This window comes from Triticum aestivum, chromosome 6D (genome assembly GCF_018294505.1).
Source record: "Triticum aestivum cultivar Chinese Spring chromosome 6D, IWGSC CS RefSeq v2.1, whole genome shotgun sequence".
Classification (NCBI taxonomy): domain Eukaryota; kingdom Viridiplantae; phylum Streptophyta; class Magnoliopsida; order Poales; family Poaceae; genus Triticum; species Triticum aestivum.
Genome location: NC_057811.1, coordinates 186,913,456 through 186,985,544, shown reverse-complemented (window position 1 = coordinate 186,985,544; position 72,089 = coordinate 186,913,456).

Genomic DNA, 72,089 nt, shown 5'->3' with positions numbered 1-72,089 from the left:
AAAGACATTGTAATATTCTTACTATAATAAAAATTATGATTCTATTTCATTTTTGGTTTTTAAATTATTTTTCCTTATAGGTTGTTTTCTGTAAATTTAGATTTTTTTTTTGTTTTCCAAATACATTACTAGTGCGCATTTAAGCCCTTATTAGTGGCGCACCTTCCTTTATTACTAGTGGCGCACCTATAAGGTTATTAGTGGCGCACCTGGAGGGAATACCAGTGGAGCACCGAATGATATACTAATGGCGCACGGCGTGATGCGCCATTAGTATCTGGTATACTAATGGCGCACCAGTGGTGCGCCATTAGTATTTAATACTAGTGGCGTGGTACTAGTGGCGCACCAGTAGTGCGCCATTAGTAGGCAAAACTGGTGCGCCACTAGTAGGCCTTTTCCTAGTAGTGACCTCACCAAACTTGAAGCTCTTCTAAAATATAATCCAGCTATATATGGCGCAAATGCAATAGTCACAATTTGTACTCACTTTAGTGACAGCTCTATTACATTGACAATTTATTTTCCAGTCTAATTACAATATTTTCTTGTTTATCTCGAGAAAAGCCTTATCGAAGCAATCTTCTGTCAGGTGCAGTTAGGAGGGTAGATCCTTACAGTTCACAGTTTAGATGCATCCGGCCAACACACATAATGATTAGAGGCATGCACATGAAGCAATTGGAAAGGAAAAAGAATCATTCAATTTAGCACTTTATTTGAAATAGAATAATCAGTTCTGAAATGACATATATAAAATAATACCTGAAGCAAAAAACTCCTTGTCTTCCTAGCTTCTATATTGTAAGGTAAATGGCATCCCCTTGAACCATGAATCAGGACTTCTGACCAATGAAATCATATATGAAATATTCCATAGGTTGGCTACACTTGTCACAATTTTTCGGCATTCTGGGAGTGGGGGTACCCAGACTTGCTGCCTGCGGCCCACGGCGTGGCTCCATCGACGGCCTAGTACGGCCCAGCTTCAGCATCAACAACTCAAGACCCTCGCGAGGGGCCAAGCATCGCGAGGCGGACGACACCAAGACCTCTAGCAGGAGCGGCCTCCTCAGGCTGGCTCCTGAGAAGCGGAGATTCCTATGCAATCCTCACCTCGTGAGGTTCGGATGACGTGAGCCATGACGGCCAAGGCCAGGCGGGCGCCAGCGGGCGCAGTGTAGCAGTTTCCTCTTTCGTGCTAAAGAGGCAAGTGCTGGCGCGGAGTCCCGAGCAATCAGCCAAAGGTTTCCATTCTCATGCAACAAGACCAAGACCGCCTGAACGGCAGGACGGAGGTCATCGCCGAGCCCACCATGGCGTCACGACCAGAGACTTTTGCAGGCGAAGACTACTTTTTTTAGGATAACATGTACTAGTTGTCTCCCTTCGAATTTGGCCGTTGTGGGATCCCTTCCCGCCTTCATTTGGGAAGAGGACCAAGGCCACTATAAGTAGAGCGGCACCACCACGATAGAGAAGGACTCCCGGATCGGATCCATTCCATCCTCACACCCACCAGCTCACTCGAGCACAAGAACACACCTTATCCCGAGGTTGTTCCCGCTCTGTACTAGTTCATCCTCAGCCCCTCGAGACCAATCCACCACAAAGCAGGAGTAGGGTTTTTTATCGCAAGGTGGCCCGAACCTGGCTAAACTGTTATGTCCTTTTTCCTTACAGTCCATCGAGCTAGGCTGTGAGATCAGCGAGTAGGCAGACTGGGGAGGACGAGTTCTTCGCACGCACCCCAGATTTCGAACCTCTCAAGGGTCTGCGGAACCCAAAATCCGACACAATTTGAAAATAAGACATATCGTGAAAATAGAGGGTTTCTTCTATATGGCAACAAATATGTAGGAAAACACACCGAGTTCTTCCCATGGATCAAAATTGTGTTAGCACTTAGCATTCTAGTGTAAAGAGGGCCATCTCAGATCTACACGGCTCTTTGGTCATGTTCATGAAATCGGGAAATCGAGAGACTGATTTTTACATTTGACTTGACCTCAAAATGTGGTCATGGATCCATTAGTTAACATGTGAATCTTGACACGTTGATCACCATACCTAGAAGTAAAGGAGAGTACTTAAGGAGAATTAACATTCTAGTATGAAAGCTTAATAGTTTATCATCATAAGATCAAATATCGAAAACATCTTTAAATTATGACGAAAAGCAAATGTAGAACTACACATAATCAAGAATAAAAGTTGTCACTTAACTAAGAGTGCTAATAGTCAAAAAACTTTGAAAATGTTTGTAATTGGAATGAGGATTGCAAGATCGGAGATCATAGATTATGAAACTGCAATAATCGCATCCATTTTTACGAAGCTCAACTATGTGGAATGATGGAGCAGCCTCAAACCCTCCATTGCTAGAAGAATATTAGAACCTTCAGTTCTAAAGCAAACAAGCACTTTTGACACCATGAGCATATAGATATGTAATGTATAGCAAGAAAGTATGATCTTAATACTCCAAGATTTGTTATGATGATCATTCATTAAATATCCTGCAGACAAGTATTCTTTTTCTTGATCAGATGATGCTATACATTATCATTCTTAGAGCCCTCTAGCTTCGTAATATTCTTATATTTCCTGAATATGCAGTGCCCATGTTTTGTTTTGTGCCATGACGTATCCTAGTACAATATCATGGCTACAGAATACTGATCCAAAAGAAGCAGAGAAGGATATTGTTGGTGCAATAATAGGCCCTTTATGTTTTGGAGTTTGTTGACATAAACAGTTTGGTACTTATGTGTTTGCTAGTGCACACAGAGTAACAGGTCCCTGGAGTAATCGAGGTGTTTGATGAAAACGACGAAGATAATCTCCCTGTGCAGCAGCGAAGGTTATCACCGAAGATAAAGCTAACAAGAGTGACCCCTAAAAATTGCCGAAGTCTAAGCAATTGCACTACTGCAAGATGCTGCTAACGCGACACTATGATCAGAGACCCTTCAACGAAACTGTGTGCGATGCATTAATCGCAAACAGGGATGTAAAAAACCATCAAAAAAGATGCAAAACATTTGCGATGGCGGAGACATCAAACATGGTTCAGATTTTAGTTACATGTGCGATGCGGGGCAACCGGTTGGTCCATACGAGCTGTTTGTGATTAGACAAAACAACAGAAACGGGCAGCCATATCAATGTGTGTGCGATATATGGCATACAGTTCGCTCCGATGAACGGTTTGCTATTAGGGAATGCAACATAAACGGTCAGGCAGAACAAGGTGCGTGTGATATACGGCATACGGTTCACTCAGACGAACTGTTTTTGATTAGGGAACACAACAGAAACAGTTCAACTTAACGAGGTGTGTGTGATATGCGGCAAAAATTTCACATAGATGAACTATTTGCGATGAGCCAAAAAAACACAAACTATTCGTCTAAACAAGATGTGTGTGATACGCGGCAAACAGCCCACTCGGATGAAATGTTTGCGATGAGAAAATATAACACACACGGTTACTAGAGTTAATTCATGTGCGATTATGTGTGTATTAGAGTTAATTATTGCATATAGCCAATGAACATAGCTGGGAATAGCCGTCCAACAATATTATTTTCGACATGCATTAATATATTCTTAGTTAAATCTAAGGTCAAAGTTTGGTACTACAAAATACGATGGGGGCCAATAAAGAATAAACCACGACAGAGGTAGTACCTATAGGACACAGACGCCCAGTATGAAAGAAAATGTGGGTCAAACCCTAGTTGAAAAGGGAAACAATGTCTAACTCGAGCTTACAAAAGGTATAAAAGCACGAGGATTAATTGTTCATCAGGTTTACGCATAACCCGGATTGAACAGGACAATGACATCTAACTCAACCAAAGTTTTTGGCAGTTACAATCAAATGGATTAGTTTGATCCATAAAATCAAGATCCCAGTACAATAATTCTACTGCTCCATGATGACCACAAGCTGTTGTAAATAGAAGCCGAACACGATCAGAAGCCCTTAGGTCCACCTAAAACTTCTTTTTATGTTGTTCAGCACTTGCAGCCATGAGTAATTTCTTGTTGAAAAACTTAATCCTCACGGATAATAGTGCCCTCGCATTTAACATGAAGAATGTGACAAAGCTAGTGTTTGCACTGTTGGATGAATATCGTTCCAGCATTACTATCTTCAAATGAATGTCATGAGATCTGAGAAAATCCCCGTGCTTCATCAACCATCAATTCGTTATACCTTTTTCTCTATGTGTTGTTGCCTGAATAGAGATGATGTTTGAAAACAGTTAATGTCTAAAAAAGATTATGTTGAAAGAGTGATAGATGAACGATTAATTATAGTACATTATATATGCGCTTTCAATGTGCATGAAATCATTACCTTTATATACAAATTCTCCACACATGGAAAGCATTGCAACAAGGCAGTAATGATGTTGAGATCAAAACACCACATACTGATATATATAAGGTCCTGACAAAATCCACCAACACTGATAGGATGGACAAGCGCTTCATTGAGCATAGAACATAACATTAGCACTGAAAGTGTACTCCAAGATGATACTTAACTAATGCCACTACTGGAATCAGAAGATTTGCCGCCAGCCACGACAAAGAGCTAGCTGACGGCAAAGGATGGCTTTGCCATCAGGCACCTCTTTGCCGTCTGCTAGCAAATGGCAAAGAAGCTTTGCCGTTTGCTAGCAGCCGGCAAAGAGGAAGTTTGGCCCACTGGCTGGTAAACCCTAACGGCCCCCTCTTTGCCGTCTGCTAGTAGACGGCAAAGAGTAGGAAGGCGGACGACAAAGGAGCAGCGGGCGGCAAAGCTTCAATTTAACTAACGGGCCGCGCGCGCGCCGTCACCCTCTCTCTCTCTTTCTCTCCCTTTTCCTCCCCAACGACCACCGCCGCCCCAACCACCAGTGGCCGCCCCATCACCCCACTGCCCCGCCGCCCACCCCCCGTCGCCCCACCGCCCCGCCGGCCCGTCGTCCCACCCGCTGCCGCCCAACCACCCGCCGCCACCCTGTCGTCCCACCGCCCCGTCGCCCCACCGACCCGCCCCCCGGAACAAGGCCGTGGAGCCTGCCCCGCCCCGCCCCATCGCCGGAGCCAGGCCACAGCGGCCCTGCGGCAGCCCCTGCACCCGCCCCACCGCCAGAGCCAGGCCGCACCGCTGCCACCCTTCCCTCGTTAGCCCCGACCCTGGAGCCAGGCCATGCCGCCGCCACCCTTCCCGCGGCGGCTCCTCCACCGTCCCTGCGACCATCCTCCAAGGTGAGCTTTTTTTTCTACTGTTCTTTGATGTTTAGGTTTAGGTTAGTGCTAGGTTTAGGTTTAGATAATTAGAAGAAGAAGAAAGTTAAAAAAAGAAGAATAAGTAGAAGAAGAGGAAAAAGGAAAAAAGGAAGAAGAAGAAAGTTGGAAAAAAGAACAATAAGTAGAAGAAGAGGAAAAGGAGAAGAAGAAGAAGAAGAAGAAGAAGAAGAAGAAAGAAGAAGATGAAAAAAGAAGAAGTAGAAGAAAAAGATGAATCCCGGCCCCGACATAGCTGATGGTCGAGGGTCTAGGGGAAAATGGGTCCATGGTCGAGGGGTCGAGGATCGAGGGTCGCCGAGGGGTCGAGGGCTCGAGGATTTGCCATCCCGACCCAGACACAACACCCCGACACCGACACTACACCCCGACTCCCCGACCCCGACACGACACCCCCGACCCCGACACAGCACCCCGACCCCGACACGACACCCCGACACGGCACCCCCGACCCTGACACATCACCCCGACCCCGACACGACAACCCTGACCCCGACGCCTCTTCGGCCTTGCGTTGACCGAAAAGGTGTTCTTCGGCCTTCCAGAGGCCGACGGGGTCATATATTTGTGAATTATGAGTTAGGTCATATATTTTTTGATTTTTTTCATAAAAACATCATATTTGTGTTGATCCGGTGGTTTTAAATGTGCAGTTGTTTTGTCGCTGCAAGGATTTGGTGTTCCACGATGTTCCCGTGCGTTCGACGAGGTCTGCCCCTGCGTTCATGGGTGAGCACAAATGACATCTCCTCCTCCCCCTTCATTTGCTCTGTTCCGGTCTTCGTGCCGATGAAACTTGCTAGCTATAGGTGTCTTCAATCATCAGTATGTGTGACCACTATGGGTCGCCCGTTCGAAAGGTTACATCTATAAATATGCATGCATTTGCATATTTAACCGTGATTCTTTCGAATTGTCCAACGTTATCCATGGACAACCCGAGTAGGTGTAGATTGGGTTTGTTTTCCCATATGCTCTGCTCCGGATCCGATGCAGAATTTCGTCAGTGCCTCCCAGTTGTTCTCCGGGTACACATCCTCTCTGCTTATTGCCGAGACATGTATCACGAGAACAGTGGGGAGGTGCTGCCGAAATTTTGCGTCGGATCCGGAGCAAAGCATGGGAAAATGAACCCAGTCTACACATACTCGGGTGGGATTAGGACCTATCTTTACCTCTTAGTGTCTAGGTTGCATGGACGTAAAAACTGACAATCTCCATTAATTGTTGGATATGGTTTGCTGAATTATGTATATATTTCTTGTGTGTCCAGTAGCTATGCGATATGAGTGATCGTGCGTGGATGTACATCGGTCACACTAGTCAGGAAGACATGATCGATGAATGGTTAACAAAAACCAAGCGGTTTGTGAGAGCCGCATTTGCACATGGCCAGAGAAAAAGCTGGTGCCCCTGCGTCCGATGCGACAACTATCATAGGAGGAACGAGCTAGAAATGAGTAAACACCTGCACAAGTTTGGTTTTACGCCTAGTTATACGGTCTGGACATTTCATGGTGAGTCTGCCCAACATGCCAGAGCCGAGGTGGTTCGTCGTCGCACCGATGAGCATGGTACCGAGATGGAGACATGGTGCAAAACTTTGATGATGCTCAGGACTCGGATGATGAGATGGATGAATCTACAAAGGCCTTCAATGAAATGTGGGAGTCGTCAAAACATCCTCTCCACGAGCACACTGAGTTTTGTCAGTTGGATGCCATGTCACAAATAATGGCTCTGAAGGCTAGATTCAACTTGGGCTGAGAATGCTACGACACAATGATGACAATATTTGGACGTTTTCTACCCAAAGGCCATGTCGTACCTGCAAACCTGTACCAGCCAGACAAAATCCTCCGTGCTCTTAAGATGCCCTATGAGAAGATACATGCCTGTGAGAAAGGATGTGCCTTATTTAGGCTTCAGTATGCAGACTTGAACTATTGTCCCATTTGTAAGTCATCCAGGTATGTTGTGGTAGACAACGGTATGGGTGGGAAGACGCAGACCAAAATCCCCGTTAATGTTCTTCGGTATATGCCAATTGCACCAAGACTTCAACGTCTTTTCATGTCGAAGAGATGGCCAGACAGATGACATGGCACAAAACGGGCAAAAGAACCCAACTAGATGCAGATGGGAAGCTGATGATGGTGCACACATCGGATGGTGAAGTGTGGAAGTTCTTCGATGCATTACATGCGGAAAAGCTGCAGATCCAAGGCATCCGCGAGTCGCCATCAGCACGGATGGGTTCAGTGTGTTTGGTCCGACGGCAGCCCAATACAGTTGTTTGCCCGTATTTGTCATTCCACTCAATCTCCCCCCCGGACAGATTATGCAAAGAAAAAACATGTTCCTCACGTTGATAATTCCAGGGCCCAACTATCCAGGGAAGAATATGAATGTGCACATGTAGCCTCTTAAGGACGAGTTGCAAGAAGCTTGGGATAATGGGTTCAAGACATACAATGCCTTTATCAAACAGAACTTCATAATGTGTGTCTGGTACATGTACTCGACGCATGACTTGCCGGCGTATGTGCTATTCGTTGGCTGGTGTGTGCATGGAAGGTTCCCGTGCCCCACATGCAAGGGAGCTCTTGAGTTTTGGTGGCTTCAGGCCGGTCGCAAGTTTTCTTGCTTCGACTTGCATAGACAGTTCCTGGATCCTCGCCATAAGTTCAGGAAAGACAAGAAGAACTTCATAAAAGGTAGAGTTGTCAAAAACTCTGCAGCACCTGCGTTGCAGGCCAAGAGATCCTGGATCAGTTAAACACTCTTGAGCCAGATCCAGAGCGTCCAAGGTATTTCAAGGAGTATAATTCGAAACACGCTTGGACTCACAAGACATGCTTGTGGGATCTGCCTTACTTCAATGACCTCCTTTGCCCACACAACATCAACGTGATGCACACTGAAAATAATATCGCCGAGGCACTTTTTGTACATTGTTCGTGATAGAGGGGAAGTCAAAGGATAATACTAAGGCTAGAGTCAATCAGGAGGCGCTATGTGATAGACCGTTACAAAACATGCAACCACCAAAAGGAAAGCAGAACTGGACAAAGCCAAAGACATGGTTCAACCTTGGAAGGCCAGCTATGAAGGAAATTATCTTGTGGGTGAAAATGCAGTTGATGATCCCCGATGGGTATGCAGCGAATATAAAGAGGGGGTGAGTCTTGAAAAATTGAAAATATTTGGTCTCAAGAGTCATGATTGGCACATATGGATTGAGCGGGTAAAGCCGGTAATGTTGCGTGGCTTCATCCCTGACGATGAATGGCTAGTACTGGTAGAGCTGAGCTATTTCTTCCGTGTTCTTTGTGCGAAAGAACTATCGCCTGGCCTGCTAGAAGAAATGGAAGAGTTGGCGCCGGAGTTGATCTGGAAGTTAGAGAAGATCTTTCTACCGGGCTTCTTTAATCCAATGCAGAACTTGATTTTGCATCTCCCAACCGAGGCAAGATTGGGGGGGTGCAAATCATTGGTGCTACGCAACTGAGAGGATGCAGAAGACGCTTCGAGAAAAATGTAAAAAAGCGTAGAATTGAAGCATTGATGGCCGAGGCATTCATTACTAAGGAGGCGGCAAACTTCATGACGACACACTACGAAGCCAAAAATTGTCATTTGCATAATCCGAAGCCTCGGTACAATGCTGGCGACCCTAAAAAGGGTGGATCCAACCTCAGCCTATTCAAAGGGAATCTCGCACCAGCCGATGCTTCTAATTCCTTATCGTTGGATGTCGAAGAATGGCGGACCATTTTGTTGGATATCTTCAACAACCTAACGTAAGTGCGACCGTACATCGAGTAAGTTCACGGTACATTGTTTCGCAACTTCTAATTCCTTTGAACTGATCTTATTCCCAGATATTTGATACAGTCGATACGTCGCCAAATTCTTGTATGGAGCGGTGATCCAAAAGGATTTCGTTGATCAGTATAAGCTTCTGGCAAAGCATGGAGGCGGCTATGCCGGGTTCATCTCTTGGTTCAAACAAACGGTAATTTCCATTAGACCATTTCATTTCTTCATATAATTTGCGACTAATGCAACAATCCTTTCGTATGACACTTGTAGGATAATTCAGAGGTTATGGACGCCGAATTGAGACAAGTTGCTAATGGTTTTGACCTTAAGGTCCGTTCATTTGACAAATACGACATCAACGGGTATCGCCTTCGTACCTATGGCAAAGAGCTATCTATGGCCGACCGAAAGTGGATGAATTGTTGTGTCTCTGCTATCGGCGAAGGAGATACTGAGTATTATGGAAGAGTTGAAGCAATTTATGAAGTTTAATTCTATGGTGCAAACCCACCAAACGCCGTAGTCTTCAAATGTTATTGGTTCCAAGCGAAGGAGACTAGAAGGACTCATGAACATATAGGGCTAGTGGAAATCAAACAAGGGATAATTAGATTTATGCCCCTAGTTGTGTCCCACTCGGCTGTTTTACCCCTAATTCCCGAAAGCCACCGGTCCTGTCCAAGTCACTTTGCTCTTCTTATGCTTTTGCCCTTTGACCGTTTGACCGTTGGTTTGAAAACTTCATAACTAATTCATACTAAATTAGAAAAATGAAAATAAGATACCAAAATATTCGGAAAAACATCACCTATATGTCAGTGTCATTTGCATTCATGACAAAAGTGTTGGAAAGGGCCCATCCAAGTTTTAGCTCTTATGATACCACCATGAATAGTAAAAACTAAAAAAAATCAATAAAAAATTTGGTGGCATAGAATGACAAATGCTTTAAGTGCTTGCCAAATTTCATCAGGGAATGACATTCGTGGGTGTTATGGCAAAAAAAATCAACACTCCAAAATAGATTATTTATTTGCCACTACTTCCACGAATGTCGTGATAGGGGCAAAGGTGTCCCGTCTTTCGATGAGATGGTGGCTATCATTTTGGAGGAAGTCGACTTTGACGATCCGACTACGAACGTGCGAGGACGTCACGCCTTAGCAATCGCTAAACCAACTCCGAGAGGTTATTGACCACGTCGAAGCACGATCAACCTGACCACGAAGGTCTGTTTCCTGCAGGCAAACGAAGAACAAGCAAGAAACTAAGATTGTAATCTGGGTATTGCGAATATAAGAGGAAAGCTTTATTGATCAAGGTGGGGTTCTGTGACGCCTTTGTCTGGTCGTTGAACACAAACGAAGTGCGCGAAGTTCCAGCTATGGCAAACTTTAATCTAAACAAAACCCAAAGTCTAAACGGTGCCCTAAGGGCTGTATATATGGAGGAAAAGGGGGAATTTCGTGGCCCTTGGGGGAGGGGTCCGAAACCAACCCCATCTCTTGTTTCCCCACACATATGGACTCTAAAAACAGCCTATACTTATGTATTTCGAAATTACATGGGCCTGGCCCAATAATAAGGTGACGCAGCACCTAGAATAGCCTCTGGACGAAATTTATGAAGTGGCATCTTGTATATTTCGTCCAAGGCTTCATGCACTCATTATGGTAGCTTCAAAGTCCTGAAATCATCACTTGTAACTCCGTTCTTGTTCCCCTTGCGCATGCCATCGTGTCCATGCTTGGTCTTGCTCCAGTGTTCATCCCTCTTATCCATGCCAGGCCCTTCATTTGTAAGCAAAACAAATGTATCCAATTTAGGCGGCATCATATTCTCATGAATATTAGAATAATTACCAAGAAACGAAAGTACCTGATAATTTAATTGGCGTGCGCGAGCTCTAGTAATTGGTCCAGCATATGTAGTAGTAGGGGATGTGGGTGTAATAATGGTATTGATGTCCTCATCATGTCGTTCCTTGATGAAACTTGGCAAGCACTTAAAACATTTGTCATTCTATGCCACCATATTTGTTGTGAATTTTTAGATTTTTTTAGATTTTACTATTCATGGTGGTATCAGTAGAGCTAAAACTCGGATGGGCACTTTCCAACACTTTTTTCATGAATGCAAATGACACTGACATATAGGTGATGTTTTTTGAACATTTTGGTATCTTATTTGCATTTTTTTGTGATTTAGTATGAATTAGTTATGAAGTTTTCAAACTGACAGTAAAACGGTCAAAGGGCAAAAGCATAACAGGACCAAAGTGACTTGGATAGAACCGGTGACTTTTGGAAATTAGGGGTAAAACAACCGAGTGGGACACAACTAGGGGCATAAATCTAATTATCCCATCAAACAGAGCACCCATTTCGATGTTCCCGATGTCTATATTATGGCTCCACAGGCAATCCTAGTTTTCTTTCTACCATGGGCCTTTCAAAGTGATCCAAATCTCAATGGTTGGGATGTTGTTTATGAAGTGCCGCCACATGTTAGACCACCTCCCCCAAATGAAGAGGATTATGAACCTCACATTAACCCAGACACATATGAAGGAGAATTCTTCCAAGAAACATGTCTTTCCAAAAAAACGTTTGAAGAACCTCTCTACTTCACCCTAGAACATTGAAGTAGACAGTGACAATGAATCTGACTTCACCCCTGAGCCGGAACAAGAAGAGCCGGAACAACAAGAGGTTACTGCTGCGGATGACCTGTCAATGATTGACCGATTACGTAGAGGAGGCCTTCCACATGTTGATGAATTTATTCATGATGATGATGCGCATGACATTACTAATAGTGATGATGATGATGCATTTATTGATCCCGGAGCATATATAGACGATGAAGGGTAATATTAGTAATGTCAAGTATTCAATTATTATCATGTACATATATATATATATATATATTATTAATTAGTTCATGTTATTAGGTATTCAATTTTTTATTATGGTGATGATGATGATACACTTAAATTATATACATATTATTCATGTTAGGTATTCAATTTTTTTATGTTGTACTAATTTTGTTTACTCTTTGTCATTGCAGGTATTGACAGATGGTGGGCGCGGGTCAAGAGCGCTCCGAGCCTCCTTCCTCGGTGCGTGCTGGGAGGGGTGCTTCCATTCCACCCCAGCACCTCCGGAGACAGCTGCTAGACAGTATGCAGACACCACCGGCGGGCACTTCTTCTTCGGCCGGGAGAGGTCGGGGGAGGACGAAGAGGGGTGCTAGAGGTGGACGTGGCGGCAGGAGAGGTAGGAAGGCTGCTACACCTTCCTTGCCGCCACCCCCAGGTGATTCACCCGACCACAGGACTGCTCCGTCTGAGGTGGACCCGTCTCGGACTCCGGTCCATGAGCCTCGGGCCGACGAACCTCGGGTTGCCGAGCCTTCATCCCATGAGACTGCGGTCCAAGAGTCTTCGTCCCACAAGACTCCGGTCCCAGAGTCTTCATCCCACGTGACTCCGGAGGCTAGTGGCCATGCTGATGGTGGTGAGGATATCTTTTCTGATGATAGCTAGAGCGAGGGCAAGCTGGTTGAGGAGGGCAAGGTCTACCAGCGTGGTGGTACAAAGCTCCCGCCTGTGCCAACGACCCGCGAGCAGAGGTGATTGATTGCGCCTAATGGGGAGAAGTAAGTGCATTTACTCTTTTTTAACCTTTTGCCTTCATGTTTCTTGAAATTAATCTCAAATGTGTTGGCCTTGTCATACTGCAGGGGTTGGAAACACGCCCCTGGTGTCCGCAGGACCAACCAGGTCCTTGGTGTGCTTTGCCTGCAGAACTTCTGGGGGTGGTTCACGTTGCTCGGGGAGGGTCAGGTTCCACAGCTAGCACTGAGGTGGGAGATGTACTTGGCTGCCTCGGCCCCGTCGGAGGAGAGGGTCGACGGTGTCTTTTGCGAGACGGTGGCCGACATTGTGATCCAGATGTTTTGGGTAATTTGTCCTTTACAGAATTAAAAATCAATAGTACCTAGTGATTGTACTAGTCAGTGTTGTCTTGTTTGATTGTAGACCTTCTACAAGTGTCTTGAGGAACAGGAGGAGGCCGCGGCTATGGTTGTCAAAGCCGAGTGCAAGGGCCTACTTCAGAACTTACGGCACAAGGCTCGGGTGCAGGCTATTCGAGACTACAACGCCTCAACTGGTATTAAGAGGTCCAAGACGAAGTGCCACGTAAAGTTTCTGAGTAAGGAGAAGTACATGAAAGTAATTACCTATTCTTAAGGCCTTGTACTTAGTTTTCTTGATTTGATTCGTAGGTGTAGCGCTAAATTTTCTCTTGACTAACTTAGGTGCCCCCGAGATGGTGTGCGGATAGGATGGACTATTGGGAGGCGTTGGTGGACGAGTGGTGCTGTCCCCAATGGCTAGCTGTCCACAACAAGGCCAAGGATAAGCGTGCCCAAATGGTTGGGGTGCCACACCATCAAGGGAGCTCCAACTTGTTTGAGTACTGGGATAACTGGGTATATGGTTTGCTTCATGATTCATGCAATTTCATTCTTCATGCTAGCTTGAGCCCTCAACTAATATTTTGTTCCTCTCTTTTAGGCGCGACACAACAAGAAGGAGGTGCCAGGGGTGTTCGACCTCTATGCCGTGGCCCATACTGCCCCATACAAGAAGGCCAAGGCATTCTCAGAGTCTAACCTCGGTCATCCAGAGAGCTTCACCAACATCTCCTCCCACCACAAGCTCGTGAAGTACAAATCCGAGGGGAAGGCAAGGAAAGGGTATGACTTTAACCCGAGCCAGTGTCCTTTTGATCTAGAGCTGGTGATGATATCTGGTGGAGGGAGGTCCCATGGCTCGATAGCCATTGGGGATGGACTGATACGTTGTCCTAGCATTCTCCCGGAGATCAAGAAACACCAGACGAGCTCTGATCCTGATATAAGGCCTCGTCCATGGCCAATGGAGCTCGCCATCGAGGATAGGGCCCAGGAGCTTCTGGCGGAGGCAAACTGGCAGGCGGCGGAGAGGGAGAGGGACATGGAGGAGAGGACGGCTAGGCTGTTGGAGGAGGAGAGGAACCGGAATGACGCGTCTCACCAGGCCCTATACAAGCTCCTCGTGGTAAGTTTCTCATGTATAGCCAAATCATTCACGTAATGTTTGTTTCATTAGTAACTAATATGTCTGACTCCTGAAAACCAAATGTGCAGTCTGTGTTCCAGACCAACTGTCAGACCCCTCCGCCGATGCCACAGATTTCTATAGCGCCCACGGTTAGTTTCATTTGAATGGTCATTAGTTACTAGTATTCACATTTGAGTTGCATCATGCTAACGAGACATTGCAAATGATCTTTGGTGCAGCATGCCTCCCGACAAGTATCGACCGATCCTTCTCCGTCTGCCACTGGCGCAACCCCAGCCGGTCCTTCCCTCCATGATGATGGTAAGTTTTCCCAAGTGTTTTGCTTAACAAATGCATACTTAGCTTAAGAATTGACCTATTTAGCTCCAAAAGACCTATACTTAGCTTATTTTCCTCAAAAATGACATAATAACATTACTTAGCTCCAAAATGACCTATTTTACCTAAGATAGCTATAAAATGACATGTACTTAGCATTTTTCCTCCAAAATGACTTAACATGTTTAGTTAGCTAAAAATGGCATAACTACCTAGGATAGCTCAATAATGACCTATACTTTGCTTAGCTAGTTCATTTATGATATAATTAGCTTACTTAGGTAAAAAAATGGCATAATAACCTTGGTTTAGCTCCAAACTATCATATACGTTTGCTTATTTCCTCGAAAATGACATAATAACCTTACCTAGCTCCAAAATAACCGATTTTAACTATGATAGCTCTAAAATGACCTACACTTATCATTTTTCCTGCAAAATGAATAAATATGCTTAGTTAGCTCAAAAATGGCAGAACTACCTAGGTTAGCTCAAAAATGACCTATACTTAGCTTATTTAGTTCATTTCTGATATACTTAGGTCAAAAATGGCATAATGATCTTGGTTACCTCCTAAATGACATATACTTAGCTTATTTTCCTCAAAAATGACATAATAACCTTACTTAGCTCCAAAATGACCTATTTACCTAGGTTAGCTCTAAAATGACCTACACTTAGCATTTTTTCCTCCAAATTGACCTAATATGCTTAGTTCACTAAAAAACGGCATAATTACCTTGGTTACCTTAGTTAAGAAGAAGAAGAAGAAAAATATAAAGAAGAGGAGAAAAAGAAAGAGAAGAAAAATTCTTCTTCTTCTTCTTTTTGTTCTTCTTCTTCTTCTTCTTCTAATCTTCTTCTTTCCCAATTTGCAGACTTGCTTTAGATCACGGAAGCTTGCGTTGATGGAGTTTACTCTTCTCCTTGTCCTTCCTTTTTTTGATTTTGTAGGATGAACAATATGAAACTTGCTACCTATATATGTCGTTATGGATGAAACCATTGTATGCTTGTTATTGCATATGTTAGCTATATATATGTTGGATACGGACTTTTGATTTGGTATGTATATGTGTTGCATGATCATATCCATATGGCAGGGATATGTATGCTTGTTGAAAGTATTTTCAAATGTGTGTGTGTGTGTGTATCTGTGAAATTGATTGAATTTAAGAAAAAACACAATAAATAGGGGCAATACAGGCACTTTGCCGTCTGCCAGCAGACGGCAAAGCTGCCACGTGGCAGCTACCTGTGCAACCTGGGGGCACTGGGCTGGCCTATTTGGTTGCTTTGCCATCAGCTGGCAGACGACATAGCAAGCCACGTGGCAGCTACCTGGGGGGCACCTGGGCTGGCCTATTTGGGCACTTTGTCGTCTGCCAGCAGACGGAAAGCACACCGTTAACCCCTTAACGGACCTAAGCCTACCCTCTGTCGTCCATGCCCTTTGCCGTCTGCTTGCCCTGGATGGCTGATGACAAACTCCTTTGCCGTCCGCTTTATTAAAGCAGACGGCAAAGTAGCCCTTTGCCATAGTTCATTCAGCCGAACGTGGAGCCGTCTGCTGGCAGACGGCAAAGGCCTTTGCCGTCCGCCATGCATACCTTTGCCGTCAACCATGGCAGACAACAAAGTGCCTGATTCCTGTAGTGTGCGCACAAATGAAAAATGCAAATTACAAAATTGCATGTGAATAATATACAGTACCTCAATAGGTGTGGAGGCAAACACCATCTCGAACCATTTAAATGGATCACTAATTGCACCCAAGGTCTCTAGTTTAGGCGCAGAGACCACAGTTATTTGCGAAGATTTATTACAACAATCAAGGACCAACCTTTGAAGTGAAGGGGCATCTTCGATGATGAGCTCCCGTCCTTCAAAACAAATTCCAATGCTTACAAGGTGCGGCGAATTTATTTTGAGACAAGGGATATCGATTCCGGCTCCAAAACAAGCACCAAACGCTCCAGTGTAGGGCAGTTGGAGTGGATGATGTTGTGTAGTGAGGCCACCGACAGATGAACCAACACAAGCGCAAGTTTTTTCAGCAGTGGCAGTTGAAGCATTTGTACCAGATTGTCTGCTAGTGGCACCGGGTCAAGGTGGCGGTGTGGAGAGAGGAGTAAAGCCATGAGATGGGCATCGGTGGTGAGGGCACAGATGCAGGTATTAGTGGTAACCCATCGCTGTAGTAATGGTAGAACTCAAGCTGCTGGAGTTTATAGAATTGACGGGATGTCAGCCAGGCGGCCACCGTGCAGGGTATGTCCAGCAGGTAGCATGCCGGGATGCAGATGCATTGAACGGAGCCCTGGTGGGAGGAGATGATGGCTCCGGGGAGTTCAGAATCATCATCGACAGATAGCTGACGACAGTCGAGATTAAGAGGCACGACGCGCCACGGAGTGCGCCACCGAGATGCGAGGACTTGTGTGCGGCAGCCATCCTTGGTGGGGAGAAGGGAGATGATCTCCCTGAGGGAGTCCTGGATTAGGGGGTCCCCGGACAGCCGGACTATATACTTTAGCCGGATTGTTGGACTATGAAGATACAAGATTGAAGACTTCATCCCGTGTCCGGATGGAACTCTCCTTGGCATGGAAGGCAAGCTTGGCAATACAGATATGCAGATCTCCTCCCTTGTAACCGACTCTGTGTAACCCTAGCCCCCTCCGGTGTCTATATAAACCGGAGGGTTTAGTCCGTAGGACAACAACAATCATACCATAGGCTAGCTTCTAGGGTTTAGCCTCTACAATCTCGTGGTAGATCAACTCTTGTAATACTCATATCATCAAGATCAATCAAGCAGAAGTAGGGTATTACCTCCATCGAGAGGGCCCGAACCTGGGTAAACATCATTTCCCCCGCCTCCTGTTACCATCCGCCTTAGACGCACAGTTCGGGACCCCCTACCCGAGATCCGCCAGTTTTGACACCGACATTGGTGCTTTCATTGAGAGTTCCACTGTGCCGTCACCGTAAGGCTTGATGGCTCCTTCGATCATCGGCAACGATCCGATCCAGGGTGAGGTTTTCCTCCCTGGACAGATCTTCGTATTCGGCGGCTTCGCACTGTGGGCCAACTCGCTTGGCCATCTGGAGCAGATCGAGAGCTACGCCCCTGGCCATCAGGTCAGGTTTGGAAACTTGAACTATATTGCCGACATCCACGGAGACTTGATCTTCAATGGATTCGAGCCCATGTCAGGTGCGCCGCACAATCACAACGAGCATGACTTAACTCTGCCGTCGAACACTGTTCGGGAGATCACACCTGCAACTACTCCGGCCCTCAATCCGGAACAAATTGCGCCATCTGAGGGCGGGTGGATAGACCCCACCACGGAGGCTACACTCTCAGTGGCGATGGAGCCGAATACTAACTTCACCTCCTACGAGAGCCGTGTTGCCGAACCGTTGGATTCGTCCCCGGCCACGGGCTCCGAGCCGCTTGCGTTCGTGCCTATCGAATCCGATTGGGCATCGATCATGGAGTTTACCTCCGCAGATATCTTTCAGCACTCGCCTTTTGGCGATGTGCTAAACTCATTGAGATCTCTCTCCCTGTCAGGAGATCCTTGGCTAAACTATGTCCGGCTAGATTGGGATGTGGACGACAAAGAAATTCTCTCCCCACCCACCACCCACTTGGTAGCCACTGTCGACGACTTAACCGACATGCTCGACTTCGGCTCCGAAGACATCGACGGTATGGACGATGATGCAGGAGACGAACAAGAACCACCGCCCACAGGGCGTTGGACTACCACCTCATCATATGACATATACATGGTGGACACCCCAAAGAAAGCGATGGCGATAAGACAGCGGAGGATAATCCCTCCAAGAAGCAATCCAAGCACCGACGTCAGCGGCGCCGCTCTAAGTCCCGCCATAGAAAAAGCAGTGATACCGGCACAAGAGACAATAACGCTCCGGATAGTGCCGAAGACGATGACAGTCCCCTCCAGCCAGACCTAGAGCGGGAGGATGAACAAGCTAGCTCTCCAAAACAGGCAGCAGATGGAGAATCGGAGGATGACAATTATATGCCTCTCTCTGAAGACGAGGTGAGCCTCGACGACGAAGAATTTATCGTGCCTGAGGATCCCGTCGAACAGGAGCGCTTCAAGCGCCGGCTTATAGCCACAGCAAACAGCCTAAAGAAAAAGCAACAACAGCTTCGAGCTGATCAGGATCTGCTAGCGGACAGATGGACTGAAGTCCTTGCGGCCGAGGAATACGAACTCGAACGCCCAACCAAGAGTTATCCAAAGCGCAAATTGCTACCCCAACTCGAGGAGGAAGCATTGAAACCTACATCTCCAGCATATGATGCGGCTGATCGGCCACCCCATGGCCAAGACAGAGAGGCATATCAGCTCGAAGTCCAGCCTGCACCCCGGCGCCACTCAAACAAAAATACCAAGGCCCGGGGCAACACGCGGGACTTGCGAGACGTATTGGAAAACAAAGCAAAACATGCAAGATCGATCTACGGATCACGGGGGCACGCCCCAACGCGGGATGACCGTCACGCCGGATATACTAAAAGCAAATCCGTCCGGGCCGAATACAGCAGGCAAGACTCGTACGAACTGCGTCGTGATATAGCCCGGCACAGAGGCGCCTCACGCCCCCTATGCTTCACTGATGAAGTAATGGATCACGAATTCCCAGAGGGTTTTAAACCAGTAAACATTGAATCATATGACGGTACAACAGATCCCGCGGTATGGATCGAGGATTTCCTCCTCCACATCCACATGGCTCGCGGTGATGATCTACATGCCATCAAGTACCTCCCACTAAAACTCAAAGGACCAGCTCGGCATTGGCTGAATAGCTTGCCAACAGACTCCATTGGCAGTTGGGAGGATTTGGAAGATGCATTCCTTGACAACTTCCAGGGCACTTATGTGTGGCCACCAGATGCTGATGACTTGAGCCATATAATTCAGCAGCCAGGGGAATCGGCCAGGAAATTCTGGACCAGGTTCCTAACTAAGAAAAACCAAATTGTCGACTGTCCGGATGCAGAAGCCTTAGCGGCATTTAAGCATAACATTCGTGATGAGTGGCTCGCCCGGCACCTCGGCCAGGAGAAGCCAAAGTCTATGGCAGCCCTCACGACACTCATGACCCGCTTTTGCACGGGCGAGGATAGCTGGCTGGCTTGCAGCAACAACACATCAAGGAATCCTGGCACATCAGATACCAAAGATACTAACGGCAGACCACGTCGTAACAGACACAAGCGCCGCAACAACGGCGATAACGCCGAAGGCAATGCAGTCAATGCCGGATTCAGTGGCTCTAAATCCGGTCAGCGGAAAAAGCCATTCAAAAGAAGTACTACGGGCCCATCCAGTTTGGACCGCATACTCGATCGCTCGTGTCAAATTCACGGCACCCGCGATAAGCCAGCCGATCACACCAACAGAGAATGCTGGGTGTTCAAGCAGGCCGGCAAGTTGAATGCCGAAAACAAGGACAAGGGGCTGCATAGCGACGACGAGGAGAAGCCCCGGCCGCCGAACACGGGAGGACAGAAGAGGTTCCCTCCACAAGTGAAAATGGTGAACATGATATACGCAACCCACGTTCCCAAGAGGGAACGGAAGCGTGCACTAAGGGACGTCTATGCGATGGAGCCAGTCGCCCCAAAGTTCAACCCATGGTCCTCTTGTCCGATCACCTTCGATCGCAGGGACCACCCCGCTAGTATCCGTCATGGCAGATCTGCCGCATTGGTCCTCGACCCCATCATTGACGGATTTCGCCTCACTCGAGTCCTTATGGACAGCGGCAACAGCCTGAACCTGCTGTATCAGGATACAGTGCGCAAAATGGGTATAGACCCCTCGAGGATCAAACCCACTAAAACCACCTTTAAAGGCGTCATCCCAGGTGTAGAGGCCCATTGCACGGGCTCAATCACACTGGAAGTGGTCTTCGGATCTCCGGACAACTTCCGAAGCGAGGAGTTCATCTTCGATATCGTCCCGTTCCGCAGTGGCTATCATGCACCGCTCGGGCGAACCGCATTTGCAAGATTCAATGCGGTACCGCATTATGCATACCTCAAGCTCGAAATGCTAGGACCTCGTGGGGTAATAACAGTCAACGGAAACACAAAGCGCTCGCTCTGCACGGAGGAGCACACTGCGGCCCTCGCAGCAGAAGCGCAAAGCAGTCTTATTAGGCAAACCGCCAATTCGGCGAAAAAGACCCCGGACACCTTCAAGCGAGTCCGGAGTACCCCGCAGGCGGATCGACAGGCAGGTTTTGAGCTCGACTAGCAATTCGGCCTCCATCCTAGTCCCAGTCAAGTGGCGAAATTCATGCCACGCGTACATAACTACGCATTCAAGATACCATGGGCATAGGCGGAGGCACCACTACAGCACGTCCCACAATGCGGCTCAACCGCCCCAGGAGCTGTATACCTTCATCATTTTCTCTTTCAGGAACTTACTCTCTGGAAGCCCTTTTCGGCAGTCTGATCGCTGGACGCACTACGGGAAGGAAATACCAAGGAAGCAAGAAGCTCTGACGTACAAGGGAATCCCCAGGTGGTCTCTGATAACGATCGAAATACCCGTTTTAAATACCCATACGCAGCTTGCCCTTGGATAGGACATGTCAAATAGTCCTATCTTTTGCTTATTGCACTACTTGTATCCGTACGCTTCGGCGTACCATTTAATAACAATGCATAGCGTTAGCCTATTATTGCATCACCCTTTCCTTTTTTCCTCTTGTCTGCTTATTTACGACAGATCGCACCCGTACATTCTGGTACGACTAGTACGCCAGGGGCTTCAGTATACCCCATAACATGGCGTGAGAAGTCCGAACACTTTTGACAGTGCGGCACCCCGAACTTATAGCATTATATGCATCAACTCTGAATCATAGCTTGGGTCAATAGTTGGGTTTGCCCGGCTCCCATGTTTTGGTACCTTACGTTCCGCAAAATCGGCTAAGGTAGCGCTGGGAAAACTATTGCGATTGTGTCCCGGTTCTTCCGGACGAGCACCTCAGTAGAGAAAGCCGAAAACTGACTGTCATGATGAGGCGAGAGCTGGTCGCTGTTCGAGAGGTCTCAAGTCCTTAAACACTTTTTCCGCTTCGGGCGAGGAGTCGGCCTTGCCCGACTTAGGCGTATATAGCGCCCCAAATTCAGCCCTCCGAATACTAGGGGCTTCGCCAAAATTTAAAATTGTAGACTTCTATGGCTAAGTGAGAGTGATAAAGCTTTATAGTCCGATTGCCTGGTTCGCTGTGCTGAACACCTCCTTCGAAGGACCCAAAATTGGGATAAAGAGTGCTCAGGTTTATCCCGAACACCCCAGTACTAGTTACATGGGGGCAGAAGCCGACGACTGGCCAACTCTCAGATTTCATAAACGGCCGCACAGAAGGTAATATTTTAAATTAACAAGCGTGGTATAGCGCAAATGAACTCGTTTCATGTTACAGGATCACATGAGTACATTCATTCGAATATTACATCCCTGGCACATTCCTCCGCCACAAGGCGAGAACCCTTCAGGACACTGTCATAATACATTTCGGGGTGGCGATGCTCCTTGCCCTCCGGCGGCCCCTCCCTCACCAGCTTTACGGCGTCCAGCTTCGCCCAGTGCACCTTCGCCCGGGCAAAAGCCCTGCGCGCACCCTCGATGCAGACGGACCGCTTTATGACTTCGAGCCGTGGGCAGGCATTCACAAGCCGCCTCACCAGACCGAAATAGCTATCAGGCAGGGGCTCGCCAGGCCACATCCGGACTATAAGACCCTTCATGGCCTGTTCGGCCGCCTTGTGGAGCTCGACCAGTTGCTTCAGCTGGTCGCTCAAGGGCATTGGGTGTTCGGTCCCAGTATACTGAGACCAGAACAACTTCTCCGTCGAGCTCCCCTCCTCAGCCCGGTAGAACTCCGCGGCGTCCGACACACTGCGGGGAAGATCTGCGAACGCTCCTGGAGAGCTCTGAACTCGGGTAAGTAAAAGGAAAGTTTCCTTCACATGCTTGCTTTGCATAATGAATGCCTTACCCGCTGCTATCTTCTTAACCGCCTCAATTTCCTGGAGGGCCTTTTGGGCTTCGGCCTTGGCATGTTGTGCGCTTTCGAGGGCCTTCGCAAGCTCAGACTCTTGCGTCTTAGAGTCAAGCTCCAAGGACTCGTGTTTTTTGGCGAGAGCCTGGAGCTCTTGCTGCACCTTGCCAACCCGGGCCTCTTGTTTCTCGCGCTCGGTACGCTCCTTGGACGCTTCGTCTTCAGCCTTGGGTAGCGCCTTCTTCAGGGCCGCCACTTCGGTCGTGGCCCCTAGCAAAATTCATGACGATCCTATCATTCCAAAGCCACATTTCTCTTTATCAATTTACAGACGGGGTACCACTTACCTTCGTTCTCTTCGAGCTGCCTCTTGGTAAGGCCGAGCTCTTCTTTGGACCGCTCAAGGTCCTGCTTTAGTGCGGCGACCTCCGCAGTACGTGCGGCAGCGGCCAGCAGTGAAGCCTCCATATGCACATAGACATATTCCGATTAGACTCCTGCGGTTATTATTTGATCCTCTATTCGGCCTTTCTTCGCGAACGCCTAACAGAGTATCAGGGGCTACTGTCTATGTTGTAACATTTTCTTATAATTTGATTACTTACCTGAAAGCCTGTTAGGAGGCTGGCACAGGCTTTAGTCAGTCCGCTTTTGGCGGACTGAACCTTCTCGATCACCGCACTCATGATAGTGCGGTGCTCTTCGTCGATGGAAGCGCCGCGAAGCGCTTCCAGCAATTGTCCGATGCCTCTGGATGGACAGAGGCCATCGGCACAGGTGGCTTGCCCCTCTTAGAGGGGGGTCGCCTGACAGAGTCCGGAACCACTGGAGGTTCCGGCGCAGTATTCGGCTGGGGGCCGAATTTGCTGCCCCCGTCATCGGAGCCCATGGGAGTCTTGCTCCCCTTACGCCCAGTGTCCGGAATGCCGCCTTGAGACGCCTCTAGGACTACCTCCCCTTGGTTTGGTGCCCTTTGAGACAACACCTCGACATTGTCCGTAGGGCGAGGGGAGGAGGCGGTCGGAAGTGAATCGCTGTTCAGGTCCGACGGGCCCAAAGAATCATCCGATGAAGATACGTCGATGCGGGATCGGGAGGGGCTATATAATCACACGCAGCGTGATAAGAAATGGTACAATAAGATGTAACAAGAATTATTATGGTATCCGGATACTTACGACTTCGCCAGGGGCTTGTCCCTGGGCAACCACTCGTCGTCGCTATAGGCGGCCGTCGTGGAGCAGTCCGGGAGGAGGGTCCTTCCCTTCTTGGACCCTTCGGCCTCCCCGGATGGGGCGGCCTTCCTTTTCTTGTCTCCCCCGGCAGGAGGGGGGAGAACTTTCTTCTTCCTCCTCCTCGTCTTCGGGGGAGGAGTGCGCCTCGGTGTTTTCGGACGATGAGTCCGATATAACCTTGCGCCGGAGACCATTCCTGGTCCCTGTAGCCTTCTTCTTGGCCTTCTTCGCCGGCACCTCGTAAGGCGCCGGAACCAGCATCTCCGTTAAGAGAGCATCTGCTGGATCTTCGGGCAGGGGGGCTGGACAATTGATCAGCTCCGCTATCGCTACCCAGTCATGTTAAATGGCGTGGAGGTTTAGATCCCACGCATGGTAAAAGCTGGGGAAAATGAACATCTTATGAGATATAAAAGACTTACCGGATTGGTAGGGCGCTTTGCGCTGAGTCCGCGGTCCTCGGTAAGGGGAGGAGGTACCTCTGCACCCTTGAACAGCACCTTCCAGACGTCCTTGTGCATCGTGTCGAAGAGCTCTCGCAGCGTATGGTGCTCGGCCGGGTCGAACTCCCACAAATTGAATGCCCGTCGTTGACACGGGAGGATCCGGCGGAAGAGCATGACCTGGACCATGTTGACGAGCTTGATTTTCTTCCTCATCATGTTTCTGATGCATTTTTGGAGTCCGGTCAGCTCCACCGATGAACCCCAGGATAGGCCCTTCTCTTTCCAGGAGGTGAGCCGCGTGGGGATTCCGGGTCGAAATTTGGGGGCCGCCACCCAGTTGGTGTCGCGCGGCTCGGTGATGTAGAACCACCCTGATTGCCACCCCTTTATGGTCTCCACATAGGAGCCTTCGAGCCAGGTGACGTTAGGCATTTTGCCCACCATAGCGCCTCCGCACTCCGCTTGCTGGCCGACCACCACCTTCGGTTTAACATTGAAGGTCTTCAGCCACAGGCCAAAGTGGGGCTTGATGCAGAGGAAGGCCTCACACACGACGATAAACGTCGAGATGTTGAGGATGAAATTGGGGGCCAGATCATGAAAATCCAGCCCGTAGTAAAACATGAGCCTGCGGACAAACGAGTGGAGGGGAAATCCCAGTCCGCGGACGAAGTGGGTAAGAAAAACCACCCTCTCATGCGGTTCGGGAGTAGGGACGATCTGCCCCGCATCTGGCAGCCGGTGTGCGATATCCGCGGCTAGATATCCTGCTCCCCGTAGCTTTGTGATGTTCTCCTCCGTAATGGAGGAGACCATCCACTTGCCTCCTGCTCCGGAGATGCTTGGAGTAGTTTGAAAAGAAAATACGAACTTGGGTGCTGGAGCTCGAGTGCGCAAGAATGGATGAGCAATGAAGAAGAAGGCGTGGGTGAAAAAGAGGAATCTTTGTCCCTTTATAAGGGCGGAAGAAACTATACGCCTCCCCACTTGCCTGGTAAATTCGCTTATTCCCCAAGCGCCATAATTGATGGCGCGGTTGGGTTACCCACACCCGTATTGATGAGAATCCTGCGATAAGGGGACATGATCTCTGCTTCGACAAGACGTGCCAAGGAAACCGCCTCGCAATGTGTGCAGTCGTTGGTTGAGAAAAACGGTTCGAATAATGACCGGGCCGTGGTATGATGTCATGCTGCCGAAGTTGTTAGCAGATTAGATTTGTGGAAATATTATTCTCTCTACGATGGTATGTGGAATTTGTTTTGCAGAGCCGGACACTATCCTTATGTTCAAAATCTTCTACGGAGTATTCGGAGGAGGAACCCGCCTTGCAATGCCGAAGACAATCAGCGCGCCGGACTCATCGTCATTGAAGCCTGGTTCAGGGGCTACTGAGGGAGTCCTGGATTAGGGGGTCCTCAGACAGCCGGACTATATACTTTAGCCGGACTGTTGGACTATGAAGATACCAGATTGAAGACTTCGTCCCGTGTCCGGATGGGACTCTCCTTGGCGTGGAAGGCAAGCTTGGCAATACGGATATGTAGATCTCCTCCCTTGTAACCGACTCTGTGTAATCCTAGCCCCCTCCGGTGTCTATATAAACCGGAGGGTTTAGTCCATAGGACAACAACAATCATACCATAGGCTAGCTTCTAGGGTTTAGCCTCTACGATCTCGTGGTAGATCAACTCTTGTAATACTCATATCATCAAGATCAATCAAGCAGGAAGTAGGGTATTACCTCCATCAAGAGGGCCCGAACCTGGGTAAACATCATGTCCCCCGCCTCCTGTTACCATCCGCCTTAGACGCACAGTTCGGGACCCCCTACCCGAGATCCGCCGGTTTTGACACCGACACTCCCCAAGATGCCATCCGGGAGATTGCTGATGAGGTCCGCTAGAGATTCTACTGGTTGCTCAGGTCCAAGGGGTGTGTCCGCTTCTGGCCCCGCAGCCGGGTCTAAGATCTACATCCAGTGGCGGCACTGGCTGGAGCTTCATCTGTGTACATACCAATCCGAAAGAAAAAAATGGCAGAAACATACATGTAGGACATTCAAAATCAATTCTCAAGATCTGGAAGAAAAAAGGCACAAACATATATGTAGGACATTCAAAATCAATTCTCAAGATCTGGCCACGAATTATTAGGACGCAAGCTAACCCTAGTCGGATTATTAGCAAAAAATCATTTGTACAGAACAAACATTTAATCACTAACTCTATACGGATAACATTCAAACAATCAATACACTACGTGCATCGCACAGATCTTAATTACTCTGATTTCATGGACTGAGAGAACATAACCATAGGATTTTTATTCCAAAAAAATTATAGGAGGGTAGGGGGGGTAGAGTAACCAGAGAAAACACATGATATGTTTTCCGTCGGAGTCGCAGTCGTTGCCGGAGTTGCTGTTGACCTCCGGCTCCGGCTGGGGGGCACGACGGCGCCGACGAAGTCAACGTCGTGTTGATTCCCACGCGAGACCTCATCAGCGGCGACGGCAACTTCTGTGCCCTGATTTATGTGTTGCACGGGTGCTTCACCAGCCCCGGTGTCCCCCTCCCTCCGATGGTGCATTTCAGCGGCATCCTCATACACTGCAGAGTCCAGATATTGGTGACCACTATGGACCGGCGGTGCGGCCACCTATTATGGCCGGCGGCTCGGGCGTGCAATTAATATAGACCAGTGGGAGCGAGGTGGGCGGCGGTCAAAGGCTGTCTCGCCTCCTAGTGAGCCTTCGGCGGCAGACTTCTACCATTCCTACCATCATTTCACACAGCTACTTGCATGCCTCCCGTCAATATGCACACCTGCACGCACGCCTCCTGTATGCCTGCGCGGCGGACTGCTCGCATGCGTCCCGTCAACTCACACCTGCTCGCACGGCTCACGGGGCGTGTGGCAACACATATATTTTTTGGTTTATTGATGATTCATTCTGCCACTTTACTGCTTAACCGAAGCATGACACAGCCTAACGCACACAATCTGAATAAATAATCCGTATGAGATATTGATTGCCAGTTTTTATTAATCTCCCATTTGTAAGAAGATTATATCAAAACGGGTCTCAAATTTGATGAAAAAATACAATATCACAGTCTACTGGTGTCCATATATGACACCACGATAAGTTTTATGAATTTCAACTAAGTTTTGGATTTACTGAATTTTAAAAACCTATATTCTCAATGTTTTGAAATCTCTTGCACGGGGAAACATGCACCCAGGGACACATATGATTTTGCAATCCATTTTAGTGCACATGTAGCTCAAATTTGATTTTTTGCATATTAAATCCCTAGGAAATCAATCAATGTATAAAAACGGTCAAATGATGCCTGTTTTTTAGATTTTAACATGACACTCTGCCTTTGGTCACTTGTTCACTGCGGAAAAGTTTCACATGCCTCAGAGTGGTTGTGGTGGTGTAGGATGTGTGTGTCTGTGTGTATGGGGGGTGGGGGGAGGGGTCCGACAGTACACTACGAGTCGTGAACCTCCGTGCGGGATTATTGATCATTTTGTGAGTCATATATGCCACATCAAAGTCGTGAATTGGTTATTTAAAGCATTACACAACCCTTTCATACATACATGTTCAGGCCACATGGATGCATTGGTGGTCCTCTCGGACACTCCCCCTCGTGCGGTTATCAACGACGTGCCCATTCGTTAGCCCGCAAAGGTTTTCAGTTTCCACCGACAACGAGAGGCATTTGACCAAAAGGTGGATTCATCTTAGCATGTGTGTGTGGATCATGGTGAGATTCCATATCAAAGGTTGAGCATGTGCGTACACACCCTCCCACTGGCTTGAAGTGAGGGGGCTACACATCATGGTGTAGTGTGTTTCCATTTTGCGAAGCATGTGCCACGTCAAAGTTGTGCATTGGGTATTCAAACATCACATAACACACGGGGCACATGCATGCGGTGGTTTTGTCCTATGACACTCACTGGCGTGTGCCTCTCTCTGTGGGCCACGAGGTCGTCGTCGACCATTTGAACGTACAACGAGAGAGAGGTTAATTTGACCAACAAGGATGGTTCTTTTTTGGTTTGTGCTACGTATATGCATGGTAGGAGTATGCACATGTAGAAGAGGGGGCAACATGAATACTCTATATATATGTGTGTCATAACCTCGCTTCATGTGGGGAATTTCCAGTTCCCTAGGTAGGTGCCACATCAAAGTTGTACATTATATTGGTATTCAAACATTACGCAATACCATGCAGGCGGTGGTTGCCCTATAGGAACTCACTCGCGTGTGGCGCTTCCATCCATGGGCATGCGAGGTTGTCCTCAATCACTTTGACCCAACGAGAGAGAGGTTAATTTGACCATCAAGGAATGATCTTTTTTGGAGTTTGCTATACAGTAGAAGTACATATATACCACGCGTCGAATGGGGGCGTACATATAGCACATAACACGTGTCATGAACCTCGCGCTCTGTGGGGACTTTTTGGTATCCTATATATGTGGTGCCACATTAAAGTTGTGCATTGCGTATTCAAACATCACACAAACACCTCTTTGGGCCACATGCAGATGGTGGTACGTAGTCCTATATAGGATGATCCCTCGCGTGTGACATACTCTTCGCTTCTATGTTGGGCCCGTGAGTTTGTCATCCTTCACTTTGACCCAGCGAGAGAGAGGTACATTTGACGAACAAGGAGGATTAATTCTTTTAGGGTTGTGTTACTAGCTAGGTGTATAGTACGTGTCGAAGGGGGGGTGACCAGCATATATACACACACACACACACTAGGTGTCACATGAATTCCTCACTCTATGTGCAGACCTTGTGGTTTTTGAGGCAAATGCCACATCAAAGTTGTGCATTAGGTATTCTAAACATCACAACACACCTCTCCTATATATATGTTCTGGGCACACGTGCAACCACGGTTATCGGCGATGCTTCCATCTGTCGGCCCACTTGGTCCATCACTTCAACCGACAGCGCGAGAGAGGTTAACTAATTTGACTTTGGAGGGGATTAATTTTTTGTTTGTCTCATGATATAGATCATGATGTGAGATTACATATATATAATAGCGCATGTGTACACATGAATCCATTCCGCTAGATCGAAGGGGGGGGAGAGCGCACGACACGTCATGAACGACTTCTTGCTCTGTGTGGGGATCTCTGCGATTTTCGACGCATGCACCACATCAATGTTGTGCATTGGGCCGGGTATTAATTCAACACATATGCATGCATCACACACCTCCATAAATATGTTCAGGACACACGCATGCAATGGTTGTCTTTGGACACACTCCACTCGCTTGGTTATTAGCGGCAAGCTTATATATATTCGTGGGCCTGTGTGGGACATCCATCATTTCGACCTACGACGAGAAAGGTTACCAGGGTGGATTCTTCTTATTTGCTTCGAGTTACCGTATAGTAGGTCAACCATTCCAAGCCTAATTAAGTTTGAGCGCATGGTACACGTCGTGAACCCTCGCTTAGTGTGGGGATTTTACAGTTCCAAAGCATGGTGCCACGTCAAATTTGCGCATTAGGTATTAAAACACCACACACACCACTTCCATATACAAACTTGGGCCACATGCACAAAGTGGGTTTGTCTTTGTACAATACTCCCTTGCGAGGTTATCAGCGACAAGCTAGCGCATTTTGTGGGGCCGTGTGGATGTCCATCACTTTGACCAACAACGAGCGGGAGAGGTAGTACGACCAAGTTGGATTCTGCTTGGTCCGTGTTACAGTACATCTTGGTGAGATGCCTTCCCCCCGACGTGCGTGTGTGTGGGGGGGCGGAGGGGCTACTTCGCACTACCTGCAACCTCCGTGGGGTCGGGGAAGTCCGGTTAATTTGTGAGGCACACGTGCCACATCAAAGTTGTGAATGGTAGTTAAATATCACACCACACCCTTTTCATACATATAGTAGGGCCACCCGCATGTGGTTCGTATGTGGTCTCACCCATCTCGTGCAACACGCACACATTTGTGGGTCGGCACATGGTCCACCTTTGTCGGGAAGCGAAAGGGGAAGTTTGACCATATATATATGATGGACTCCTATAGGTTTTGTGTTATGGTAGGGTGAGATTTCAAACCTAGATATTTGGGGGCGTGCATTCGTAGCTAGGATTCCCTTACCGCCGACACGAAGTGAGGTTCGTAGGTGGTGGCTGACTAGCAATACTGTGCTTTTGTGAAACAGGTGCCACATCAAAATTGTGCATTGGGTATTCGAACATCAAACCACCCTTTTCATACATATATTTGGTCCACATGCAAGTGTGTTCATGTTCTGACACTCTCCCGCGTTATTCTTTTTGCCAAATTTATAAACAGCACACGAGTTGGATGTAGAAGCCGTCTGCGATTGGGTACGCAACAGACACGATTCGGTCAGACTACCCATGTGCCACGCCTGTGCCCTGCAGTCACTCACATCAGCACAGTAGATTGGGCTCCACGAGGCTTGCCTCCCGGTCTCGAAAATATCTACTGCCTCGTAATCTCAAAAATATCTACAGCCTAGAAGGTTTTAATGTTTAATAGCACACTATTAGTATGTGCGGACCATGTGCGATGTTTGTCACTCCCGCTCTGCCTCAACCCCTTGATTTAAATTTTCAGTAGCCCCAACATTTTACTCCCGCCTCTGCATCCCTCGCAATCTCAAAAATATCTGCTCGCCCTTGATTAAAATTTTCAGTAAACCCGTCTTGTTACTCCTGCCTTTGCATCCCTCACAATCTCAGAAATATCTACTCGCCCTTGATTCAAATTTTCAGTTGCCCCGGCATTTTACTCCCGCCTCTGCATCCCTCACGATCTCAAAAATATATGCTCGCTCTTGATCCAATTTTCAGTAGCCCCGCCTTGTTACTCCCGCCTAGTAAAAAATTTAGTTGTCGCGGTATTTCCTCAAACACCACCTCCCCCCTCCACACACACCATACACTCCCCGAAACCTCCGCTCACATAGACACACACCACCCTCCCTCGCTCAAAACCATATGTTGGTCGCCGTCGTCACCGCCCCCGCCTCTATCCTCAACCTCTGCCTGTGTGCCGGGGAGCTCGAGGAGCCAATGGCCAAAAAGAGGTTTATCGCGGCCTCTTCGCCGGACGCCGGTGAGGTGGCTGCCGAGGTGTCCCCGTCATCCTCTGCGGGCTCTTTATCTATCCGCCATCGCCGGTCGCCCGATCCGCCTGCCGCCGCGCCCCTACGCCGGTTTGAGGACTTCCCCGTCCTCCCTCGGGCCCGGCCGGTGAAGAGGTCCTACCTCGGGGTCCGGCAGCAGCGGTGGGGGACGTTGGTCGCCGAGATTACGGACCAAGAGACCCAGACCCGTCGGTGGCTCGGTAGCTTCCACACGGCCGAGCTCGATGCCATGGAGTATGACCGCTGGTAGGTCCGCTACCACAGCGTGACCACTAGGCTCAGTTTCCCCTTCGGCACACGTCCGGTCGACCTTGTTCCACCGGAGCTAGGGCTGGTGAGCTCGGCTATGGTGCGGGAGGACCGTAAGGCGTGGGAGTGCCTCGAGGTGGATGTCGGATTACGGGTTCTGGCAAACCCTTGAGGTCCGAACTCTGGGGTGTGCACGAAGATCTCTCTTCCCCAAGCTCACACTCTCACCGCGATCTCAAAGCCTAGCTTGCCGAAACCGAAGAACAAGGGACACAAGATTTTATACTAGTTCGGGCCACCGATGTGGTGTAATACCCTACTCCAGTGTGGTGTGGTGGATTGCCTTGTGGCTGGGATGAACAAGTATAAGGGAAGAACTACCTCCTGAGGAGAGGTGTTCTTGTGCTCGGTGATCTTGTGTGTGTGTGGATGAATGGATCTGATCCAAGATCTGTCTAGTTGCCTTCTACGGTGGTGGCTTGTCCTATTTATAGAGGCCCGGGTCCTCTTCCCAAATATTAGGCGGGAAGGGATCCCACAACGGCCAATTTGAAGGGGTACAGCTAGTACAAGCTATCCTGACAAAAGGTGGTCTTTGCCTGCCAAAGGCTCTGGTGGTGACGCCGTCGTGGGCTCCGTGATGACCTCCATCCTGCTGTCCTGGTGGTCTTGGTCTTGTTGCACCGATATGGAAACCTTTGCCTGATGCCTCGGGACTCCTCGCCTGCGCGTGCTCATTTAGCACCGAAGAGGAAACCAGTACTCTGCGCCCGCTGTCGCCCGCCTGGCCTTGGTCGTCATGGCTCACGTCACGGGAACCTCACGAGGTGCCCCTCGCCTTGATCTCTCCGCTCCTCGCGAGTCAGCCTAGTGAGGCTGCCCCTGAGGAGGTCTTGTGTCGCCCACCTCACGAGGCTTGGCCCCTCGCGAGGGTCTTGAGGGTTTGCTGGTGAAGATGGGCCGTACCAGGCCATTAGTGAAGCCACGCCATGGGCCGCAGGTAGGCAAGTCTAGGGACCCATGTTCCCTGAACGCCGACAGTAGCCCCCGGGCCCAAGGTGTGCTCGGACTTGACTTCGAGGCGAAGCCAAGGGGCAAGTGCGGAGCGCCGCGGGCCCCAACCGCCTACGGCCTTGATTGACGCGTGGCGACTGACGCGACGTGGGCGTCTCCGCTTCCCCACGCTGCCTCGGCAACTGCCCGACTTGACGAGTCCCTGGTGCATGTAGAAAAGCCATAATTACCAACGATCGTGGGGGTCGTCGGTTGGCCTCCTCCTGCTATAAACGGGGAGGGGGCGGAGCCCCCGTTGCACGTCTCTTCCTTTGTTCCGCTTGCTTCCTCTTCCTTGCATCACTGCTAGCAGCAACACCCATGGCGCCAACGAAGAGGTTCTTGGCCACGGAGAAATGGAAGGCTCTCCAAGAGGGGCCCGGCTCTCCTCCGCCCAAGAGGGGACGCGGTCGCCCTCGTAAGCACGCAGCGACCCCCGCTGTGGTTCCTCGCGGGCGAGGACCAGTCTCTTCGGGGTCAGGTGCCGCTCCGGGCATCCCAGGCGGCATTTCTCCTCCTGGTGGAAGCTGCTTGGGGCGCGGCGGTCCCGTCGACGAGGGGAGGCGCATCGTGGTCACTAGGCCTCCCCGGCCACGCTTCCACTCGGCAGAGGTGCTGCCGAAGTTCGTTGTGTGGTCGGAGAATCCGACCGGCACCTGGCTCCAGCTTCCGCGCTTCTTTGCCGGAGAGCTGGCGACTTCGGGTCTTGGCGGCCTCTGACTGAGGCGGACGGCTGCTGCAGCAAGGCCTCGTGGGTTGTGGTGGAGATATTCGTCGTGGGCAACATAGCCCTGGCCCGCGTCTGGCAGACGTTTGCCCGCGCGTGCGGTCTGGGCAGGCGGTGCACCCTCCACTTCAAGTACGACGGTGCCGCGACCCTCTTCATGAAGGTATTCGGGGAAGATGGTCACCGCGCTGGGTGCTGCCCTAAAGACAGCGACGGTGACGAAGTGCTTGGCCTTGGCGACGGCCGCGACGAGGACGAGGGCGAGCTAGCCCTCGGTGATGGCCACGACTCGTCCAGCACCGGCGGCTCCTCCTCCGGCGAAAGCTTCAGCAGCGGCGGCTATGACCAACTGCCCCGTCGCCGCGCTCACTTCGAGGACGGAGGCGGGTCATCCTGTCGTCATGCCCCGGTGAAGCGCGAGGAGGGCTCCAGCTGAGTTTGGGGAAGTGTTGGGAGCTGATTCTCGGGAGTAGTCGTGGGCGTAGGGGCCGCTTTTGCCTGTTTTTTTCTTTCTTTTCTCCCTGCATCACAAGAAACAAGTATGGGGCCCCGCAGGTGCGTATGATGAACCGTAATGCTTTTCCTGCCTTATGCTGTGTTTATTGCTTCTGAGTTGTATTGTGGTATCAGTGCTTTATGTAGGCATGTAAGGATAACTTAGCTCGATCCGTCTGAAGCAGTTTCCACCTCGTGAGGCGCGCATCTCCCGGCACCTGATGAGACCTCCCTGCTGCAGACTTGGGAGGTGTCAAGATACTGCAAAAATTCATTAAGAAACCCTTATTCTACCTTGCTTAGGGCCCCAGGCCTAGCGCACCACATCGCGGTACCCGTGGGGCACGAACTTAAAGGGGTGCACCGGTCGCGAGCTCGAACGAGGGTGTCTCGTGAAGACCAAGGGAAGCGCTTACGCGTGCACCTGTCCAGCCCCCTCGCGAGGTGTGCAAGGGAGAGTGTCGGGCAAAACAGAGAACCGAGGGAAGAAAGAGAGAGAAATGGGAATCGAACCAAGCCAGCGAGAAACACTAGAATTCAAATTTTCCATTAAAGAGAGGCAAGCCAACTATGGAAAGCAAATGAACAGCCGCGTCCAGCACCTAGCCTAGTCTTCTCACCAGCGCGGAGCTAAGTGCTGCCACTAGGACGTGGGAGGGAGCCCCCGAGGCCCGAGGGCGGCACTCCGGAGACTCCGGGGCATGTACAGCCCCACTCATTATTACGTGAGAGTGTCACGAGCGGAGACCTTCACAGGCACTGGGCCTTGCTTCATGGGTAGAACTTCCGGATGTGCTGGATGTTCCAGGCGTTCTGGATGGGGATCTCGTCCTGCGTCTCCAGGCGCGCGGTGCCAGGCTTGGAGAGATGGGCGATCCTAAACGGGGCCTCCCACATGGGCGAGAGCTTGTGCAGCCCTTCCGTGGAGAGCACCCGCCTCGGGACAAGATCACCAACCTCGAGCGTCCTGGAGCGTACGCCATGACAGTGGTACCGTCGCAGCGCCTGCTGGTATCTTGCCGCTCGGAGCGAGGCTTCACGACGGCATTCCTCCCCGAGCACTAGGTCCATCCCCCGCATGGCGTCCTGCTGCGTCTCATTAAATGCCAGGACCCGCACAGAGCGATGCCTGACCTCGTGAGGGAGAACCGCTTCCGCTCTATCGACGAGGAAGAACGGGGTCTCGCCTGTTGGCTTGGTGGCGGTGGTGCGGATGGACCACAGCATGGACTGGAGCTCGTCGTGCCAGCCCCTGCTGCAGGCCTCGAGCTTCTTCTTGAAGATCCTGGTCTTGAGGCCCCTCAGGACCTCTGCGTTGGCGCGTTCGGCTTGGCCATTGCTCCTGGGGTGTGCCACCGAAGCGTAGCAGATCTGCGTTCAAAGGTTAGCACAATATGTCTTGAAGAGATTGCTAGTGAACTGCGAGCCGTTGTCGATGATGATGCGGTTAGGGACCCCGAACCGGCTCACGAGGCCCTTGATGAACTTAACTGCCGACCCGGCTGGGATGGTGCGGACGGCTTCCACCTCTGCCCATTTGGTGAACTTGTCGATGGCGACGTAGAGGTAGCGGTAGCCCCCAGACGCTCGCGGGAACGGACCCAGGATGTCCAGCCCCCAGACCGCGAATGACCACGAGAGTGGGATAGTCTGGAGGCCCTGGGCTGGCTGGTGGATCTGCTTGGCATGGAATTGGCAGGCCTCGCAGGACCTCACCAGCTCGGTCGCGTCGTTGAGTGTTGTGGGCCAGTAGAACCCGCTGTGGAACGCCTTGCCGACCAGGGTACGTGACGACGAGTGGTGCCCACAGTCTCCGCCGTGTATGTCAGCTAGCAACTCGTTCCCCTGCTCCCTGGAGATGCATCGCAAGGAAACATCATTTGGTCGCTTTCTGTATAGCTCACCGTCCTGGATGCAGTATGCCGTAGCTTGCCAGGCCACGCGCTCCGCGTCCTCCTCTTTCTCCGGCAGCACCCCTCGTGTCAGGTACGCCTTGAACTCCTCGTGCCAGCACCCCTCCCGAGGATCGAGCGCCAGGAGCAGGCGTGCTCCTATGGTCGGGCCACAGGTGGGGGCTCCCGAGGCTGGTGGTGGGGGGAGCTCCTCCCGAGGTGACGCCAGCCCCGCAGATGGGGGTGCCGCTGATGGCTTGAAAAGCCACTCTTCAAAGATGCCAGGCTCCTCGGGCAGGCGCTTGGATGCCCTTCTGGCGATGTCGTTGGCTTCCTTGTTCGTGCCGCGAGGCACGTGTTGTAGCTCCAGGCCCAAGAATTGCTTCTCCATCTTGCGCACCTCCGTGAGGTACGCATCCATGTGCTCGTCCTTCGGCTCGTGCACCTTGTTGGAGAAGTTGACGAGGAGCTGCGAATCGCCCTTGATGGTGAGACGTTTTACCCCCAAGGCCACGGCGGTCTTGAGGCTGGCGATCAACCCCTCATACTCCGCAATGTTGTTGGAGACCTTCTCGCCCCGCTGGAAGTAGAGCTGCACGGCGTAGTAGAGCTTGTCTTGGGTGGGCGAGATGAGCACGGCTCCAGCCCCCGCACCCTGGAGTGCGAAGGCACCGTTGAAGTACATGACCCAACCATCTGGTGCTTCACTTCCTAGCAAGAGAGATAGGCTCCTGCCAACTTCAGGTTCCGGGACGTCGGTCCATTCGGCCATGAAGTCGGCTAGGGCGGCCCCCTTGATGACCCTGGTTGCGCTGAACTCGAGCTGAAATGCCTGAAGTTCGATGTTCCACTCGGTTACCCTTCCCGCGGCATTAGGGCTCCAGAGCAGCCTCTCCAGTGGGTAAGCTGAGACGACTTTGATCGGGTGGCCATGGAAGTAATGGCGCAGCTTGCGTGAGGCCACCAGGAGCGCGAGCAGAAGCTTCTGTGGCATGGGGTACCGTGCCCTCGCATCCTGCAGTACCGTGCTGACGAAGTACATTGGGTGCTCGACGAGGGCGGGAGCGTCGATGGAGTCTGCGTCTGCCGGAGGTTGGGGCGTCTCCTGAGGTGAGGGGTCCTCAGGAGCCTGGTCATCCATTGAGGCCTATGCAGGCCCGAGAATGCCGTCTTACTGGGCCTGATCATTCGTTGGTGTTGTTGCAGCCTTTGCGGTATCCTCTTGGTGCCGTATCGCCCCGGCTGGAGGTGTGGCACGGCGTGACGGACTCTTGGCCAGGCGCTCTTCTCGGACAGCCACTAGCGCCGTGCTGGAGGAGTAGGGAATGGCGGCAAGGTAAAGCACCAGGGGCTCGAGGGGACGAGGTGCCACCATCACCGGAGGGCTGGTCAGGTATCTCTTGAGGTCTTGAAACGCCAGGTCAGCCTCCGGGGTCCACTCGAACGGGCCCTTCTTCTCATCAGCTTGAAGAATGTCAGGGCGCGCTCCCCCATCTTGGAGATGAAGCGCCCTAGCGAGGTCACGCAGCCCGAAAGCTTCTACATTTCCTTGAGAGTTTGTGGTGGGCTCATGTCTTCTATCGCCTTGACCTTCTATGGGTTAGCCTCGATCCCCCTATGGGACACGAGGAAGCCCAGCAGCTTACCTGAGGGAACACCGAACACACACTTCTCTGGGTTAAGCCGCAGGTCCACCTGGCGCAGGCTTGCGAAGGTCTCCTCCAGGTCCTGAATCAGAGTTCTCACCTCCCGAGATTTTACTACGATGTCGTTGACGTAGGCTCCAGCGTTTCTCCCGAGCTGCTGACCCAGGGCGATGTGCATCAGCCGTTGGAAGGTCGCCCCTGCGTTGCGCAGCCCGAACGGCATGCAAGTGTAACAGTACACCCCACACGGGGTCAGGAAAGCCGTCTTCACCACATCCTCCACCGCCATCTTGATCTGGTGGTAGCTCGAGAACTCGTCCAGGAAACACAGCAGGTCATTGCGCGGAAGCGGGAACGGGTCTTGGGGACAGGCCTTGTTGAGGTTGGTGAAGTCGACACACATGCGCTCCTTCCCGCCTTTCTTTGGCACGACGACGGGGTTCGCCAGCCACTCCGGGTACCAGACCTCACGAATGACACCTGCTGCCTCCAGCTTGCGGGTTTCCTGCACGATGAAGGACTGCTTCTCCATGGACTGTCATCGCGCCTTCTGCTTCACAGGGTGCACATTGGGGCACACCCTTAAGTGATGCTCGATCACCCCCCTCGGGACCCCTACCAGCTGCTTGGGTTCCCAGGCGAATACCTCCTTGTTCGCGCGCAAGAACTTCACCAATGCCTCCTCTTGATCTGGGTCGAGGTTGGCGCCTATGGTGAAGGTGGCTCCTTAGGGTCCACCTTCCTCGACCAGCACTTGCTTCGTTTCTTCCCTATCTTGAGTGAACAACTGCTTCTTCTTCGCTGGCGTGGCCTCCTTAGCTCCGGGGGTGGCCTCGTCGGTCGGGCGTGCTCCCGCGATGACCTTGAAGGCAAGCTTGAGCGCCGTCAGAGCCTCCTTGGTGTCCCCCGCGACGGTTAGGACACCGTTGCTCCCAGGCATCTTCATAAGATTGTAGGCTGGATGGGTTGCCACCATAAACTGAGCCAGGGCTGGGTACCCGAGGATGGCGTTGTATGGGAGGCCGATGCGGGCGATGTCGAAGTTGACCAGCTCGGGGTGGTAGTTGTCGCGAGTGCCGAAGGTCACAGGAAGGCGGATCTACCCTAGGGGGCTGATGGAGCCGCTGCCGACTCCGGAGAAGGGCCTGGTAGGGCGGAGCCGTTCATGCGGCACGTGGAGCAAGCCGAAAGCTTCCACGGAGAGCACATTAAGGCTGGCCCCGCCGTCGATGAGGGTCTTGGTGACGGCTACGTTGCACATGGTGGGCGTGCAAAACATTGGGAGCACGCCCGAGCTGGCAGTGTGACGGGGTGGTCCCCCGAGTCGAAGGTGAGGTCGGCCTTGGGCGCCGCCCATCCTGGGGGTGCTCCTTGCTGCACAGAGGCAGCGCTGATCTGGCGGAAGAACTGCTTGGTGTGCCAGTCCGAGGTTGGTTCTTGCGAGCCGCCGAGGAGGGCTGCGACGGCAACAGGCGCCGGTGCCGCAAAGCGCACGACGAAAAGGCCGCGCAGCTCCTCCCAAGAGGCCACAGAGGATCCTGGGAGGGTGAGCAGCTAGGCGCGCGGTGCGCCAGCGAGGGCCATGGGAAACCAGTTGGCCATGACCTTGTTGTCGCCTCCAGCTTCCAGGACGGCCTCCTCGTACGCTAGCAGGAAGCTGACGGATCCGCCGCCCCGTCGTAGCGCGGTGGCATCTTCGGCTTGAACTTGGGCGGCCACTGCACCCGCCTCAAGGCGGGGGTAAAAGCTCTGAGCCCCCTGGCGCCGTCGATGGCATCCGTTGACCCAGTCGGAGGAGCAACGCCGGCCATGGGGACAGGACAGGGAGGCGGTGCCGGCGGAGAGGCAAACTTCGGCGCACCCCTACCTGGCGCGCCAAATGTCGGATTACGGGTTCCGGCAAACCCTTGAGGTCCGAACTCCGGGGTGCGCACAAAGATCTTTCTTCCCCAAGCTCACACTCTCACCGCAATCTCAAAGCCTAGCTCGACGAACCCGAAGAACAAGGGACACAAGAGTTTATACTGTTTCGGGCCACCGATGTGGTGTAATAGCCTACTCCAGTGTGGTGTGGTGGATTGCCTTGTAAGCTGGGATGAACAAGTACAAGGGAAGAACTACCTCCTGAGGAGAGGTGTTCTTAAGCTCGGTGAGCTTGTGTGTGTGTGGATGAATGGATCTGATCCAAGATCCGTCTAGTTGCCTTCTACGATGGTGGCTAGTCCTATTTATAGAGGCCCGGGTCCTCTTCCCAAATATTAGGCAGGAAGGGATCCCTCAACGGTCAATTTGAAGGGGGACAACTAGTACAAGCTATCCTGACAAAAGGTGGTCTTCGCCTGCCAAAGGCTCTGGTGATGACGCCGTCGTGGGCTCTGCGATGACCTCCATCCTGCCATCCTGCTGGTCTTGGTCTCGTTGCACCGATATGGAAACCTTTGCCTGATGCCTCGGGACTCCTCGCCTTCGCCTGCTCCTTTAGCACCGAAGAGGAAACCAGTACTCTGCGCCCGCTGTCGCCTGCCTGGCAACCGGCTGGCCTTGGTCGTCATGGCTCACGTCACGGGAACCTCACAAGGTGCCCCTCGCCTTGATCTCTCTGCTCCTTATGAGTCAGCCTAGTGAGGCTGCCCCTGAGGAGGTCTTGTGTCGCCCGCCTCACGAGGCTTGGCCCCTCGCGAGGGTCTTGAATGTTTGCTGGTGAAGATGGACCTTACCAGGCCGTTAGTGGAGCCACGCCGTGGGCCGCAGGCAGGCAAGTCTGGGGACCCCTGTTCCCAGAACGCCGACAGCCGAGGCCGCCGACGAGGCCTACATGCAAGAGCTCAACTGGCAGCACCAGGAGCTCATGGAGGTGGAGCGGTGATCTTTGCCGGCGCGGAGGGCGGCGAGGTTATCGTGCTCTCCTCCGATGACGAGGTCAAAGGCAGCGAGGACGGCGACGTGGAGGGCATCGAGGTGGGCGGCGAGGATGAGGAGATCGACGTGAATGAGCGGAGGAATGTCTTCCCAGACGACCCCGACGACGGCACCGGCCCGGACCCGGCTGTGATCAGGTTTAGGGTTTAGGGTTAGGGATTTTGCTCTCGGGCCGTGATGAAATTGCGTTTTTCGCAATTTTACTGCCCGAGTTGTTTGACCTGAACTTCTCCTAGTGCTAGGTTGAACTTCCGCCAACGTTGCCAAAATAGGGTTTGCGATATACCGTTGGAAAGCTATGGACACCAGTATCATGACCCAAGTTAAATTTTTCCCAAAATGTAAGTGGTTTAAGAGCAGTTTTGAAAACCATTTTTTCTTCATAGAAAAACATGAATCGTATTTTCGATCGCATTTTAAAACCATTTATCGGAATGAGGCAAATAATATGGCGTTGGAAAGCTGCTGCAAAACCACTCCTTCCACATGTTGAAAGTTTTCTCTAATTCCCTACGGTTAAAGAGTAATTTGGAAAATCGTAAAATTTCGCAAACCAAACAGCTGAGTCCGTATTTTCGATGTCATTTCTAAACCGCTAATCCAACTGAGGCAAATGATATGGCGCTGGAAAGCTTATGAGAATGCTCTACTTTTTCATGTTGAAATTTTTTCCTAATTTTGAACGGTTTAAAAGTGATCTATAAAATAGTCCAAGTTGAACCGAGTTCGTATTTTCGAGCTAATTTTTTAACCGTACGTCCGAATGTAGAAAATGATATGGAGTTGGAAAGCTTGAGGAAATGCGAAATTGTTTGGTATATATTGTTTGTCCCAATTCCTTACTGTTTTAAGTCAATTTTCAAAATGGCTAAAAACGTATTTTCGCCGTAATTTCTACAAACTTTATCGAAATGGGGCAAATAATATATCGTTGAAAAGCTAAGGAAAATGTGAAACTTTTTCATGTTGATGGTTTTCTCTAATTCCTAGCCATTTTTCAAGTAATTTTGAAAATGGCGAGATCATTTGTTCTGCCTTTATCGTGAAACAGATTCTTCGAAAATGCACCGCGTGAAGAACCTGAACTTCTCGGCATGTCTACTTGAACTTCACTCTGTTTTTCACGTGCTTTTTTCCGTAGCTCTCCATCCACTCACCGGAACACTCACCGGAATTGAGCAAGTAATATACCGGTGGAAAGCTGATGTAAACACGCAACTTTCCCGTGTTGATCATTTTTTCATACTCACGACGATTTTAAAAGTTTTTCATCTCAAATTCATTCACTATAGTAGTCGAACTTCTTGCTGTTTTCACGTTGAACTTATGTGACGTATTTTCGTTTAATTTTGTCATCCATTTCGTCAGTGTTACAAAAAGGATATTCTTTTTGTACAAACCTCTCTCACAATATTTTTTTAACTTTCTTCGACCGAGGACTTGAACTTACACAAATGATATTCCTGTCCTTTTGAAGTAAATTAGAGAAATGATGAGATCATGATTTCTTCCTTCATTGTGAATGGAAATGCACTGCGTGAAGTAGTTGAACTTCACGGGCATGTCTGTTTGAACCTCACACTGTTTTGGACGTGCTGTTTTTTGCACTGCGTGAAATAGTTGAACTTCTGGGGCATGTCTGTTTGAACTTCACTCTGTTTCAATTTATTGTTATTTTCTTATACGAAACACACACCATCCAGTACGTGAACTTCTGGATGTTATCACTTTGAACTTCTCTCGGGTTTGAGTGAATTATTTTAAAACACAACAAACAACACCTTCTTATGTATTTTGGACATCTAAATACCCGGTGAACCTCTCTCACAAGAATTTTTGAACTTTTCCTCGCCGAGCACTTGAACTTCTAGCAACCATTTTTTTCCATTTATGAGTTGTTTTTAAAAGTGCGAAAAAGGCGTTGTGTTTTTTATTTTTTGAACATGTAAATCCTAGGTTTTAATAAACTCCAAACTTCTCTGTTATTTCAATTTGAACTTCACCTTTTTATATTTTTGAGTAAAGAATTGTATTCGATTTTTATACGGAAAAAATCGAACATGGAAATACAACGTGAACCTCTCTCGCAAGAATTTTTGAACTTCTCCGGACACATCACTTGAACTTCTTTCAAAAAACCTTTTAAGCTTTTATTTTCCTATACTTTTATTCTCACCTGAAATGCATTCCTTGCAGTACTTGAACTTCTCGTTGTTTTCACTATGAACTTCTGTCACATTTTTTGTGTATACGTCGAATTACACGCAATTGAAGGTTGGACGTCATTTTTTGCCATTTTAAAACATGTAATTGGAGGTGGGACATCCCGCAATATAAACTCTGAACCGCGCACGGAGGTGCACATGAATTCTTGCAACAAATTTGAGTTTTTTATAGACATACACCATGCAGTATGTGAACTTCCAGCAGTTATGAATTTGAACTTTTCTATGTTTCGCTTTGGTAATGAAAAAAATGTGAGTTTTTATAGACATCTAACCGCTCTAGCTTTTTATTTCAACTTTTTTGTGTTTTTCAGAAATGTGAAAATTGCAGTTTTTTCAGAAACATCAAACTTCTTCGTTATTTCGAATGAACTTATTAGTTTTATTCTTTAGTAACCGAAAAAACCCGAGTTTTCAAATCAATATAAAACTGCTCCCATTCTTAAAATTGAACTTCTTGCTTTTATTCTTGGGTGACGAGAAAAAACTTAGTTTTTTTATATACATTGAACTACTTCATTTTTTTAAAATTGAACTTCTTTGTTTTAATCTTTAGTATCAGGGAAAATCTGAGATTTTTATAAATATCATACAATTTAATATTTTTTAATCGGCATGGTGTTATTCATTAGTAACGGGAAAAGTACTAGTTATGTAATAAACTTGTTTTGAACGGTATATACAAAATTTCAATCGATTTATTTGGAAATAGTAGGTGGACATTTTTATTAAACCAAATGTATACCAAATGAAAGAAGTTCTAATGTTCTTATAAACCTTTTTTTTGAAGTGCTCCGTTATTTTTTAATTTGACCTTCTTTGGGTTTTTTTTACATGGAAAATATTTTTTGTGTTACATATTTTGAGCTTCTTTTTTTTGAATATTTTTTTATCCTATTTCAATAATACGAAAATCCATGGGAGATTTTTTTCCACCCATAACATTTTATTTGAACCTTTCAATTTATTTAATTTGAACTTCAAGAGTTATCATTTTTCTAGGTGACACTTCATTTTCTTCTTTGCTATATAAACATGGAAACACTATTTTTTCTTAATTTGAACTTCTTCGTTTTACTTCTTTTAGTCATGGGAAAACCTTACTTTTGTAATAGACATTGGACCTCTTCGTTATTTATATTTGAACTTCTTCATTTTATTTGTTTTAGGAATGGAGAAGTCCTAATTTTCTAACAAATATCTAACTGCTTCATTATTGAAAATTGAACTTCTAGTTGTTTTAGAACAGGGAAACATCATTTTTTAAGAAACAAATTGAACCATTCATTTCTTTTTAACTTGAACTTCTTTTGGTCTTTGTAATAAACATTAGACCGCTCCGTTCTTTTTAGTTTGAAGTTCTTTTGTTTTTGTAATAAATATCGAACCGCTCCGTTAGTTTTAATTCAAACTTCTATTTTTTCGAAACGGGGAAAGTACGTTTTTATAGTCATCAAACTTTTTTTTATTTATAAACATTAAAATGTTCAATTTTAAAGTTAATCTTCTTGGTTTCTTTTTTACAAACGGGGGGAAAATGTTTTTTAATAAACTTTGAACAACTCTATTTTTTTTAATTTGAACTTCTTGCTTTGTTTATAAACGTAAGATACACACACTGTTGTTTCATTTTAATTTGATATTTAAAAAAACAAAATAAGATGATACGCAGTCAACCACATAGGCCAGTACACAGATAATTAAGTTATCTATTTTGTTCTCTTTTCAAACTAAAAAATGCGCTTCTCGTCCGAACTTCACTGAAGACATTTTTACTTAATTCATTTTGTGTGTGCAGTGTTCTGATTTTTGCAAAGTTCCCCATTTCATATCTCCAAACTCTCTTTTTTAAATGTCCTTTAAACTATGTTTTTTCCTAAATGCATGAACTACTCGACAACACTCTTTCATATTGGGATTCTTGTATTTTTGAAACGTCTCTTTGTATAACTAGTTGGGTTTGGTAGTAACTCCTGTGAAATCAACACCCATCAGTCAAAAAACCTTTAATTAAAATGTTCAAAAGAACACTTTAACTAGTACGTTGTTTGTAGAATGCAAGTAGCATTAGCAGTACCCACGCATGTTCCTCTCCAAACAAATAGTTTATTTTTTACACAAGGCTGGGCTTGTTTTACACCACACCTTTTCGTCCTTATATGTACATTTTCTCTCCTGGAACTAACCACCACCACTTGTTTATTCTTTGTTCTCCCTCCTCTTTTTAACTTTGTCTCTGCTCATGCTTAGCAACTGAACCCGCAAGCTAGAGATGATCATTTCCACTTTGGTTCAGGCGGCCGCATGACCATGGTCAGAGCAACTCGGGAGGATCTTGGTGACGCCAGACACAAGCAGTGTCCTCCCTGGCCGTGTACACCCTACACTCCATCCCTGCCGGAGAAGGCCATATCTCTTGACCTGCTACTTCTTCAGACTTCGACCTGCTACTTCTTCAGAGTCTGACCTGCTACTTCTTCATGCAAGATGGAGCACGACATGCTTGGCTTGGTGGGAAACCTCATTGAGATAAATAGATGTCCTTGAATGCATCTGCTACGGTGGGATGTAGATGGAGGTGTAGGTCGGACCGGCGATGCAGATGGCACACCGACCGCATCTGCTTGGGGGAAGTTGCAGCCATGTTGTGTGGGAGGAAAGGGGAGCGGTGCACGGAGCTATCCATGATGCATCAGCGAGTTGTGGTGGTGATGCAGGGCGGCGCAAGTTTAAGATAGTTGACACAAGTAATGGCACTAGGCAGATCATCATCTGCAAACTCTGCTGCTCGCCAACGCCGTATTTACACAAAGTTGGCCAGTGATCCACTGCCTGCGGCCTTGGAAACAACAACTTGGAGAAGATACAGGCATGAAGGTCACCGCTTAGCCTAGGGCAAGTCGCCGCTCAGGCCTGGGCAGGTCGCCGAGTTTGCTGTGGGAGACCCACGCCCAACAGCTGGATGGACTGCTCGCGCGCGAGGCGTTGGACTACTCATTCGAGATGGTGGATTGTTGGGCCGCCGGCGCGGGCATGGCGAGAGGTGAAACAGGGAGGAGGCACGGGTGGGGCGGAGCTGAGAGGCTGCGCCCACATCGGTTGGCTGCCTTCCTCATCCACGGCGAGCACCTGGATGACCCCGATCCAGATCCTCGTTGGGAAAGAACCAGGGGAGGAGCTGTCAGCACGGGGATGGTGGAGCAGCGCCGGCCGGCGGTGGTCGGGAGGCCTGGCAGGGCAGTTGTGCGCCGCGGGGCAGGGCGGCGGCGCGCTGGGAGGAGGGGAGGCGGTGAGCCGCGGGGCGGGGCGGCGGCGTGCTGGGAAGCCGGGATGCGGCACGCCGTGGGGTGGTGCGGTGGTGGCGGTGCGATCCGGGGAGGGCGGATGCAGTGGCGGCGCGATTTGGGAGGGGCGGCGGCGGCTCGGTTCGGGAGGGCGACTAGGAAACAAGGGGGAGGGGATTGTGGGCTTGTTTCCGGAGGGCTGCCGGGGAACGAGGGAGAGGGGATAGTGGGCGCGGTTCGGGGAGTTCGGGAGGATCCGATGCGGGCCGCGGGCCTATATAGGGCTGACCATGATCATATATATATATATATATATATATATATATATATATATATATATATATATATATATATATTACGCTATTCTAAGCGTGAGTGTAGAATAGCTTATTCTACATCCCCAGTAACGCTATGTATAAAATCTAGTAAAAGTGTGTATAAAATGTAGTAATTTTGAAATAAACTTTTTTACTATCAAAGTTTTGAATTTACTACATTTTCAAAAAATTACAATATTTTGCATGCTACATTACTATTTTTTTATAGACCATTACTAGGGGTGTAGAACAAGCTATTCTACACTCACGCTTAGTTAAGCATTACTATATATATATGTATATATATACATAAACACTATTCTGATCACGGGATCAGAATAATATTCTGATCACAACCTGAATTGCCTAAGTAACGCGCTTGAACTTCTGTGTGTACGAACCCGACCTTCGGGCTATCTTCGCAACCGTGGCTTCCTTCGCGAATTATTCTGCTTAGTCGTGTTCTATATGATGTTAGTGTAATTTAGAAACGTTTTTAGCAACTAAATACCGGTTTTAAATAGGAATCTCGCTCGTTGGCGGATTTTGCTCTTGGGTCGTGATGAAATTGCATTTTTTGCAATTTTACTGCCTGAGTTGTTCGACCTGAACTTCTCCCGGTGCTAGGTTGAACTTCCGCCAACATTGCCCAAATGGGGCTTGCGATATACCGTTGGAAAGCTATGGACACCAGTATCATGACCCAAGTAAATTTTTTGGCAAAATAGAAGCGGTTTAAGAGCAGTTTTGAAAACTGTTTTTTCTTCATACAAAAAACGTGAATCGTATTTTCGATCGCATTTTAAAACCGTTTATCGGAATGAGGCAAATAATATGGCATTGGAAAGCTGCTGCAAAACCGCTCCTTCTACATGTTTAAAGTTTTCTCTAATTCCCTACGGTTAAAGAGTAATTTGGAAAATTGTAAAATTTTGCAAACCGAACAGCCGAGTTCGTATTTTCAATGTCATTTGTAAACGGCTAATCCATTTGAGGAAAATGATATGGCGTTGGAAAGCTTATGAAAATGCGCTACTTTTTCATGTTGAAAGTTTTTTCTAATTTTGAACGGTTTAAAAGTAATTTAGAAAACAATACAAGTTGCACCGAGTTCGTATTTTCGAGCTAATTTTTTAACCGTACTTCCGAATGCAGCAAATAATATGGTGTTGGAAAGCTTGAGGAAATGTGAAACTTTTTGCTATATATTGTTTCTCCCAATTCCTTACTGTTTTAAGTCAATTTTTAAAATGGCTAGAAACATATTTTGCCGTAATTTCTACAAACTTTATCGGAATGGGGTAAATAATATATCGTTAAAAAGCTAAGGAAAATGCGAAACTTTTTCATGTTGATGGTTTTCTCTGATTCTTAGCCATTTTCAAGTAATTTTGAAAATGGCGAGATCATTCGTTCTGCCTTTATTGCGAAACATATTCTTCGAAAATGCACCGCGTGAAGAGCCTGAACTTGTCGGCAATGTCTACTTGAACTTCACTCTGTTTTTCACGTGCTATTTTTTGCTTGTAGCTCGCCATCCACTCACCGGAACACTCATCGGAATTGAGCAAGTGATATACCGATGGAAAGCTGCTGTAAACACGCAACTTTCCGGTGTTGATCATTTTTTCATACTCGCAACGGTTTTAAATGTTTTTCATCCGAAATTCATTCAGTGTAGTAGTTGAACTTCTGTGGCAGTTCTGTTTCGAACTTCACTCTGCTTTTGACGTGTTGTTTCTTCCCATAACTCCCAAACCACTTACCGGAATTGAGCAAATGATATACCGATGGAAAGCTGTTGAAAACACGCAACTTTTTCGTGTTGATCAGTTTTTCATACTCGCGACAGTTTTTAACGATATACATAAAACTTTTAAACCATTCATCGGAATATAGCATATAATATACCATTGAAAAGCTTATAAATAGGAGCATCTTTTTCATGTAGACAAGCGTTACAATTTTTTGTCGTTTGAGAGCAGTTTTAAAAATGGCAAAAACAACGTCTTTTTGCCTGTTTTTTAATGTAATTGAAGGTCGGACGTCTCGCACTAGAGACCTTGAACTTCACCAGGAGGAGCACGTGAACTTCTTTCAACAAAGCTTTTAAGCTTTTTAGTTTTCTATTCTTATATTCTCATCTGAAACGCATTCCGTGTAGTAGTGAAACTTCCCGCTGTTTTCACCTTGAACTTCTGTCACATATTTTATCTTAACCTCTCTCACAAGAATTTTTAAACTTTCTCGGGCGGAGCACTTGAACTTCTAGCAACAAAAATTTTAGCCTTTGCTTTTTCATTCTTTTTTTCATACAAATACACACAGTGTAGTACGTGAACTTCTTGCAATTATCAATCTGAACTTCTTTCGGTTACGTGAAAATATCAGAGTTTTTTATAGACATTGAACCACTCTACCTTTTTTATTTGAACTTCATTGTGTATTTTTAGAAATGTGAAAATTGGAGGATTTTTTAGAAACATCGAACTTCTTCGTTATTTCGAATTGAACTTATTGGTTTTATTATTTAGTAACTGGAAAAATCCGATTTTTTTCAAATAAATATCAAATTGCTACTTTTTTCCAATTGAACTTCTTGGTTTTATTCATTAGTAGCGAGAAAATGTGAGTTTTATATATACATTGAACTGCTCCGTTTTTTAAAATTGAACTTCTTGGTTCTAATCTTTTAGTATTGGGGAAAATGCCCAAAATGGCATTGTTTTTTGTTTTTGTTTTCCGAGCTTCTAATCCTAGGTTTTAATATATTTTGAACTTCTATGTTATTTAAATTTGAACTTCACATATTTTATTTTATTTTGAGTAAAGAATTTTGTTCCATTTTATTCCTTAGTAACGAGCAAAAATTTGAGTTTTTATATACTTCGAACTTCTTTGTTATTTGAATTTGAATTTAAATAAGCATAAAACTATTTTTTAAATTGAACTACGTACTTTTATTTTTCATAGAAATATAAATAATTTGAGTTTTCTGTATACATCAAACTACTCTGTTATTTTATTTTGAACTTCTTGATTTTATTTTGTTTAGTAGCAAGGAAAATTCGAGTTTTTAAAATCGAGCTTCCTAGTTGTTAAAATCTGAATTTCTCGGGTTTTTTCTAACTGTGAAAATCAAATGGTGAAAATCAAATGTTGTGTTATTCTAAATTGAACTTCTAGGTTTTTATTTATTTTAAAAAACAAAATTTTTGATTTATTTTTAATTTTAATTCCAACTTCTAGGTTTTTTAGAAACGGGGAATATCCATTTTATATAAACTTTTTTGAACTACTCTGTTTTTGAAATTTGAAATTTTTCGGTTGTAATAAACATCGAACTTCTTTGTTATTTAAATATGAACTTCTATGGTTTTTTTCGAGATGAGAAAAAACCCGTTTTTTAAGTTTTTTGAAGTTCGTTGTTATTTTAATTTGAACTTCTTGGTTTATTATTTAGTAACGAGGAATTTTGAGTTTTGTAACTAAAATTGAACCGCTCCTACTTTACTTTTAACTTCTAGGTTTTTTAGAAACCAGGGAAATTTGACTTATATAAAAAAATTAAGAATATAAAAGTCGCCACATTTTTAAGTGTTTTTAATTGCTTTAACTTTTTACTTTATGTGAACTTCTGTTTTTTTATATTAGAAGTTCTCACATGTTTTCCCAAGTGAAGTACGGAAATAAAGTGATTGAAAAACACTAGAACGCTAACCCTCTGGTTTTGTCGCATTAGTTTTCATTTGTACGTTAGCATTTTCCCCCATTTTTGCATGCTGTTTTCAAAACTATAGATGTTACTTTTTTCTGGTAGTAGATCATCACCCAAAGAAGCTTCATTTCAAAATAAAAGGAGGAAAAAATTTCCATTTTTGAGCAAGGTTTTACTGGAGTCCAAAATAAACAACATGCACTTATGCGTGCACGTTTTTCTTTTTACAACATAGCATTGTTCTATATAGAAAAATATTCTTCTTAATAAGTTACATTAATAATTATATAATTGAGAAGCAGAGTGCCACGTGAGAAGCGGTGGCCTTTTTCTCTACCACAACTTCATTTCCTTTTCCCTATCCACTCACCACACATCATCAAACAAAGAACTTTGTCCCTCTTTTTTTTCTGAACTTTTAGGAGTGGGATCTCTGAACATTCTACATAGTTTTCCTTCTTCACTAGATCGCGTCATTAGTAGTGCGGGTGCTGCTCTCCTGGAACTCACCCTAAACTACGTACTGTTTTCAGACGAGCGAGGTCTCTCAAGTTGAACTTCTATTGTTTTGTTTCTGACTTTCTTCCTTTCTTTTTCACGTTCGAACATCTGACAGTGTTAACTTATATGTATCTTTGTACAGTTCTCCTATTTATATATGTGAACACGGTGCCGTCTAGTTTGTATAGAACATAAAACTAAGAATTGACCATAAATAAAAACAAACAGAAGATCAGAATTCCCAAAAAGTTTCACATCAGTTAACCATGCACGTTCAGAGTAACAACTATCAGGAACACAAGTAATTTTTTGTTTAGGAATAAAAAAAGTATGCTCACAGACATTTAGACGAGCACCTTCCATGCAAACTAAACAAGCAGTCACTCTGAACTCTGGTATTGCAAAAATATCGAACAGAGACAATGATCGAGCTGGGAACGATGGCCACACCATGCTGGGTGCCGAGGAGGCGCTGGGGTGGTATCAACCAGGAGGGGGAGGAGCGGCACGGATCCGTCCGGGCGGCAACGCGTCGGGTGGTGAGTGGCGGGGGTCGGCGGAGGTAGTGCAGACCCGAGGGGATGGCTGCGCGGTGGCCGTGGGGACCCGCTGGGGATGGCGGCTGCTCGATCCATGGCATAGGACGGCGGTTGTGCGAGGCCGGCTGCAGGTCGTGGCCTCCTCCATCTGGAGTTCGACGTCTCCTCCATTTGCAGCATAGCACCCAATCCGCGCGTGGGCTGGTGGTCGTCGGAGTCTCGGAGAGTGAACGGTGGTGAAGGATCTTCGTCAGATCCGGCGACCTCGAGATGCTCTAGCAGGTGGTGCGGCACGTCGTCGGTTGGGGGCGGGGCTCCGGCGGTGTCGCTGGCTTGGGGCGGGGCGGCGGCGGCGTCGCCAGCTAGGTGGCGGTGGTAGAGGCCATCGGCGGCGGGGCGTGGGAAGTTTCCCATGGCGAAGCTCAAGAGCAGAGGGCCTGACGGCGCGGTGGGAGGGGAAGGCCGGCTCCATGGTGGAAGAAGGAGGGGGTGGCCGGTGCCATGGTGGAAGAAGGTAGCGGTGGCCGGTGTAGCGGTGGAAGATGGTGGAGGTGGTCGGCGCAGTCGTTGGGCCCGGAAGGACTGCGGCGGGAGGCGCGTCGGGGGTGGGGGGGGGGGGGGGGGGGGGGGCGGGAGACGAGTTGGGGGGCGGCGGATGCAGGCGCAGCGCCGGGAAGCACGCCGGGGCCGTGGGGCTAGCGGCGGGAGGCGCGCCGGAGCCAGGGAGGCGGCCACGGGAGGTTGGTCGGGGAGGATTGTGGGAGGATGCGGGGGGAGTGGATAAGGTGGGCGGGAATTTTTTCTTTTATGGGAAGTTCGGGTGGGCTGGCTTTTTCAGATCCAGGAAACATCTCCATGGCCCCTTATAAGGGATCAGAATAACTATTCTAATCCCAGGATCAGAATAACTATTCGGATCATGAATCGGGCTTATAAGGGGCTGCGGAGATGTTTTCTGGATCTGAAAAAGCCAGCCCACCCGAACTTCCTATAAAAGAAAACACAGTCGGTCTATTATGCTAATATTAACAGAATAACTATTCTGATAACACTTCCGCACTGCACGCTCAACAGAAGCGAACTGCATCTTCTTCACGTTGGGCACTGCAATGCTTCACGGGAGAACTGCTTCATTTTCTGGCGGTCCGCCCGCGTTTTCTTTGTGGAATCGGGTGTTGCGGGATGATTTAATTTGTCTCTACATCTCATTTGACCTTTATTCTTTATAATTTACAGGAAAATCGACTAGAATGCTTCCAAATCGAGCAATTTGGTGGACGAGCTTTCTCTGTTCGTTCGTGTTCGCATCGGATGCGACTTATTTGTGCTCGGATGTTGTTTGTTTGTAGGAATTCTTTGATTGCGTTCGTTTTAACCGGTCCGTTTACTCTACAAGTTGTTAATTTTTAGGAGTTAGTTTTCAATTCCTGTGAATTTGATTGTGTGGGCGGGTGAGCTTCGTCCGCTCCTCTGTTCTTGTTTTTTTTGGATTTTGTGCGTCGGTGCGTTTTTGAATCTTGTAATTACTGCCACTGTTGGTTTGAATTCTTTGTATTGCGGGTATAATCCTCATTTTTTGAATTGCAACTTTTAAATGAAAGCTGATTTTGTTCATCCAGTTGCCGTGTGTTCCATGTAATTTTTTGCGTGGTATTTTTCGATAGTTTAGTGGTTGGACAATTTTTAGGCGAGTTATGGAAGTGCAAGTGAACTGGAACCTCTGTTAGTCTACCACATGTCTGGATTTCGACTGCTTTAGTTTTATTTGTTGTAGTTCTGGCATACGTTGTAGTGCACTGCATTTTTGTTAGCAGTGTACTTCGTTGTAGCTGCATTACAGTGGTTATGGCAGCTTATGAGATTTCTCTTTTCTTAAACTGCATTCTGTGTTTTAGAGGACTGCATAATATGCACTTTCGTACTACATTAGTAGTATGGTTAATGTTCTATTATGCTATTAGAATAGATGGTCCATTATATGCTTCTGTTAGCTGAATAGTTATTATGACAATTTTTCTGAACTGCATACTATAAGAATTCTTTTGAACATCATATGTTAACTGCAAAGTTTCGACCATTCGCATTTCATTGTTACTGTTCAGAGGACTGCTTTTTATATATTTAGGACCACACTATGTGTTTGAGAGAACTGCATTACTGCCAACAGCAACTTGTCTAAAAAGGGTGATAAAATGATGCAGATGAGGTTGCATACTTTAAATAGGCATCGTTCAAAGTGTCTCATGGACATAATTTTAAAAGCATAAAGCATAAGCAAAGCATTAGAAATATGCCACTGATGGCTTGCTTCATATTAGACAGCCTATAGTGCAAATATTGTAAACTTCAGGGAGTCTTCTTCTTTGTAGAAAAACACCATGGCCACTTCTCCGACCACAAAGCCTTTTTGGGAGACAAAATTTTCCAACCAGTAGTTATGTTGATGCAGTCTTCAGAGTCGATGTGGTAGTCAGCTTGCATGTCTGCATACCCATTCTTGTGTTGTGTCTCCAAAGTAACCTTCCCTGAACTCGGAGCAGGAAAATTTATTGTGGATGGCAGTTTCTGCATTTTGGAATGGGTGGAAAAAGAATGTTTATAAGTAAACAGCTAATGTTTTTCTTTATACTTAGGATGATCTGTTTATGTTGACTTAAATATGTACATATATATGACTACTATATTCTAAAGTTGTTGCAATGTATGAATAAACTTATATATGGAATTGACCTCTAGTTTTACTAGGGTATATATTATACTGCAACATGTTTGTACTGCAAGGTCAGTTACAGCGTACTTCGCTAGCATGTTAAGAGAACTGCAACACTGATCTACTGACCCTCTTTTTTGTTCATGTGTTGGGGTTTTGATCTAACTAGTGTCGATACTCTTGTGTGGTACTAAAGAAAAATAGGTGGAACAATCTAGTCTTAATAGCTAACAAATCTGAAGAACATTACAAATTCTGTTTTGTATTTGCTGACACTACTGAAAAAATTGATGAAACTACACATCCAGATGTGGATTTGCAGCCTAGATTATGTCGAAAATTGTGAGGGAAAAAACATACCCAACTTTCCTGCAGGTCTGTAGACGTGAGGCGGTGAAGAAAATGGTGCCCGAAACCCCCTGTTGGGTATCATAAGGCACCCGAGCATGCGGCGCCACTCGGTGCTGGTGAGCTCTAGACCCTCTGCGTACATGCATGTGTCCGCTACCGGCGCCATCCTTGACAAACACCCGATCTTATAGTCCACGGCGGGTTCAGTGGAATTTCATAGAACAACTGGGATGGGAGGAACCCTAGATCTACGATTTGAAGAAAAAGAGGAACGAGGGGGGGGAGTTGTGTCAGTCTGGAGCATGAATGGATAGGTTTTTATGCAACCAATTGAGCAACAGAAGTAATAAATGTTGTGGTTTGTGTTAGGTGGTGGATTGAGTCTGATTCAGTGTACGCGAATGCATTTGAGAAGCAACATGACTGCTTACTTGAACATAGCGCACTGCATTGTCGTATCACAACGAACTGCGGAACGCGTGGTTGGGCCTGTGTTTGTGGAGTGTGTGCGGAATTTTTTTTTAATTTTCAGCAGCCTCTCTTTTGTCTGTTGGGCCTGTGTTTGGGGAGTGAAGACGTATTCTGCCCAAGTCAGCCTGTCAGCACGGCTGTTCCCGATGCGTTGTGTGTGCGCCCTAATGTTTAGTCCCACCTCGCCCAGGGAGGGCGCGCTCGACCTGTTTATAAGCGCTGGCGAGGCAGCCCTATCGAACTCCTCTGGTTACTTATTTGGGCGCTTATACACGGCACTCGCTGCTCTATGCTCTCTGACCTGTGGGCCCATGTGTGCCTGGCCCCATGCATCATGGCTGAGAACGACTCGCCTGCTGTGGGCGCAGATCTACTACGAGACTGGCTGGGGCCTGGTTGCACCTGGGTGGTCACATTTTTTTCTTTGTATTTTTTGTTCTTGCATAATTTTTCAAATGTAGGGGCATGCACTGCTTAGTAAATCATTCATGCACTGCATTGATCATGTTTCTGTACTGCATTTTCACATATTCCACACTACATATACAGGTCGCATTTCCTTTTCGTGTTTTTGCTCTTACATATTCTTTTTTCTAGTGTAGGGCGTTCACTGCTTTGTTGGGTATGTGTGCACTGCATTCGACAAAGTCCTGTACTGCATTCATACACATTTTGCACTGCATGCGTCCTAATTGCGCACTGCATCTTCATCCGTTTTGTGCACTGCTCGAATCTAATGATACATAAGCAAACGAACATAAAGCAAATGATCACAAGCATTTTGTATGACAAGTTCATCAGCAACAAACTAAGTTCAACAGAAAGCAATCTAACATAATCAAAGTTCAGCATTACAAGCGATTCTGCATGACAAGCAAACTAAGTTCACCAAAAGCAAATGATCAGAAGCAAACTAACGATACATAAGCAAACAATAGAAAGAAAATTCGATGATAATTCTAAAACAACGCTAGCATTGTTGGCTCTTGGCCAGCACCGTCTGCTTCTTCACCAGTTAGCGTCTCCCCATCCCCAGCTGCTCCTGGCGCGCTTCTTGGGGAGCTCCTCCTTCTCCAGCTTTGCATGGCGAAGCCCGTCCTAGGTGAGGGTGATGCAGTTCCATATCTAAAATGTTGCATAGGCGTCCTTTGCCGCGTACTCGATGTGCCTCATGGACAGAGGCAGGGTGACCCAGTGCCTGTGTTCATCGTCGGTGATCTTCTTCTTCATGTTGTTGTAGTAGTCGTCGATGAGCATGCCGGAGACGTCTCCAAGGGATTCCAACTCCTTGGTTGCCTAGGGCACCCTCCACTCCTTTTGGATGTCAACGAAGTTGGCAATCTCCAGAGTGACGCGCTCTAGCAAAGGTGTACCTGGGGTTGGCGAGGAAGTTGTCGAAGATGGTGCACCTTTCAGCGGCGCTCAGTTGGAAGAGCAGCACCGGCTGAGTCTTGCCGACGGAGAGTTGGACGAGGGCGGGTTTCTGCATCGCTCCAGGCTCGTTGTTGTACTCGAGATCAATCCCGACGATCTTGTGGCGTTGGAGCCTGAGGTGGCGCTCGTACTGCGCGAGGGAGATCGCCATCTGTTTCTTGTCGTTGGTGTGGATGATGTGCAACTTGGTGTTGCCGTGGGCCTCCACGTCCTTGTACTTGTCGGAGAACGCCATCGCCGGTAGTAGGGCTTGGTATTTTTTGTGGAGATCGATGTGATGGAGCGATTTGGTGGCAGCGCAATGGATACTTGTGTTGTTGTGGATGAGAAGGCCTATGGCAGTGGTCTGAATTTAAGGGGAGGGGCGGGGTGGGATGGCCGCATCGGATGAACTGCACGAACTCGCTGACGATGCGGTTGTGCAGATCGTGGGTTCGTGTTGCGTGTGTGATCATGGGTTTGTGGCGATGGAACCGCTCGGATTGGGTGGTTGTATTCGAACATGGTTTTTTTAACGTGATTTTATTTTATTTTTTATCAGTAATTTTTTTAACCACCACTTTCAGTGCGAACGGGCATTTGTCACATTTATATGTATCCCGCGTGTTCACGGAACTACATTGGTTATCATACCACACTGCATCGTCTATAAAAAAGAACTGCATTTTGTCTATAGGTGCGTACCGCATCGTTTTTTGCATGTCCTTGCTGCAGCCCCTGGAAAAAAGTACAATGTATTCCGCAATTTTACGAGTATTTCGCTGTGGACTAGACCGTGTATTTATTCATGTAGGTATTCGGAAACTGAATTGCTGATTATACCGTACTGCTTCATCTAACCAAATGCACTGCATTTTTCTAGAGTTGCGTACTGCATCTGTTTTTGCGTGTACTTGCTGCAGTCCCTGCAGTACTTGCTGAAGGTAGACTTTTTTCCCGGATGCGTTATCTCAACACGCGCATTGTTTTTGAATTTAACTTTTTTTTACGAACTGCATGTATTTTATTTTGTTTTACTGTCTGAACTTCATTGTTCTTCATAGAGAACTGCATCATGTGTGTTTCGATGTAGTCTGTCTTATTTAGCCGGGCCGTTTTGGGCCAACCTGTTTTATGTAACCCTTTGCCACGCGGGCCTCGTACGTGTCCCTCCCAGGCGATCCCACCGCTTCGCTGACAGGGAGAGAGACCGAAACAAACCCTCTCCTCTCTTGGAGTGTCTCCCGAAGCATCTCTCCCTCAAGCAAAACCGCCGTCACCCACGGAACCGCCGCCCTCAAGAGGTCCTTATTCCTGCATTGCGCGTCGCCGTCCGCTCCGCCAGCCCTTCCTGCTGCGCTCCCGCAGCCCTTTCCCGTCCGTTCCGGTCAACGCCCCCGCCGGCGTTCATCCCCTTTTTTGTGGTACGTTCCCCTTAGCCTCGGTCTTGATCGTCCCCTCGTCTAGTTTTGTGATCCTCGTAGTTGCTATTGCGGTTTTTGCTTATTTATTTTTCCCATGAGCAGGCGATTTTATCTCGATTTGAAGTCAATACTCGTGTGTGCTCTGTAGGCAGAGCTGATGTCTACTACACAACTTCTTCTTGTAGACGTTGTTGGGCCTCCAAGTGCAAAGGTTTGTAGGACAGTAGCAAATTTCCCTCAAGTGGATGACCTAAGGTTTATCAATCCGTGGGAGGTGTAGGATGAAGATGGTCTCTCTCAAGCAACCCTGCAACCAAATAACAAAGAGTCTCTTGTGTCCCCAACACACCCAATACAATGGTAAATTGTATAGGTGCACTAGTTCGGCGAAGAGATGGTGATACAAGTGCAATATGGATGGTAGATATGGGTATTTGTAATCTGAAAATATAAAAACAGCAAAGTAGCAAGTAATAAAAGTGAGCATAAACAGTATTGCAATGCGTTGAAACAAGGCCTGGAGTTCATACTTTCACTAGTGCAAGTTCTCTCAGCAATAATAACATAATTGGATCATATAACTATTCCTCAACATGCAACAAAGAGTCACTCCAAAGTCACTAATAGCGGAGAACAAACGAAGAGATTATTGTAGGGTACGAAACCACCTCAAAAGTTATCCTTTCTGATCGATCTATTCAAGAGTATGTAGTAAAATAACATGAAGCTATTCTTTCCATTTGACCTATCATAGAGTTCGTACTATAATAACACCTTAAGACACAAATCAACCAAAACCCTAATGTCACCTAGATACTCCAATGTCACCACAAGTATCCGTGGGTATGATTATATGATATGCATCACACAATCTCAGATTCATCTATTCAACCAACACAAAGTACTTCAAAGAGTACCCCAAAGTTTCTACCGGAGAGTCAAGACAAAAACGTGTGCCAACCCCTATGCATAAGTTCACAAGGTCACTGAACCCGCAAGTTGATCACCAAAACATACATCAAGTAGATCACGTGAATATCCCATTGTCACCACAGATAAGCACATGCAAGACATACATCAAGTGTTCTCAAATCCTTAAAGACTCAATCCGATAAGATAACTTTAAAGGGAAAACTCAATCCATTACAAGAGAGTAGTGGGGGAGAAACATCATAAGATCCAACTATAATAGCAAAGCTCGCGATACATCAAGATCGTGCCAAATCAAGAACACAAGAGAGAGAGAGATCAAACACATAGCTACTGGTACATACCCTCAGCCCCGAGGGTGAACTACTCCCTCCTCGTCATGGAGAGCGCCGGGATGATAAAGATGGCCACCGGTGAGGGATCCCCCCTCCGGTAGGGTGCCGGAATAGGGTCCCGATTGGTTTTTGGTGGCTACATAGGCTTGCGGCGGCGGAACTCCCGATCTAGGTTATGTTCTGGAAGTTTGGGTATATATAAGAGGTGTTGGCGTCGAGAACAAGTCAGGGGGGTCTCCGAGGCGACCACGAGGTAGGGGGGCGCGCCCAGGGGGGTAGGGCGTGCAACCCACCTTCGTGGGTGCCTCGGGACTCTTCTGGCCCGTCTCCGATACTCCGTGGGCTTTTTCTGGTCCAAAAATAATCTCCATGAAATTTCAGGTCAAGTGGACTCCGTTTGGTTTTCCTTTTCTGCGATACTGAAAATCAAGGAAAAAACAGAAACTGGCACTGGGCTCTAGGTTAATAGGTTTGTCCCCAAAATCATATAAAATAGCATATAAATGCATATAAAACATCCTAGATGGATAATATAATAGCATTGAACAATCAAAAATTATAGATACGTTGGAGACGGATCAGCATCCCCAAGCTTAATTCCTGCTCGTCCTCGGGTAGGTAAGTGATAAAAGCAGAATTTTTGATGTGGAATGCTACCTAACATAATTATCAATGTAATTTTCTTTATTGTGGCAAGAATATTCAGATCCATAAGATTCAAGACAAAAGTTTAATATTGACATAAAAATAATAATACTTCAAGCATACTAACCAAGCAATTATGTCTTCTCAAAATGACATGGCCAAAGAAAGCTCATCCCTACAAAATCATATAGTTTGGCTATGCTTCATCTTCATCACACAAAATGCTCTCATCATGCACAACCCCGTTGACAAGCCAAGCAATTGTTTCATACTTTAGTATTCTCAAACTTTTTCAACTTTCACGCAATATATGAGCGCGAGCCATGGACATAGCACTATGGGTGGAATAGAATATGATGATGGAGGTTGTGTGGAGAAGACAAAAAAGGAGAAAGTCTCACATCAACGCGGCTAATCAACGGGCTATGGAGATGCCCATCAATTGATGTCAATGCGAGGAGTAGGGTTTGCCATGCAACGGATGCACTAGAGCTATAAATGTATGAAAGCTCAACAAAAGAAACTTAGTGGGTGTGCATCCAACTTGCTTGCTCACGAAGACCTAGGGCATTTGAGGAAGCCCATTGTGGGAATATAGATGCCAAGTTCTATAATGAAAAATTCTTACTAGTATATGAAAGTGACAAAATAAGAGACTCTCTGTCATGAAGATCATGGTGCTACTTTGAAGCACAAGTGTGGAAAAAGGATAGTAGCATTGTCCCCCTTTTTTTTCTTTTTTTGGGCCTTTCCTTTTTTTATTTGGCCTTTCTCTTTTTTTATTTGGCCTTTATTTTTTATTTTGCCTTTCTCCTTTTTTTCACGGGACAATGCTCTAATAATGATGATCATCACACTTCTATTTATTTACAACTCAATGATTACAACTCGATACTAGAACAAAATATGACTCTATATGAATGCCTCCGGCGGTGTACCGGGATGGGCAATGAATCAAGAGTGACATGTATGAAATATTATGCATGGTGGCTTTGCCATAAATATGATGTCAACTACATGATCATGCAAAGCAATATGACAATGATGAAGCGTGTCATAATAAACGGACTGGTGGAAAGTTGCATGGCAATATATCTCAGAATGGCTATGGAAATGCCATAATAGGTAGGTATGGTGGCTGTTTTGAGGAAGATATAAGGAGGTTTATGTGTGATAGAGCGTATCATATCACAGGGTTTGGATGCACCGGCGAAGTTTGCACCAACTCTCAAGGTGAGAAAGGGCAATGCACGGTACCGAAGAGGCTTGCAATGAGGGAAGGTGAGAGTGCATATAATCCGTGGACTCAACATTTGTCATAAAGAACTCACATAATTATTGCAAAAATCTACAAGTCATCAAAAACCAAGCACTACATGCATGCTCCTAGGGGGATAGATTTGTAGGAAAAGACCATCGCTTGTCCCCGACCGCCACTCATAAGGAAGGCAATCAAAGAACACCTCATGCTTCAAATTTGTCACACAACAGTTACCATACGTACATGCTACGGGACTTGCAAACCTCAACACAAGTATTTCTCAAATTCACAATTACTCAACTAGCACAACTCTAATATCACCATCTTCATATCTCAAAATAGTCATCAAGTATCAAACATCTCATAGTATTCAATGCACTTTATATGAAAGTTTTTATTATACCCATCTTGGATGCCTATCATATTAGGACTAAATTCACAACCAAAGCAAATTACCATGCTGTTCTAAAGATTCTCAGTATAATATAAGTGAAGAATGAGAGTTCATCTATTTCTTCAAAATAAAACCACCGCCGTGCTCTAAAAAGATATAAGTGAAGCACTAGAGCAAATGACAAACTACTCCGAAAGATATAAGTGAAGATCAATGAGTAGTCGAATAATTATGCAACTATGTGAAGACTCTCTAACATTTAAGAATTTCAGATCTTGGTATTTTATTCAAACAGCAAGCAGAACAAAATAAAATAAAATGATGCTCCAAGCAAAACACATATCATGTGGTGAACAAAAATATAGCTCCAAGTAAAGTTACCGATGAACGAAGACGAAAGAGGGGATGCCATCCGGGGCATCCCCAAGCTTAGGCTCTTGGTTATCCTTGAATATTACCTTGGGGTGACTTGGGAATCCCCAAGCTTAGGCTCTTGCCACTCCTTATTCCATAGTCCATCGAATCTTTACCCAAAACTTGAAAACTTCACAACACAAAACTTAACAGAAAGCTCGTAAGCTTCGTTAGTATAAGAAAATAAATCACCACTTTTGGTACTGTTGTGAAATCATTCTAAATTCATATTGGTGTAATACCTACCATATTCCAAATTCTCTATGGTTCATACCCTCCGATACTACTCATAGATTCATCAAAATAAGCAAAAAAAACCCATAGAAAACAGAATCTGTCAAAAACAGAACAGTGTGTAGCAATCTGATTTGTTCGAATACTTCTGGAACTCCCAAAATTCTTAAAAACTAGGACAACCTGGATAATTTATATATTGATCTACTACAAAAATAATTAGCATTTTATCACGTTCTGGTGAATTTTAACAATTATTTCGGTGAGCACAAAGTTTCTGTCTTTTTCAGCAAGATCAAACAACTATCACCCAAGAAGATCCTATTGGTTCTACTTGGCACAAACACTAATTAAAACATAAAAACACATATAACCAGAGGCTAGATAGATTATTTATTACTAAACAGGAGCAAAATGCAATGAACAAAAATAAAATTGGGTTGCCTCCCAACAAGCGCTATCGTTTAACGCCCCTAGCTAGGCATGATGATATCAATGATGCTCACATAAAAGATAAGAATTGAAACATAAAGAGAGCATCATGAAAAAAATGACTAGCACATTTAAGTCTAACCCACTTCCTATGCATAGGGATTTTGTGAGCAATCAACTTATGGGCACATGAAACAACTAGCATAGGAAGGTAAAACAAGCAAATCTTCTAGATTTTCAACATATAGAGAGGAAACTTGATATTATTGCAATATGTACAAGCATATGATCTAATGCAAAAATAATTAGCATTTTATCACGTTCTGGTGAATTTTAACAATTATTTCGGTGAGCACAAAGTTTCTGTCTTTTTCAGCAAGATCAAACAACTATCACCCAAGAAGATCCTATTGGTTCTACTTGGCACAAACACTAATTAAAACATAAAAACACATCCAAATAGAGGCTAGATGAATTATTTATTAGTAAACAGGAACAAAAAGTAGAGAACAAAAATAAAATTGGGTTGCCTCCCAACAAGCGCTATCGTTTAACGCCCCTAGCTAGGCATGATGATATCAATGATGCTCACATAAAAGATAAGAATTAAAACATAAAGAGAGCATCATGAAGAATATGAGTAGCACATTTAAGCCTAACCCACTTCATATGCCTAGGGATTTTGTGAGCAAACAACTTATGGGAACAATAATCAACTAGCATAGGAAGGAAAAACAAGCATAACTTCAAAACTTTAAGCACATAGAGAGGAAACTTGATATTATTGCAATTCCTACAAGCATATGTTCCTCCCTCATAATAATTTTCAGTAGCATCATGAATGAATTCAACAATATAACCATCACATAAAGCATTCTTTTCATGATCTACAAGCATAGAAAATTTACTACTCTCCACATAAGCAAAATTCTTCTCATTCGGAATAGTGGAGTATCATAAGAAACTCGAATACTATAAATTGTTTCCACATTAAAAGAGTAATGTTTAGAAAAAGGGTAATCATAATCATGACAAGTTTTAATATAATCATCACTACTTTTTATAGCATAAGTGTCATCACAATAATCATCATAAGTAGGAGGCATGCTATCATCATAATAAATTTGCTCATCAAAGCTTGGGAGGCTAAAAATATCATCTTCATTAAACATAGCATCCCCAAGCTTGGGACAAACATTAATTGGAGCAAATAAATTCTCAAACATGTCATTCTCATCAAACATAGCATCCCCAAGCTTGGGCCTTTTCATATCATAAGCATAATCACTCTCATCATTAATAGTGTGGATAGCACCAATAGTATAGCAATTATCATCATCACAATGAGTAATAGGAGCAACATCATTTGGGAGGGATACCTTTTTACCTTTGCTTCTCCATCTTTTCTTTTTCTTCTTCTTCACATCAAGTATGGGTTTAATCCTATTTTTGGAGCTCCTTAGTAATGAGATTGGTTGAATTGAAGGCTCCTCCTCGTTATCTGATTCATCATAAGAAAGAATAGGAGGATATTGGGAAATCTCTTCCCTGTCATTAGTATTCTCTTCATCTTCTATGTGTTTTCTTTTATTTATGTAATTGGCAATATAAGGATTTTCAATGCAATTCACCGCACAATACATATAAATTTCCTCTAGATCAAAATCAAGAACTTTATCAAGGACAAATTCTGGCATATCCTTATTTATACCTTTCATTTCTTGATAACCCACAAGCAAACTAAGTTCATTATGATGCGCAAGGGAAATCAAGTCATCACAATTTTTGGACACGATACGATCATGAAACAATTTGCATTGGATATTTAAATGACCATGTTCATTGCAAAGTTCACAAAGATGGCTAAGAAAATTTGAATTTTCAGCACAAACATCTAGTCTTTCTTGAAACCATTTGGTTTTTAAATACTTATGCCTCTTGAAAAATCTATTTTCCCTATTTGGTGTGTACGTGCAAACTCTATGCACTCCACAAAAATTGACATTCTTATAAGAGACATTTTCATTATGACTAGTGCAATCATCATTAATACTATGGATATTCAAGGAGTTCGTACTAACAACATTGCAATCATGCTCATCATTCAAAGATTTAGTGCCAAACATTTTAATGCATTCTTCTTCTAATATTTTGGCACAATTATCGGAATCCTTATTTTCATGAAAGATATTAAAAATATGATGCATATGAGGCACCCTCAATTCCATTTTTTGTAGTTTTCTTTTATAAACTAAACTAGTGATAAAACAAGAAACAAAAAGATTTGATTGCAAGATCTAAAGATATACCTTCAAGCACTCACCTCCCCGGCAACGGCGCCAGAAATTGCTTGATGTCTACTACACAACCTTCTTCTTGTAGACGTTGTTGGGCCTCCAAGTGCAGAGGTTTGTAGGAAAGTAGCAAATTTACCTCAAGTGGATGACCTACGGTTTATCAATCCGTGGGAGGCGTAGGATGAAGATGGTCACTCTCAAGAAACCCTGCAACCAAATAACAAAGAGTCTCTTGTGTCCCCAACACACCCAATACAATGGTAAATTGTATAGGTGCACTAGTTCGGCGAAGAGATGGTGATACAAGTGCAATATGGATGGTAGATATGGGTATTTGTAATCTGAAAATATAAAAATAGCAAGGTAGCAAGTAATAAAAGTGAGCGTAAACGGTATTGCAGTGCGTTGTAACAAGGCCTAGAGTTCATACTTTCACTAGTGCAAGTTCTCTCAACAATAATAACATAATTGGATCATATAACTATCCCTCAACATGCAACAAAGAGTCACTCCAAAGTCACTAATAGCGGAGAAAAAACAAAGAGATTATTATAGGGTACGAAACCACCTCAAAGTTATCCTTTCTGATCGATCTATTCAAGAGTCGGTAGTAAAATAACACGAAGCTATTCTTTCCGTTTGATCTATCATAGAGTTCATACTAGAATAACACCTTAAGACACAAATCAACCAAAACCCTAATGTCACCTAGATACTCCAATGTCACCATGTATCCGTGGGTATGATTATACGATATGCATCACACAATCTCAGATTCATCTATTCAACCAACACAAAGTACTTCAAAGAGTACCCCAAAGTTTCTACCGAAGAGTCAAGATGAAAACGTGTGCCAACTCCTATGCATAAGTTCATAAGGTCACTGAACCCGCAAGTTGATCACCAAAACATACATCAAGTAGATCACGTGAATATCCCATTGTCACCACAGATAAGCACATGCAAGACATACATCAAGTGTTCTCAAATCCTTAAAGACTCAATCCGGTAAGATAACTTCAAAGGGAAAACACAATCCATTACAAGAGAGTAGAGGGGGAGAAATCATAAGATCCAACTATAATAGCAAAGCTCGCGATACATCAAGATCATGCCAAATCAAGAACACGAGAGAGAGAGATCAAACACATAGCTACTGGTACATACCCTCAGCCCCGAGGGTGAACTACTCCCTCCTCGTCATGGAGAGCGCCGGGATGACTAAGATGGCCACCGGCGAGGGATCCCCCCTCCGGCAGGTTGCCGGAGCAGGGTCCCGATTGGTTTTTGGTGGCTACAGAGGCTTGCTGCGGCGGAACTCCCGATCTAGGTTATGTTCTGCAAGTTTGGGTATATGTAAGAGGTGTTGGCGTCAGGAACAAGTCAGCGGGGTCTCCGAGGCGGCCACGGGGCACCCACGAGGGTGGGGGCGCGCCCTACCCCCCTGGGCATGCCCCCACCCTCGTGGGTGCCTCGGGAATCTTCTGGCCCATCTCCGATACTCTGTGGGCTTCTTCTGGTCCAAAAATAATCTCCGTGAAATTTCAGGTCAATTGGACTCCGTTTGGTTTTCCTTTTCTGCGATACTCAAAAACAAGGAAAAAACAGAAACTGACACTGGGCTCTAGGTTAATAGGTTAGTCCCAAAAATCATATAAAATAGCATATAAATGCATGTAAAACATCCTAGATGGATAATATAATAGCATGGAACAATAAAAAATTATAGATACGTTGGAGACGTATCAAGAGCAAGGTGGATCTAGGGTTTCGTCAGATTTCACCGATTTTGTATCTTATATCTGTCACTTCGTCCTTGTGTTGCAGGCAAATGCCATGTCTTCGCTGAGCAGAGTGGGAAGAGGAGTTCAGGGTATGTGGAGTGCTTATTTTTGGCTTTGTTTATTTAATTTGATGTTTATCTAGTTTCCTAATTCATCCTACATATTTGTTTATGCTGTGTTAGGTTTCAGCGTTTGTTTGCATTATTTGTCATGTGATGGTTTGTAATTTCTGTTTCTATTTTTTTAATCCAGTAGGTGATTGCAGTGGTCATAATGATACACCAATTGGCTCTCGTTGTCATGGCGGTAAGGATCATGGTGGCGAGGGAGGACATCAAGTGAATTCACCAATTGAATCTTCTCCCATAAGTGTGGCACCTCCTTCTGGTGTGTGAATGCTTTGTTTATTTTGTGTATGCTGCTTACTTGATGTTGTACAAATTGTCGTTGCCTTGCTGTATCTAGTCCGGCATTTTGTTGGGAACTAACGTGAAGTTGGTGTATGCAGCACTGCATGTATTTGTATATGTGAACTCCACTATATGTATATGTGAACTACATTGCTGTTTTATTCAAGTTTTTTGTACACTGCATTAATTTTTATTTAGCTTATGATTGGAGCACTGCATTTATATGTCTAAGTACTGCATTTGTTCTTTTTGTGCACTTTTTAACAACGATAGTTAAACTTCATTTTGATGCAGTGTCTGTTTTCCATGCTGGGGCGCCTGGGTTTAAGGAGGTTACTCAATTGATTGACCATTATTTTGCAGAGGGTGATGTTGGTGTGAGCTTTGACCAGAGACGTCCCGTCTTGTCTGAAACACAATCACAGTCTGTTGATGGTACAAAGGAAGTTACACAGGAGTGGACGGTCTCGGAACAGCTTCGTGCATATGAATTGAAGCAAAGCAAGAAGAAGTTGAGGTTTGAAAGTGACTCAAAAGAGTGTGCGGAGAAGGAGAAGCAGAGGAGAGTTGCAGATGGTGCCAAGGGTGCCAAATTTGTCAAAGTGAAGCAGCCTGCTTTGCAGAAGAAGAGGCTGAGTTTTGTTGCTGAGGAAGGTGGTACTCCTCGGCGGAGTCCACGTGTTGTTGGCATGAACAAGAATCTTGGCAAGAGAACTGCTGAAGCTGGTGGAAAGGATCCTCAGCGCAAGCAACTACATGTCAATGAAGGTCCCAACTCTGACGATGACGACTTTGTGCTTGCTGATTTTGTGAGGGATCTTCATATTGGTAGACGCAAAGATTGTGGTTCATCTAAGAGTCTACCCAAGCGTGCCCGTGATGATGGCGATGAAGGTTTTGGTACTGACTCTGGCGAGGAGGCAGATGTTGTTCCAAAGGTTTGTTGAAGTGGACTACATTTGTTTCCTTCATTGTTATTCTATCTGTGTTTTCTCTATCTCATTTTTATGGCTAATCTTCTAATGTGGACTATGTTTCCCTCTACACAGAGGAAGAAGTCTAGTAAGAGCAATGCAACTGAAGATCATGCCGAGGGAGATGATTCTAGATTTAACAAGACCGTACGTTTGTCGCTTCCTACTGTTTGCAAGGCTGCTGCTTTATTGAAAGCCGCACACTGTAGTCGTGTTCGGGATGCTGGATTCGGTGTTGTCTTTGAACTGACAGTAAAGAAAAATGTGTCGCGCATTCTTATGTGCTATCTGACGGGAGTGATTGACCCTGCCACCATGATAATGGACTTTGGGAATGGTAGGGTTCTTCGAATCAATCGTGATGCAGTTCATCAAATTTTTTATTTACCTATGGGACGTCACACTGCACCCACGCCTGCTGCCAGCGGCCATGATGACTCGTTGACTGCCCTCAAGGATGAGCTTGGCTTTGACCGTTCAAAAAGTATAGGTGTCAAGGACTCTCTTGAGAAGCTGAAGGTGTTGGTGGAGGAAGATGATCATGTGCCTGTTGATCTTGCTGTGAAGGGTTCTTCCTGATACTTTACCAGAATTTAATTTGCCCCAGGCCTGCAGTTCGTTTGGGTAGGGTTGCTGCAATGGTAGAGAACATGGATTATGCGCCTATGGCGTAGATGTACTTTTGCCAGCTTGTTGTTGATGAGTTACAGACAGCTGTGGTGAGGTGGCAAACAGAAGGCAGCAACCAGAATTGTGCAGAGGGTTGTGCCATTGTCCCCCTGATTATATATCTTGATTGCTTGAAGCTTCGAAAATTTTCAGTTATGCACACGTTAACGCCACGTGCGTCATACCTGGCGACCAAGGACCTGATGAAGTTATACAATGAGGATGTGCTTGTCAAGGGAAAGATTTACTTGGAAACTTACAAATTTGGGAAGCTGCCGGTTAGTGCATCTGAGTTTTTAATATCAGATTTTTTTAAAAAAGGTGCAGTAATTATAAATCTGAACTTTCTAGTACTCACATGTGTACTTCTCTTCGCTTCTTGTATTTTTTTTCCAGTGGAAGGCGTCAGGTGATATTGTGTACAACCGTCCTGCTGCAGTTGTATGTGGCAGCTCTGATGCGGGGCCACTGGTGCACGTCAGTCCTAAACAAACGATTTAAAACCCCTTTCCGCGACGGCATTTGGAACCGTCGCCAAGTGAGTGTGGGCGATAGGGGGGGGGGTCCTTCCCACACGACCCAGAAACCGTCGGGGATAGGGCCCCTACAGTACTCCTACTCGTTTCTGCTTGCATTGCCATCGCAGTCGGTATTCTGTGGTGCTACGTTTACGATGCGCGGCCCATCACAAACGGTTCACTATTGTAGAACGTGTATGATGCGCGGCCCATCACAAACGGTACGCCGTTAAGAAGATTAGCTAATCGTCGTACGAGTGTCAGACAGGATAACGAAACGTCGGACCGTCGTAACATCATCGTACACGACAACTATCGCACACGCTATTCTGTGGTGCAACGTTTACGATGCATACTTCATCAGAAACAGTTCATGGTTGCGAATCGTGTATGATAAGGCAACTAACACAAACGTTTAGTCTGCCCGCACCGTTTGTGATATTGTCTGACATCGCACACGCTTTGCAAACGGCAACTGTGTGCATGCTTGCACACGTTTCCTCTCTGTGAACCACCTCGGATTATGGTGCATATCGCAAACGTTTGTGTTTTACCAACCGTGTGTGCCGTAACAACCTGGAGAGCGTAATTTCACCGTAATTTAATTGCTGCTTTTAGAAATTGTACCGGATTTAGATTTGAATTTGAATGGATGCTACAGCTTTATTCATATCCATCAGGTTCAAACAACCAATGCATTATTCGATTCATAGGTACATATGTTGAAGAATTACATAAGAACCAAATAAAGAATGATGAACCATAGTTGTATACTTGTACTATTAAAGACGGTAAAGAAAGAGGCAAAATATATCTGGTTGCTGAACAAGGTGAAGCGGAATGCCCATACTGTGCCCTCCTCCATGCAGAAGGCACGCACGACTCTAGTCCAACCCCTTGTGATGGCCGACCGCCCATCCTTCACGGTCTTCATGAAAACATCTAGATAATCATCGTGTTCTGGTAGAAATACTTTAACCTTTGCATGCCCACCAATCATGTAGTTTGAGAGGTAATCTTGAGTAAACTGCTTTGGCAACCACTTCAAAGGAATAAGATTTCAAACATTGTCATCTAACACAACTCATTATGGGCAGTAAAAATAAGCCTGCAGAGTTCTTACTTACCATCCTACAGTTCGCCGTTGTCTTGGATAAAGTGTAAACAAATAGTTTAATTGCCATCTTTGGACCCATTTTACTAACAATCTTTATCAGCTTCCTCACTTGTTGCTGGTTCATCGATATCTCATTGCCCCATACACAGAAAGGGTCGAAACGCGGATCTTTACCAATGACATATGTACCTAAAAGCACCAAGTTAATATTAGAAGCTAAACAACAATTGCACAATGATGTAGTACAACACTCTTTTATAATATGTCTATATATATCCGTATGTGGTAGTCCATTTGAAATCTCTAAAAAGACAAATATTTAGGAACGAGGGGAGTATCTTATAACATCCAATATACTGACATATTAGATGAATTAACTTCTTATATTATGGGCCGGAAGGAGTTTAGTTCATTCTTACAAATTATCTGCTGCTGTATCCACGGGTTATAGTTAGTTCGAGCTAGTTCGGGCTCAAATAGCCCTAAAGTATATCTAAACATGAGGGCTAGTTTGAGCTAGTTGCATCTATAACCCACCCAAAAAAACTAGTATCCAACCCAAGAGGTGCTAATTGGAGCTAGTTCTCCTAGTGCATTTATTGTCAATCTAACCCTGCCATCCAAACAACTCTTTGGATGGAGTTAGTTCAGGGTTAGTAATGAGCTAGAAACTAACTCTAACCTCTAGCTAAGTTGAGTATCCAAACAGGGCTGTGTTGTTGTTGCTGCTCTTCTACGTATATCTAGACATCATTAGAACATTAATGTAACACTCTTTCTTGTTACCATGTAGCCTAGGAATGCATATTTAGTCATTAACTACAGTGCATGTTGCTATGTAACCTCAGATATATTACATATGGCCCTAGTTAACCTAAGGAAAAATGGGTTGCAAATATATTCAGTTAAAAGTCGGATTCACCGATTAGTCCCTTATCAACCGCCGACCTATATGGTACCAGCTACGGATATCCTAAATAGTGAGCAGATATAAGCCATGGGATGAAACTAACCTCGATGGAAAATAGTAGTCGTTCCCAAAATTGTCCTGTGTAGGTACATCAAGAAGCATGTTAAGCACAACAGGCTAAACATCAACCAAAATTACACATGGCAGACAAAATAATCTCCAAAAGATAGCCTAAGTGTGCAGGTTTAAGCATGCTAGTAAAGCAAAACAAGTGGAAAGGTGTGCTAACTAAAACAGGCCTAACATTTAACAACAAGCAAACATGGTCATTCAAACTGGTATTGTGCCGGTCTAAGTACACTGGTTATGGTTAAATAAAAATGGAAAGGCGTGTTAACTACAAGATGCAGCAACCAAATGTAGTCATTCATAGTGGTATTGTTGAAACTGGTACTGATGAAATTGAACTGCATAGTTCATACTTGCACATATAGAACATCACGTTGTGAATAACTTGAATAAACAAGGCATACTACGAACAACGAAAGGTAGCATTTGAAACTGAACATATGCTAACGACAAACAACCGAACAATCAAAAAACTTTAAAAGAGGCATATGCTAGCTATAACAGGCTTAATAGAAAGCAAATATATGCATTCCTATCGGTATGTTTAAAACTGGATTGATGAAATGTACTGTAGAGTAAATAATTGCACATATAGAGCATCACATTGTGAACAACTGAAATAAACAAATCATGGGTTTCCTCACTTGTCACAGATGGGCTCGTCCCCGTGGGAAGAGCACAGACCCTGGATGCGCTCCATGTTGTCGCAGATGGGCTCCTTCCCCTTGGAAGAGCACGGCTGTAGGTTGCCCTCCCTGATATCGCAGACGGGCGCTTTCCCCTTGGAATAGCAGATGGGCTCTTTCCCCTTGGAAGAGCCGGAGAGGGTGCCCTCCTCGTGGTCGCCGTGAGGTCTGACTTGGAAGCTGTGGATCCCAAGCCAGCGTCGCAGAACATGTCCTTCAGAAATGACAAAAGGGGCTCGATGGCGATGTAGAATGGCAAATTGTTGACAGCGAGCCAGAGGAGATCAGCGGCGGGGCAACTTAACCTATGACACAGCCCGCTTCAGGGCGTCGCTGTCGATGACCTCGATGTCGTAGCCGGCGGACGAGACATGCCCGCATACTCTAGCCTGCTGCTTGAGTGTCTGCCGCCAGTAATGGTCGTCAGCTTCCTCGGCGACGTCGGGCGAAGAGACCGCTATACACCTCTTTTGGGCCAGTCGCTCCTCGA